This window comes from Amblyomma americanum, chromosome 1, assembly GCF_052857255.1.
Source record: "Amblyomma americanum isolate KBUSLIRL-KWMA chromosome 1, ASM5285725v1, whole genome shotgun sequence".
NCBI classification, from domain to species: Eukaryota; Metazoa; Arthropoda; class Arachnida; order Ixodida; family Ixodidae; genus Amblyomma; species Amblyomma americanum.
In genome coordinates this window covers 168591461-168663549 of record NC_135497.1, presented here as the reverse complement: position 1 = coordinate 168663549, position 72089 = coordinate 168591461, and the positions used below count along the sequence as shown (strand labels likewise).

The following is a 72089-nucleotide window of genomic DNA, read 5'->3' as shown; positions in this document are numbered from 1 at the left end:
TTCATAACTCTGTCTTTCCAAATGGTGCCACAGGGAAAAGATAAGTAATTTTATACAAATGAGTTTAACGTTCCGAAGCGACAGATGCATGTCTCGATTTGGGAATTTAGTGCCGTTTCGTTGCTTTAAACTCAGCAATGTAGCATTTCACTTCGCTTTCCTATGTCTCTCCATTCGCCGTGCCTTGCACTCTCCTACACCCTCGAGGCTATGAGCCTAACAGCATTGTCGCGCATTACGCGATAGCGTATACAGCTCGTTCGGTCGAAAAGCCGTCGGCGTAGTTGTCGGCACAGCGTGTCGGAAATAATCGGGGGCTGCGTGAAAAAATCGTAGCATGGTAATTTGGGTTCCAGTGATTGATGATGGATTGGTGTGTGATAGGCGATGAAGAGTTTATGAAATCATTGCAATTTATTGAATAATAAGGAAATAAGAAAATGGCTAAATTGGAAAAAAGTGGTTCAAAGGTAACAATATGGTCAGAATGAAAAGCCAATGCTTGATGATGCTAATTAAGAAAATTTAGTGTGTGCAATTCATCGATTAACTAACTGAAACAATTTTAAGAAATGAAAAGTGCGTTCAAATGTGTCAAACTGCTTAGGATGGAAAGCCTAATCCACTACGCTATCGCGTCATACGCTTAATGCGGAGCTTAAGTATCGTCTCCAATTTTCAACGCGACAGCGTTAAGGAGCTCATGTCGTAGAAAAGCCGGTGTCGTCGGCGTCTTAGGCCGTGAGCGAAAATTGGCGCATCTCGGTGGACACCTCGACCGCGCCGTAAGGGAATGAATTTTCCTTCCCTGACGGCCCGGTTCGGGTGTCCACCGAGATATGTGATACAGGCGTCCTTTCCTTTCCTTAAAAATTTTATTTTCATTTTCGTTGCCTAACGGCGCGGTTCGGGTGTCCACCAAGATATGTTTCCTTTCCTTAAATTTTCCGGGCAAGGGCTGGCACCGAAGGACGATGGCGTTTCCGTGGATTCCTTGGCAATGCTGCAACACGCTGTCGCATCCTGCTCTTACAGGTGAAGCTTAACCATCCTCCAATTTTTTTTTACTCACCAAAGCGTCCAGTACTTCTTCCAGACATGAAAATCTTATTTCAGCTTAAATTTAGTAGCGTCTTCATTATAGGAATTGGCGTAATCCTTGTGATTCAGAATGGCGCCTCCCTATCGAACGATCAGTGTCGCCACCCTACCAAAGGGTGCTCTATCGAGGCAGCATGAGATAAGGTGGTGGTGGTAGTGGTTTTATTAAAAATAATAGTAAAAAGGAAGGAAAAGATTTTTGCTAGCCCCGGCATCTGCCATCGATACTGAAGCACCTGAGCTGGGGCAGCGGAAATAAAGGACAGCAGGCAAGAGATAAAAAAATGCGGTTTTTGATGAAAGTAAATGGCGCAGTAACTCTTTCACTTCTCAATGCACACCTCAACCGCGCCGTGAGGGAAAGGATAGCCGGTGGAGCGTGGCCGTGTACAGCGGCGAGAAAGAAAAGCTCAGCCAGGAGGGCAGCGTCGGGCCACTTGGCCCAGCAAGTAAACACAAAAACTGGAGAAAAGATGTACTTTTTGTATCTACATTTTACACTACTTTTATTTCAGTTAACACTTTAGTGCAGCTCCTTGAGGCCAGCGATTCTGATTGCAGTGCGCGAGCCTTCGTTGTGGATTTCAAGGACACTCTGCCTAAATATGTTAGCTGAATCAGCAGACTTTTTAGCGCTCAGTACTAAGATATTCCGTACAAAACTGCGGGTATGACGGCGTCGTCGGCGGTTGGTACTCTGCGTTTGCGTCATTAGTTTAGGTTGGGCGACAATAGTCGCCGTTCTGTGCCTTTGTTTTTGCGAGGGATGCCAGTCCCTTTCAGGCCCGTGGTAAATAAACTTCTCTTCAATGTTCTGGTTCAAATTTGTTTGACTGACGCGTGGTTAAAACTACATGGTGACAGATTTGGTGCTACTTATGAGAGGGGCAGGTCGGTTAGTCGTCTCGACAAATTCCTTTTTCCACGCGAGTTGGATTGTTGTGTAGTACCGTGTGACGTGCTCGCGTTTCCCCCGGTCACCCCACGTATTAGCGACCATCGACCTCTGTCAGCAGTACTGGACATGGGCGGTGGTGCCCCCCGTGTAGACGCGTGGCGTATGGATCCATGTCTGCTGACAGATTGGTCGAGCGTGACTTCTATTGAACAGGCGTTGGGAGGCCCTGTTGGAGGCCGTGAAAGTGGCAACACCTGGGATGAACTCAAATCGGCATGGCGGGTGCTTTTAGTCAGCGAAGGGCGCCAGCGTAGGAGGCGTATCTCGGAGGAGATAAACACCACCCTTGCCCGTATTCGCGTCGTGCAGCGCGGCGCGCCGCTTACCTTTGCCATGCGCGATTACCTCGCCCTTTTAAAAGCGCGCTACCACATGCTACTACGCCAGTCCTCGCGGGCAGCAAGTCAGGCACTAGTGCAGGGTAGACCTGTGTCAGATCCAACAGTGCTGCGGCAGGTGCGCGCAGGTAGTCTTGATGAGACACGACAGGTTCGCGTGGAGGAGGTCGTTTTGCCGGACGGTTCCAGGAGCAGCAGCGCGGCTGTCATCTCTGTCGCTTTTGACCGTCACTTCTCACAGCTGTTTGTTTCTGAGGCCGGACGGTGGGACGCCGCCTCCTTTGCGAACGCTTTATGCAGTTTTTTCGGCTAGCTGCCGCAAGTGCCGAGAGATGTAGCCACACAGCTCAGCGCTCCGGTGAGCTCAGAAGAACTCTTTGCCACAGTTAAAGGCATGAACGCTGCCTCAGCTCCAGGCCCTGACGGCATTCCCATCAGCTTTTATGCGAGGTTTTACACCTTCCTGGAGGAACACCTTCTCCAGATGATGAACGCCTTCGTCAGGGACGGCGAGAGGCCGGAGTCCTTCAGAGAGAGCCGTATTGTGCTCATCCTTAAGCCTGGCGGGTGCCCATCTGACCCGCAGGCGTGGCGCCCGATCACACTGCTTAATGCAGATTACAAGATTGTGGCGTCACTGCTGGCTAAAAGGTTGAGTACGGTTTTAGCGGAGCTCATAAGCCCTGCACAGACCTGCAGTGTGCTCGGACGATCGGTGTTCTCGTCCCTCGCACTAACGCGTGACTTGTTCCCGTTCACCTCGAGAACGGGAATACCGGGTTGTTTCGTCTCACTTGATCAGGCTAAAGCCTTCGACCGAGTCGAGCATCGCTACCTTTTTGGAGTTCTCGGGGCTTTCGGCTTCCCGCCCGAGTTCGTGGCGCGGTTAGCGCGGCTGTATTCCGGCCTTACAGCTCGGTTGCTTTTTAACGGCTCGTTGAGCGACCGCTTCAATATCGAGCGCGGCATACGACAGGGTTGTCCCATGTCACCTATGCTATTCTTGTTGTGTTTAGACCCACTCCTGCGCCGCGTAGCGGAGTGTCCATCGGTACGCGGGTTCCCTTTGCCTGGCCAAGGTCAGGTGAAGGTGAAGGTGTTCGCGTACGCTGACGACGTGTCCCTGTTTTTGCGGGACGAGGACAGCTACGCAGCGTTCTTACGGCTTTTGACGTGTTACAGCGAGCTGTCCGGCTCCCTGCTTAACAGGGGCAGCAGCAAAGCTCTGCGCTTTGGCGCTTTTACGTCAGACCTGCTGGGCGACGTAGAGTGGGTCTCGGCGGTTAAGGTTCTTGGCGTCGTGTTCCTGTCCTCAGGAGAGGTAGCTCGCGAGTCGTGGTCGCAGTTAAAAACGACTGCAGAGCGACGTCTCGCAGTGGCAGCGCGTTTTCGCTTGTCGCTGTCTGAGCGCGATTTTATTATTAGATCATCTATGTGCGTGCCACTCTTCTACGCAGCTCGCGTCGCCTGTCCGCCGCGCCCATTCACGCGTCGTTTGGCCACACTTTGTGGCGCTTTTTTCTGGGCGGGAAGGACGGAGACCGTCGCTCGCGCACTCCTTCGCCTTCCCACGCGCATGGGCGGGTTCAGCTTGCTCGATTTACGCACAATGTGCAGTGTTCTAGCTGTCCGAGGCGTCCGCGACCTGGTCAACGTCACCGACTACCCGGGGAGGGGACTTCTCGCCTACCTTCTTGGGACGTCGCGGCGCCTCTTTTTTGGTCAAGTAACAGGTCCTTCAGCCGAACAGCAACCGAGGTTCTTTAGGTATGTCTGTCGGGCGGCCGAGTCTCTCACAGCCGCCCTGCCCGAGGTCGACGTCACTAAGACACAGGCCTCCCGTGTTTGCAAGCTCCTCGCTATCCAGGAGGCTGCCCCAGAACACCTCGAACGAAGCAGGCGGGTGCGGTGGCGAGATTTGACGTCTAGCGCTCTTCCACCAGACGTTCGCTACTTCGGCTGGCTGCGAGGCTGGAGGGTCTTGCCCACGGGAGTCCGTGTCGCAGCGTGGGGCATCGCCCCTTCTTCGCGGTGTCCTCAGTGTGGAAACACTGAAACCCTACAGCATGCCATGTTTGAGTGCGTGGTTGCTAAAACGTTTTGGCGGCTCATGTCGCGTATGTTTTTTGTCACCTTGAACTCCCGCACCAGGCCACGTGAGTCGTTTGTGCGGCTTCTGCTGTGTGTGGGCGCCTTTGTTTTGTGGCGGCAGAGAGGCGTGGCTTCCTTGCAGGGTCGACCCCAGCGGGCCATGTTCACATTGTTGCTGAGGGTGAGAGCGCGCCTGTTCGAACAGGCGTGCTTAGACTGGGTCACCCTCGACGAGGAAAAATTCCTGCGCCAATGGAGCACCCGGTTCATCAACAGAAGCAGGGGCCGCGTCACCGTGCAGCTCCTGCCATACTGAGTGTGCCGTGCGTTCTTTGTGTGCGGCGATTGTGAGCGGTGTGTTGTGCGTGAATGCCCCGCGTGCTTCCCCCCGCGCGTATGGACCATCTTTTGAACTCTTTTGGACATTCATGGATTATGTATTTGTGCATTTTATGCCAACGTGCATTTTTGCATAGGTAGGGTGACGCTAGTCGCCAAAGCATGTCTTTAGTTTGGGTTGGGCGACATTAGTCGCCGTTCTGTGTCTTTGTTTTTGCGAGGGATGCCAGTCCCTTTCAGGCCCGTGGTAAATAAACTTCTCTTCAATCCTCTGTGCAAAGTGCGGAAGTAGTGCGCAAAAATAAATAAATAAATAAATAAATAAATAAATAAATAAATAAATAAATAAACAAATAAATAAAGGGAGGTGTATCACTCCGCGCTGTTCTGTGGCCGTGTGCTCTAACCAGAAGTGGGGAAATGCCCTCATTTTTACTTTTACTCCCTCACCCTCAATTTTGAGTCCATGGCCCTCCATAACCCTTATCTTCAATTACAAAAATTTGCTGGCCCTCCCTCGCACCCACATCATTGGCACTCCCTCACCTTCTCCCCCACTACAGTCGTTTTAAATTTCGAGTTATTTTTTGGTGTCAGCAACTTCTGGCGTTATTACTGAGTAATAAACATATAAGTGAAGCCCTCAAGGCACTACTGGACGAAAGCCTACATGCTTATATTGTTGTGTGTGTACTATCGCGATGGGAAGAAATGCGAGCAGAGCGGAGCTTAATCGCTCCGCTGTTCGAATTTCTTTTGATCGCGCTTTTACCTGGGTGGCACGAAAACGATATGTTAGAGTCATCCTAGAACGACTGATAGACGACTCTAGCGTCTTCTTCCTGCCACCGAAGTAAAACCGCGATGAAAAGAAATGCGAACAATGGAGCGCCTAGGCCCCGCTCTGTGCGCATTTCTTTCCATCTCACCTGTACGGGTGTGTAGTGTTGTTTGCGCTAATACGTGAGACCAAACCGAGACAGTTACAAGTTGAGCCCAAAAATATCACTCTGTCTTTACTACTGGAACGCACTGCACGCATGCATGTGCCCTGCACTTATAACGTTTCATTGTTATCTATATGCACTGCTCAAATGAGACAGCGCGTTGTTGTGTCTGTGTACAAAAACTAATGTACGCCAATAATATTTAGAAAACAATGCAGTAGCGTTTACCAAGACAATTACAGTAAGTGTTAAATACAGAATAGACTCACAACAAGGAAAGTTTGTAGGTCGCTTAATTACCCTTACCCTATGACATTGCGATAGCACTGGGTCTTCTCAATTTCACTGCTTCTAACCTCCCGCTATTTTGTGCGGTTTGTAGCATGCTCGTCTGACGACGCTTCCACGCGCGCTGATTAAAGGGGATGAAGACGACACTTTCAAACTACAGCATGAGAGACTGACAGTCTAACGCGCGTGAACGCGGGTAATGACGAAGACGACGGCATCGCAAGCACAGCTTGAGATCTTGGGAGTTTGTTCAGGCAGGATGTGAATATTTCTCCAAACTGATTATTCAATTAAGGAAAGTGTATGAACCAACTTACTTTAAACAGGAGTGGCACTCCCTCTTGGTGATGTGCTCAGCCTTACCTCGCGTCTAGTGGTCTATTGCTCTGTTTTTGCGATGTGTTTCGTGGCATTTCCTTAATGGTTTGTAAATAATTTAGTTAAAGTAAATGGAATATATTTTCAATGCAATAAATATTATGCTTTAAAAAAAGCTGTGGGGATGGCATATTGGTCTGAAGCAGCGGCCAGCGGAACTGATTTTTTAGCGCTGCCGCGGTTTAGCATCCCACTCCCCCAGCTATGAAGTTTTCTATTTCTTTAGTGCCTTTTCCCAGTGTGATGCCGGCTTTCCTCTGCAGGGAGGCTTTTATGCTGTCGCTTAAGGTAAAACTTTATGCAGGCCACTTCAAAATCAAATGTGTCGTTAAATGCAGCTATTGGGCTGAATAATGGTAATAACAAACTCCACGAGTATTGATTGAACAAATCCTGTGGTTTCTATTTTAGTGCCTAGTAGCGCTTCCACTCTGCCGAAAAGCGGTTGTCTGTCTGTCCGAAGCCTGCTATAGTACGTGGACCACCTTGGTCACGTGACGTTGTGAGGTCATTAAAAGCTGCCCCGGATTGTCAACAAACTGCCTACCGTGGCAGTTCAATTAGTGATTTGTCGCGAGAAGTTACTCACGAACAATGTGTGTATCACAAGCCCCACCGATGGCAGCAACTGCTATCGCAGGGCAGTGGCGAGTAGCTTAACAGTTGCACCTCTGAGCCGGGAGCGGAATCAGGACTCGCAGGGATCTGTGAACGTAGGGATTGACCTATTATACCGCAGTACAAGTCTAAAATGATGCAATATCACGCAAACTTACATCATATGACAATCAACATAAGTAAGCCAGTTCAGGTCAAGCAGAAGCATAAAAAGTGAGGATAAACCGTGCAAACCCGGGGCTAATGGTGCTAGAGCACGATAATTCGTGGTTCCATAAAGGGATTATCGACTTCAACTTAGCTCGTATCAGTCGTTCATGAAATCTCTGAAGTACTTGACTCGTCCGGACAAGTTGACATGCTCTTTTTAGATTTTAGCAAAGCTTTCGATAAGGTACCCCACGGAGAATTAATCCACAAGCTCGAGTGCATTGGTCTTCCATCAAATATTATATCATGGATCCAAGCCTACCTCCGACACAGGCAGCAGTTCGTAGAAATTAATAAATGTTCTTCAAGTGTCCGTCAGGTAAGTTCGGACGTACCGCAAGGCAGCGTATTAGGACCGCTTTTATTTTTGATCTATATTAATGATATAGTGGACGAAATCCCCGATGATGTGCATGTTAATTTATTTGCGGATTACTGTGTCATATTTAAAAAAATGGCTTCACGAAATGATCACGCATGCCTGCAGAAGTCAGTTATTGCAATTTCAAATTGGTGTAAACTTTGGGGCATGGAATTAAATGTACACAAAACAGTCTTGCTGCGAGTGACACGAAAAAAGGAACCTAGTATATTTTCTTATGTTCTAAACGGCACAAAAATAACTGATGTTGAACAATACAAACACTTAGGCGTCACATTCACTAACAGATTCTCCTGGTCAGACCATATTTCCCTTACATGTTCAGTGGTATTGCGCAAATTATGATTCTTGAAAAGTAATCTTAAAAAGGCACCGGTAAACACCACAATTTTAGCATATAACTCATTCGTGCGATCGAAACTTGAATATGCAGCGGTTGTATGGGATCCTCATACCAAAAAGGACATCATGAATTTGGAACGTGTACAAAGGAAGGGCGTTAGATTTATCTTTGGAAAATATACAAGAGAGGATTCCCTGTCCTTACTAATGCTTAGAAATAAAATCACTTCACTGGAACACAGGCGTAAAGTTAGTCGTCTCCAGTTTTTACATAACATCATAAATGGAAAAATCGGGCTTCAAATGCCTCATTATGTAACGGCTTTTACTGTACGTAAAACGAGACATAGACACAACTTTTCCCTTACGCCATTATTTGCTAAAACAAAATCTCACATGAATAGTTTTTATCCACGTAGTATAAACGAATGGAGTTCTCTCCCTGTTGATGTACTTCAATCAGGGAACTTCACAAAAGCGTTGGAAAACTATTTGTCACATAAAATAACACAACCATAAGCAGTAATTTCACTATTTTTCTCGTTTTTAAGTGAAATTTCTAGTAGTTTGTTATGTTTAGTGCCCGATTGTTGTTTGGCACAGCGTGTTTATCCACATATAAATTCAAATGTGCGATTCTTTTTGTTGTAATTACTGTGCTAAGGCAAGCATTTAGATTTTTGTAACGTGGCTATGGGCTGCATAATTTTTATGCACTGCTTATCTATGCATTTTTTTGTCACCTTTGTTGCATTGTCCTTACCTTGTCAACTCTATTGCCCCTCCTGCATGGGCCAGTATGTTGGCCTGCAGTATTAATAATAAATAAAATAAATAATCCCAAGCTAAAACGCCCGTGATTTTTTTGCTTCCACGCTGCGAGTTATCCAAACCCTGAGTGTCAATTTTCTACAATGCCTACAATAAATTTGGTTATATAATCAGGCGCGCGATTACATGGCTACAGCCCTTGCCAGGGAGAGAAATAAACCAAGAGATGCTCCTGTTATTTGGAGAGCAGTGCAACTTTTTCTTTTTTAGCACACCGTACAATGAAAGACGGAGCGAGCGATGATTCAGACCAAGGTGATTAAGGTGCTGCTTTATTTCCATGGCAAGAGTACAGTGGTCGCCCTTGCTAAACACATCGTGGCACCTTTTTCCTATACTGCAATTCCAGCGAAAATAGACAGATGATACGACTGTACTGAACTACTCACAGTGTGAATGAAAAAAAATTCCACAGCAACGCCGCCAACACGCTTTGATTTGACAGTGGAATTTCTTAAAAACATTTTTTGCGCCGCAGCCAGTTCTTTGAAACCTCACTAAACTGAAATCGGGCTTCGTTCCGGGAAACAAGGCTCAAAACTTCGGAATTCAGCAACCTTACGAGGCATAACTTCTGCATGTTTTACTCCCAACTCTGATCATCTGACAGACTCGTGGCTGTTAATGAAAATGCTGACTGCGGTACCACGGTTCCTGTTGGAGCGGCGGCCACCTGCAAGGCCCGGAAAGTGCCCCCTTGTTAGCGCACTATACAGGGTGTTTCGTCTAAGACTTTACACAATTTTAAAGAGTAGGCTTTTTGAGTTCGAAGCGCGTTTTCTGGGCATAGCATTGTCAGCGGAGTAGTACATCGCGGCGACGGAGAAGGCGTTCGGCTCCCCGCCTTTCGTGTTCACCTCGTGTACCTCCAGTCTGCAGAAACTACGTCTTCCCCGGGAGCCTTCACCCCAAGAACTAGTGCTTTATAACGCGAAGTTATAACGTGCTGCACAGACAAAAAACGTTAGCCCGGAGTGCGGTTCGGGACACCATCATCGCCCTTAGACAGTACATCTTGCCCTACCTCTCCCTCACCTCATCATGTGTTCCCTCCCTCGCCCTCACCTCACCATGTCTTTCCTCCTTCACCCTCGTACTCACGAATTTCCTTGCGCCCATCCTCCCTCACCCTCACCTCACCGAGTGAAATCCTCATGAGGTGAGAGTGAGGACAGCCTCATGAGGGCTCGCCCTCGTGACCTCGTGAGGATGCCCATCTCTGGTTCAGTCAGCCCTGTGAGTAAATACACACTGACGAACAGCAAAACCGCCGTTCTGATGCTTAAAACAATTGAATAATAAGTGCCTCTGACTTATAGCAATTCAGTATTATTATTTTTCAACTTATAATTAATTCTCGCACAGACATACTTAATTTAAGCTGCTGCCTATGGTTAAACAAACCTTCACGCACCAGCACCGCAACACTGAGCCACCATGAGGCTATAAAAATACTTTAAATACTAGAACTTTCATGCTCTACCACAACATGACCGCATAACAAATATGATTTTTCAAGATAAATGAAACCGGGAAGCAAAAACCGGTCAAATTAAAATTTAAAAATGCGCGCAGAAAATATATCCCGTGCTATATCGCTGGTCATATTCAGTACGCGAAATATGTCTCAGCAGTAGGCATCATGCCAAATTGCACCGCCTTATGCCATTTTTGGTTCCTTCATTTTTCATTATAAGCAGGCTCGACTAATGCGCTACTTTAATTCAAAATGGGGAGCCAATAAACAGTTAACGTGCTAAGACTTCAAGTGAATACCGAATCAGACTGATAGGCTCGCCTTCCGCTTTCGAACAAATGCGACTGCCCCACCCACCTGATATTATGGCTCACGCAAACCAAACCGTACGCAGTAATTGGTTCTTAAAGACAGGTATGAAGCATGTGTCATTGTAGAAAGAAACTAAGTAAGCAACAATCCCTGGTACATTTTAAGAGTAATATAATTAGGAAATTAAATTAGGATCACTTCAAACCAAATGAAAATCCTCTCTTTCTCACAGGTAGATGCGATTGAAAGAAAGCAACTCGATGCCCAACTTAATAACAGCTTTGGGCAGCAGCACGCAAATAAGCTTCGTTAGAAGCACTGTGTCATACGTGACGGCAGAACGAATGCTCCAAAAGGCAGCGAAGCGTAGGACCATACGAACACCGTTTCAGCTACACACGTGAATCGGTGACCTCAGCAAAAACACATGTGTAGCCGTGGGTGCCTATTACAAGGCAGTTAGGTTTTTCGCGCAAAATATTTTACTGATAGAATCACGCAAATTAAACAACTACGGTAAAATCTGTAGTTCCTGCCGCAGCGTCTCAGTAGTCTTGAAGTTATTCGACTGCTCAGCCCAAGGTCGCGGGTTCAAATCCCGAGCGCGGCGGCTGCATTTCGATGAAGGCGAAATAGAAAAACCCCGGTGTACTGAGCGATATCAGCCACACTCAAAAGCCCCAAGCGGTAGAAATTAAACCGCAGCCCTTCACTACGACGTCCCTTATGGCTCACGTGCTGCTGCTTCGAGACATGAAGCATTAGATACTGTACGACAACTTGCAACCCACAGCAGTGCACAAAAATAAATTCGTGGATGTGCAGTGTTCCTGGTATCATTTGCGTGATTTCCTACGCGCAGTAAAGTATACATGAGCTTAATGTTTTCAATAACATTAAAAAAACGACTAGAAAGCCCTCTTCCGGAGTTTCCTATCCGCATCAAAGCACCATTGCTGCGACGCCCAGCCCCCCCCCCCCCCCACCCCCCCCCCCAACCCCCCCCCCCCCCCACCCCTACTGTCTCATACCGACGCCACTCAGCGCAAACTTGTACTGTCGTCAAACTTGTCGCCTCGCTTCAATCTCGCGCCTGCTCGGCGTCCAAGTCGGGCCCATGCGGGTCTTGCAGGCGGCAATCACTGAAATATTGGTGCCAGTGACCTTTTGAGAAGTCTGGGAAGGGCGCCCCCAGACGGAACCTCGGTGAATGTGGCCCTCGGGGACGTCTAAGCAGGAAACTATCGCGCGCGCACGACCGGTGCGATAAACGAAGCCAGACGATCCTCTTCCGTTATGCAAACACGCACCCTTGATGAGAAACCTCGTGGCCAGAGCACACGGCTCAGGTTTCAGGGACGCTGGTAGATTTCAATCAGGAACGCGGCAAATTGGGTTGCACTTGATGCGCCGTAGTTTGTTTTGCCTCGCCGTCTCGTTCCGTCTTTGCTTCTTTCCCTTTTCCCCCTCGCCCAAGCGCTCAGAATTTTCGAGGTGTATTTTTCTAACACTGTTTACGTCCGCCTTTGGCCAGCCAAGTTTGATGGTTCAGCCACCACAACATACTTACAATAGCGAAATTTTTAGCTGGTTGTATATCATCGCTTGCAAAGAAATCGCAGGACTGCTCAACGAAAGGCTTTCCGGAATTTTGAACACCTTCTTCAAGATATTTGAAGTTAACCATAACTGAAAGCATTTGCGAGGTGGCGAAGCTGTAAAAGGCAAAGAATTTGAAGTGTTATGCTTACCAACATGGCGCATTAATCAGCGAAATCTGTTACAGCTTTGGTTTAGCCATTTTAATTATTCCTACCCTCCCACTTTCCTTCTCGCTCCTTACTTCTTTCTCCTCTCTCCTAAACATGGAGAGGGCGATTTGACACCGTCAGGCAGGTGGCGGCTATTGAATTAAATTACATTACGAAGAAAATTCAAGGTCTTAGCGCTGACGCTGTAGATTCCACGTTAGAATTCCGGGCTACATGGTTAAACCAAGCCTATAAGAGTTTGCTTTTGTAAAAAAAAAAATTCAAGACCGCGTATCGCACGCGCTCACAACAAGTAAGGGACTCGGGAACAAAGATTATAATTCGGGGCCAGCCGCATGGTGCTACGACCGATTTCGAATAAACACACACGATGCGCTGCAAAACTTACATCATTTTAGACGTCTGCTATGTAAAACACGTAATATTTTATCCGTCAAAAATACTTACATATATGAACAAAACTGAAATAATAATAAAAAATGCATTCGCTGTGATGTCATGTAAGGACCTCACAAAGGGTGTTATGCATCGAAGTGGCGCCTTCTTGGTCGTAACGATAAACTGGTTCCTTAAGTATAAACTTACACAAATGACCATCAATCCATATTCCCAACGGTCATTGAGGGCAGCAGGCATGACCGGCATCTGTGCAGCTCATCATGCCACCTGCCTCCTACAGCGTCATTAAAAGGGCACTTCCATGGGCCAGGATAATCGTGTGCTCTACACGTCCTTCCTCAATAGGATACACGCTTCGTCGCCTGAGACATGCACGGAGAGGTGCGAGACGCGACCACCCTCCATGTGTCTCCCCACCCATTAACCACTTTCCTTTGTTTTTCTTTTTCTTTAAAATGCCCACCTTTTGTAGCTAGCGTGGCCGCTTAGTCAGCGGACAAAATTTTGGCCTTTCGAGTCTTTTTGACAACAAGCCCGAGGATAGAGAGAGGCGGAAAAAGAAGAGGAAAACGAGAAGCGAGGACCGTGGCTACATTTCCACGTCGGGGCACGCTTTCCGCGACGGTCGGCGCGAGAGCAGGGAGGAGAGGGCGGGGATGGCAGGCATCTCTGGGCCATTATCGTTATCGCGTCGCTTCCGGGCCGCTTGGCGCACCGCTTCGCCGGGACGACATCCATCGCGCGCACAAAGAGCACCAAGACAAAGGCAGGCGACGAGACAAAAGCGGTCCACGCCGCAGTCGTCCCCGGCCACAGAACCCGCTCTTATCGGGGACGGCGGCGGACGCCCCGGCGCGATGATGGGCCGACGATGGCGCAGCCGCTCCGGCTCTTCCCCCGAGCAACTACTGGCTGCAGCACGAGTGAGCACACCAGTGCGAAAAGCGCGCACACTTCGCGTTGGCTGTGCGAGAATTTTGAAACGGTGCAGCGGCTGCGGGGAAAACTACCCCGGACGCTGCTCTGTCGCCGCCTTTTGCGAATCCTTGTGCACCATGGTAATATACGATGCGGGTATCGCGCATTCCGAGCTCCAATTCGTGCCGGTCGTTTGCTTCGACCAGTGGACGCCTGCTGAACCGGCTTCGGCGAAATCAACAGAGCGCCAGTCGAATAAAGTTAAAGGTTCTCAATTTAAAACAGCATGGCTACGTAAACAGTATATTTATTTATTTATTTCCGATGCTGCGTATCTCAAGCGGGATTACACCAGGAACGGCGCATATTGAAAACTAGCATAATAAAATAAACAAAATATGGCAAATCGGCATGGCAGAACAAGCAGTAACACATAGCATTCTACTATAAGCGTGCTCAGGTACACATAATAAAACACGTTGCGGGCTAGTTGGTGATGCATTTTCTTTTCTTGACATTAAACTGCGCTACATATTTAGGTGAACACATAGAAAGACATGACAGGACTGACGCTGACGGGCACAGATAACAACCCATATAAATCCAAGCATCGGTAATTGCCGAACAGATGTGAGGGCAGTGTGCACATGTCGTCACGTCATCCCTTAGGGGGACTGGAAGAGACGCCACCAGCCGAATATGTCGCGAGTATTCCGCCTGCTGCGGCGTTCGGCTGAGCGCAGCAGCTTCTGTGGAAAGTGTCATCTTAAACCTTTAACTCACAAATTAAGAAGGGATCGAAGAAAAAAGAATGATTGCTTCCATTACACGCTATCAAATCCCAAAAGCTTTTCGAGCGCTAAAATTTTCTTCTTCCTAAGTATATAAAATTTACCATTAAATGTCTCACTAAATTTGCTTTGGAACACTTTGAACAGACCATGGAAGGGAAAGAAGGGGCTCGTTGTGACATACATACGAAGGAATCCAACAGTCACCAAAACAAAGGAGCACAGAGGAATGTTTCGGCATTTTTATTTTGTAATTTATGGCGTTGAACAATGGGAAATTAAGAGTGTAATTACTTTATCGCTGAAATATATTTGATTAGAAAGTAGAAAAATAACCACATGCAGCCAGTGGAATCGGAACCCGCGGCCTCCGAATTTCGCGTCCGGTGCTCTAACAAATGAGCTATGCCGGCGGCTATCCAATCTTCTCCCTTGGGCAGTCCAATATTCAACCTCTATGCTAGCCGTCCCCGTTAGCTGAATTGGTAAACTGCTTGGGGTGAAGCGGTGGTCCCGGGTTCGAATCCCGGACAAGGACGACTTTTTATTTAACTACGAAGTTTTTGAGGAAGCTGTATAGCTTTCCTTTGTAGCCGTATGGCTGCGCTTGGATGGATGCCAATGAGTAATTACTCCCTCAATACAAATTACTGCACCTGTGGGATTCCCCTAAATGTATGACCAATTTTCTGCCTCCAAAACATTTTGATCGGAAAGCACTCGCTACCGATAACATGTTGACAGCAAACTTTGTATGCACGCTCCATGCAGTAATGAGTATACACGGCGTGCGAGCGGTATGTCACGATTACTTGGCATTGAACGTTGTAGGGTTGTCTACAATAACACCCGTGATGGTCGTAAGTATGCTTTATACCATAAACTACGTACCTTAAAAACAAAACATAAAATGTGCAACCCATTTTGCGTACATTGTAACTGCTATCACACATTTAGCTTTCCTTTCTGTTCCAGCTGGCAGCTTTTGACGGCTTACTTTGTTGCCTTCCGTTTCGTCGCTTATTTTAAGGCGAAGGAATCGCCGCAGTAGAAAGCTTGGTTTTGACTTTGCATTAGCAAAAAAATTTTGCTAATGCCTGTGTTTTTTTTTTTACTAGTAATTCCTCTGATAAGCGCTTAAACTTGTCTGCCGTTAACTTTTACAGACATCATCTGATGCCCACTTCGTCCTAACTTGTATACTCGCGCCTAGAGGCATGCAAATTGCTCAGTAGTAGTGGCCTATGTTCTACTGTGAATGAATATGTGAATAGATGGTGACTTCTGGAGTGGACTGTGTGGATTGATTGTGTGCATAGATGGTGACTGCGGGAGAGAATGTGTGCTATTATAAGAGACTGTGCGCATAGCGGGGTAGATGCGATAGGTTTTAGGACATTATTAATATAGAAGGAACGCTATGGTGGAGCAATTGCCGGCAGATAAAGCAAGACTAACCCCACATGTAGCTTTCAACACGTAGACTCAACTCAACTGAGTCAGTATAAAAAAATCTTTAAAAAATGCTCTATTCATGAGTTTGAAGCATGGCGCCTCCTTAACTTAAACCCCATGAGCCGAAACCACATGTACACGCTTCCACGTAAGACACTGGCAAATAAAAGTTCAAGCGGGTGAGACTAACGGAAAATGAGGGTAGATGTAAGACGCCCAGAATATATTCGTTTGGATCGAAGGAAACCCGTTTCCAATTCGGCCAAATTGTTTCCAGCTAAAAAAAAAAAAGTGCTGGGTTGCCTCGTCCGCATTCTGCACGATATCCTCGAGGCCCTAATCTTATTACTGGATTACCGCCTCTAAGTTAAAAAAAAGAAAGAAAACATTCTGACGACATGAGAGTATCCACCGCGGGAGGGTCGAATAGACTGACCGCTCTCTACGAGAAGAAAAAAAATACCTTCCTTCGACTCCGACTCAACTCTTTTTTTATGGGCGAGAATGGCGTTTACTGCCACGAAGAAGTAGCGCCGGAGAAGACCGACTCTGAAAAATAAAGGTAAATTTAATTTAATGTCGGCGTCTTCAAAAGAGGGAGAGAGAGCGAGACAAGGCGAAGCAAAGTGAATCCAATTGAATTGTTGTTCATGTTCTTGTATTGAACACAGCTTGCTACTGCAACAGTGCGCTCGTGTATAATAAAAAAAGTAAATTGAAAAAGGAAAGAATTTCAAGAAAGAAGCCGCAGGCGAATGTGAACCAGTTATTGAAAATGGTGGTGTCGGCACCGAGTACAAAAGAGGCCGCCCTGTGTCGCGATAGTACAGCGGCGCACTTTGCTGCGCGTATGTATAGCTGGCGTTTTCTCGCGACGCTGTCGGTTCAGGCGCCGGAGAGAGGTCACCGCGACGGCCGGGCCAAATCCGCAAAGCCACAGCGTGCAGAGCCGCCCTTTGTGCGAGCACCTCGTTGTCGCGCGCAGCACTGCCGGCACGTCTGGCCAAAGGCGCCGCCTCAGAGACACCGCAGTAACTGCGTAGGTGTCCCCCTCGCCACAGAGGCGGTGTCATTTGCATACAGCTCGGCAGCGGGAATCGGGACCAGCGCTGCGCGACGCCAGGCTGCTGCTGGCCCGCGTACGTGGCTTCGTGCATGCGTCGTGCCGTCCCGAGAGCCCCCTCTCCTGGGGACGCGCGCGATCTGAAAGGGGCGGAGTCCTCGTCCGTGCTGTCCGCGGCTGCTGCTTCCCCCCCTCCCCCCGCGGGACACACCGCGATGTGGGCGCAGTCGCCAGGCACCGCCGCCAGGCAGTGCCACGTGGTGCACTTGCAAGGAGCAGCCGTAGCATGAGCCGCCGGGTCCATGGAATTCAATCTGTACAGAAAGTAAACCCTCGCTGCCCTCCTACATCCGACGCTTCTTTGCGCGGCGCCGCAGTGTCCGCTAGAATTCGTCATTAGGAGGCCTGTGGCGATAGGATGTCGGAAAATATAGAGCATTGTAGATCTGAGACGTAATCCGGTTTAGCGAGGCCACTGTCCTACGTTTCCTGGTCGAGATCGGCAGAAATAACCGAATCGGCATTCGTTTTCGCAGCAAATTAAGGAACGTAGAAGGATTATGCTGCTGTTACGTGCGCATGCTGTTGTTCTAGCTCTCCTATTTAAGGGTAACAAGGACGCGGCGCATTGCGTGAAAAAATGCATGCAGGCTGCGAGGGAATGGCAAACATCTCCTTGGTGCGACATTGTCGTGATGCCCCGTAGGAAGGCTTTTTTTTTTATTACTTGTTGACATATGACCGGCCGAAAATTACATCCGCTATTTTCCAGGAAAAGAACCTCGCCAAATCATGAGCGGAAATCTCTGAAGCGCTACTAAGCAGCCGTTCAAACGATCTCGCGAACAATGGCAAGAGAGAGGGCTTCCAAGGTGCACCAGTTACACTTCAAGTCGCGATTCGGACGCCTATAACGACATGTGATAAACAGCGGTGGCTTCAATCAAAATGTTGTTGACGGGCCACTGTTAAAGAAAACGCCGCGCAAAAGACTCCTTCATCCAGTGTGCACAATTAGCGCGGCCCGTGTGCCCTTCGCTACGTCTCACAAAACCGAGTGCAGATGCCAGCACGATATACTAGGCGCTGCCAGTGCCTCTGACGGTATTAGCTACGGTATAAACACGAACTTATGTCGCGGCTGCGGCATAGGTAAACGGAGCACGCTGTGTTGTTCTACAGCGCCGTAGAACTAGGGCTATATCTAAAAGAGCACATGATCTAGGCCGACGCTACACAAACGACCATGGTTTCTAACAGCCCAAAGACTATCCGCATGATAGGACCTGTGGCCTGGACAGCTGTACTCTCGGAACCACAACTTGTGGAAATGAACCAAATCAACGCAATCATTCGGAAGGCGTATAAAACGGCCCTTCATCTGCCGATGCATACAGCAAACGAGAAGTTACTCGCACTCGACATTCACAGCACATTCGAAGAGCTGGAAGAGGCACAGCTAGAGACGCAAAAGGAAAGGCTGGTGCAAACAAGAAGCGGCAGAAGAATCCTAGCAAAGTTGGGATATAACTTAGAAAAAAATACTAGAAAAGGAAGCAGACATCCCCGACAACATCAGAGCCGCTATCAAAGTCTGCTCGCTCCCCCAAAACATGGACCCAAACCTACATCTGGCTAAGAGAAAGGCGAGAGCAAAATACATAGAAGAGAAACTGGTGGTCAAAGAAAATACAGTATACTTGGACGAGTCCAGATATAGAGGAAGAGACGTGAGAATGGCAGCGGTAGCACTCAACTGGGAGGGCGCAGAATTTGCTAGCGCATCCATTAAAAACGGTACGGTTGATGAGGGCCAGGAGCTCGCGGTTGCTCTAGCGATCGCCGAAGGCAACCGGATCGGAAAATCTTTAACCATCCTAACGGACTCGAAAGAGGTGTGCAGGAACTATACGAAAGGAAGGATAGGTAAATGTGCAAGACAGGTCCTAGCACAAGTGGCTCCAAAAAAGGACCAGGCGAGGCATGTTATTTTCTGGCTACCCGGACATGCGGAAGTATGGGGCAACCTCAGGGCCGATGAGACCGCTCGAGCTTACACGAACCGAGCCTATCATCCACTCTGCCCGGAGGGGGCCTCAGAAAACGTAATGCCCACCTTCTCAGAAATCACCAATTACTACAGGGGGGTAGGAAAAGATATCCGGAACCGCACTCTAGCCTGACTCAGAAAGAGGCGGTCCTATGGAGGAGGCTCCAAACAGAAACCCTAGCTAATCTTTTCACATTAAATAAGATGTATCCAACGCAGTACAGGGACACGGCCCCAAATGCGGAGGCAGACCCACGGTGTATCACACAACGTGGGAGTGCAAGGACAATTATCGTTTCCATAATCAGAAAGAACCGTGTCGGGAGCAGTGGGAGGAAGCGCTTTCCAGCCACAACCCAGCCTTCCAACGAAGGCTGGTACAACATGCTGTGAAAGCTGCCAGATCCAATGGGGCCCTGGCATAGGGACTCCACCCGCTGAAGAGGGCGAAGACATCGCAAGATGAAGACGACCTCTGAACTCTGAAGTATATAGAAACTAGAGCAATGAAGTTTATCCTATCCTATCCTATCCTATCCTATCCTATCCTATCCTATCCTATCCTATCCTATCCTATCCTATCCTATCCTATCCTATCCTATCCTATCCTATCCTATCCTATCCTATCCATATGCCATGCCATCCTGACCGGTCTTCGTGCATACTCTACATCTCAACTTTTTCCGGCGAGCCGTTTAGAATGTTTAGCTCCGAGACTCGGAAAGTAGTAACTCATTGTTAGAGTATATTAAAGGATGCGCATTTAATAATTTCCCTCCAACTACCGGCAAAGATCGCGACATTGCGTGCGCGTCCGCGAGCGTTGGCACTGGAGAAGTGACCCGGAATAATCACTGCCGGGAATAAATACGAGCCGAGATTAAATTAAGAAAACAAGCGGCGATCGATGGTCCGCATGCCGCAGTTTAGTGCGGCCGCACTTTAATTATGTGAAGGTCTTAATTCGCGATTTGGTGGGCCCCGTGGCTGCCATGGGAACGCGCGCGCCGCTGTTTCCGCCCCGGTGAGGAAGCGCTACGTCCGGCACGCGGCCCCGGGCGAACAATTAGGCGGAAGAGCACGCGCAAGTCGGGCCTGGGTCAGCGCCGGATGAGGCCGTGCCATGAATCAGCGCGCGAGGTGGGGGCGGCTGCAGACGTGTCATTTCCGTGCGTGGCTCCGCCGACTCCGGCTCGGCTCGCGCGCGGGGCGGCGGCCGGGAGGGGAGCGCCCTTTATCCCCGACGATCAGTCGCAGGGCCCTCGATGATCGCTGCTGCGCCGAGAGCGCCGCCATTTGCAGGCGGCCGTCAGATGCACAAAGAGCGCGAGTCACGGGGCCTCCTCCTCACAAAGCGCTCGGATGCCGGCATGTCGGCGTTATTACTGTGATTATCATGCCAGGGCGCCCGCGCCAAGGGAACAGGCGCCTCACAACCCGAGTCGGACCGGGAGAGCGCCCTCCCGGCGCTGCCACCGAGAGCTCCTTCCGAAAAGAAAGCTGTCATTATCCCTGAGTCATCGCAGCGCGCGCCGCCTCAACACTGGGAGTCGCGGAGACCACAGCAGCGCTTCCCGCTCGCGGCGGGCGCCCGCACAGCGGCCGCGTAATTAATAAGCGCCGCCTAATGAGGACTTATGCGCGTTTTCTCGCTCCGAGGCGTGGCGGCACCAGGCAAAACTTGACGGCTCCATTAATCCAGCTCCGCGGAAGAACATCGCCACCGGATCGCCTCCCCTCGTCTCCTTGTGCTCCGCTGCCGGAGAAGCTGAAGCGGTCCAGATTAGCTTTCTCCGTCGCGTCACACCTGTGCACCCGCGACGCGTCGGAGCTTCCTAAAGCAGTTTAGTCTCCACTGCAACTCAAGTTGTGTACGGCGGACGCCTCCGCAGGCTGTCCGGACTTTTCTTTCATTCTGATTAACGTTGGGAACGGAAGTTCAACTCTGCAATCACGTACGAAATTCCCGCGTAGCTGGTAAAACCCGCTGGCTTGCTCCTTAAAGCCACTTGCCATAAATATCTGGAAGTGGAAAGGCGGCATATTTCTGCCGCGAAGAGCGAATCCTTAGTCATGAGATGCGCAACTCGCCTTCACCTGTTCTTCCTGTTTCATCGCTGACGCGAAAAATGTCGCGCATTTCCGCCTGGTCCTATTCTGGCCGAAAATCACGGGAGCGTATAAGCGCACCATTCACAGCGGCGATTGGAGAAGCGGGCGACGCACCGAGTCCTTGGGCAAAATGATGCGTCCGGAAGTCGGAAGGAAACTCCTTCGGCCGTGAAGCGTGCTTCTTTTTTTTTTGTACATGTATTCGCGGGTGGAAATGCTGAGCCTCACCCACCCCGCAGTGCCCTAACAAACGGCCCACAAAGTCCGATGAATCACGGACCGATACCAATCTTAATAAAGCGTTCCGAATGTATCCCAGACGACAGAGACCTCGCGACCGAGCGCCATCAATAACATCTCGACGGACAGAGGCCGCGCTATTCGGTTACCGACCGCGACACGCTATCCGCGGGGAGAGGCCTCCAGTGTTCCGCCGATTGCTCGGCGTTAGCTCCACTTTCATCACGGGACCTGCCAACACTTGCTCCGCTTAAGATCGTTCATTACAGCGGCCGAAGGTCGAGAGCACGGGATGTTATGCCATCGCAGCCAGCGCTTTGACGCTTTGTTTTGGGCGTGTCGGGTAGCGTCCACAGTGGGGCAGAAATGAACCGTCAACAGGGCGTTTTTGTTTCCTCGATTAATGAAGTAAGGATTCGGACACTCAAGGTTAAGTGGTGGAATAACACGGAGTGTTTTAACCGAGACGACGCAAGGTAAAATGAACTTGACGAACATCAGCAAGAAAATGCCAAAAGTAACGAGTCTGCTTTCCCTCCCTAAGCAGCAACATGTCGAAGCAATAAAATTTCTTTCCCTCTGTCTCGCGCATCATGAAGAAAAGAGGACAGAGAAGCCAGCGTGAATGATTTTGCAGTAAGAAGCAAGAAGAAGGTCATTCTTAATCAGTAATAATGTAATTTGAAGCATTGCTGTTGGTTGAGCAGTACAATTTTGGAAAGACCAGTGGTCGGCAACTGCGTAGCATTTATGTGCCGGTGGGTACTGGCACACGAAAGCGAGCAAATCATAAAAAAAGACAAAAAAAGGAAGTTTTCTAAAAAATATCCGCCGCGGAACCTAAGAAAGCATGGCAACGTTTCCTGACTTTTTATTGTTTTTTATGCTCATCATCAGGTCAGCTACGTCAACGTCCTCTCGTTTTCTCGCTCGCCAAATTAGAATACTTCAGGCATGAGAATTGGGCCGATGAGCCAGACACATCTAAGGTTAAGGCTGCTAAACTCAAGACCCTCGCCACCGTGCAATGAGAAACACGACGCAAATGAGCAGTGCGTATGACGTAGTCAGCCCCAGTGTTATGAATGACTGATAGCTGATTCACTCACGGCACGCCTTTGCCCGCACACTAAAACATCCGAAAGCCGAATGTCAACGCGTGCTCAGACATGAACACTGAAATTTAATCTCACTTCTCTGGGAACTGGCAGAGAGTAATTGTGAGCGAAACGTATTTAGGACAAGCTTTAAAAAAAGAACTGCCAGTTCCTAACTTAAATGGCGAAAATGTGGCTACTCTCACACGCGCTTGTATCAGCGAGCGTTCCTCCTTCCCAGCCCTCAGAACAGAGACAGTGCCTTGTCGTTTCGTTAGGGGCGGGACCCGAAGACGAGAGCAGCAGCGCCGGGCAGCTGGCCCACCAGTCGGCTCCGTCCCCATAGACGAGTTCATTGGGCCCTCAGAGGCAGTGCGTCCCGCGCACGGTAGAGACCGGGGAACAGTCGGAGGGGATCTCGCCGCGTCACGTGGCAAACACAAGCTGCTCCATTTCGCGCTCCGTTAGACAGCCGCGAATTCGCGAGGCGGCGCTCCTCGCGGCCGCTAATTAAGCTCGAATCAACCGAGCCGCGCGCGCGCGCGTGCTGGGTGGCGGAACAGGAGAGGGAGGCGGGTGGCGAAGACAAACCCCAACATTCGCACTGGCGCAATTAACTCAAGCGACGCGGCCAAGCCGTCACCGCGGCCGCCTGCTGCTGCCGCCGCCGTCTGCCGGCGTGCGTAGTTGTTTGAATTGCACGCGAGCGAAACAAAAGCCGAAAGAGGAAGGGGAGCGCGAAAACAAGCGCGGGGAAGAAAGAGCCGCGGCGGGAGCTCGTTGTTGTTGTCCTCCTCGTCGTCGTCGCCGCGGTTTCCAGAGACAAAGCGAGGCCGAATCACAAGGCGCCCCGGATGGGAAGAATGCTGCTGCTGCTGCTGTTGCTGCTGGAGTGTATTTTGACGCCGCGTGATGCGCTCCGACTGCGGCGGGGCTCGCGGGCGCGAAGTTGCACGGCGAAGAGATGAAAGAAGCGGGGGGGGGGGGGGGGGGGCTTCCCTGTTCTCGGTGATCAAGGGTGCGCGAGGAAAGAGAGGCCGTCTGTCGGCCCGGCAAAAACCGAGCAAATGCGCAGGAAAAGCGTAAGCTGACGCTCCTAGCTGGAGTGGAGCGGAACCCGCGGTGCATTACAGCGGAAAGTTGTTTTTGTGTACAGCCCTTTGTGCCGTGAAGCCGACGCCTGCGGACATAGGAAAGGAGAACTGCGGCGTTACATCTGAATATGAATATTTGGAGTTGAAACACACTGAGAGAATGACATAGTGTGAGGGCTTCCAAAATGCAGTGCCCTTACGCAGGCACTGCTAGTGCGACAATGAGTCAACAGCGAGACAGAATAGAGAAGTTGCTTACGACGCTGCAAATTGCCACGATCAGTAAAACTAAAATAACAGGAAGACTAACGATGGCGTCTAGACAAACTCTGTCAAAGCAACTTGCGTCAGTGATACAGCGGGAAGTAAGTATGGTAGAATGAAGCCTGCTGTAAAATCGCAGCTGAGCAACGTCCAAAATTAATGGTCGGGCAATGTACAGGGTCCCCCGGAGCTAAGCACGCAACGTTTTCCGGCCACTTAGTTGATCTTCTCAACCTGTTTGTGAGCATAAAGTACTGGGTTCATGTAGTTTTCATTCTGTGCACATGCGAGGGGTATTCAGTAAGCTTTGCCTCTTGGGATGTTATTGCTTTGAAAGTGATGAAATCAGCGGATGTCATGTTGTTGAAGATGTCAAGTCGAAGGGCCTTTTTATGCCCAGGAGAACGTCCCTTCTCGGTACAGTCTTCCTAGCAACGGTGATGCACTTTCGTATATAACGTACATATCTACCGGGCTGTTGGGGGAGACGGCCAATAGGAGTGATGCGGTGAACGGGGAATTACTGTGATTTCGTTAATCCTTTCTTTTACTTTCTTTCGATATTTTCATTCTCCGCTAACAATAGGGCTTGGGAACATTACTACCGAGCTCAAGTTTTTCTTTGAAGCGAAATTTAGAATTCGTATGCTTTATGCGGCACAAAGCTTTATTGTTCGACTAGGACATCACAGAATAGACAAGCCGGTTGCCTTTATTATCTTTATCGTACCATTGTGCTCATCGCGTGTTGGCTTTTGATATTCGTTGATTTCTCTTTTCTATTTTAGGCGCATTAGGTATATAAATGCTTGTTTACTCCAAATTGCATTTACTAATTTGACGGCGGGAAAAATACCTTGAACCAGAAAACCAAGACAGAGGGATTGTGTGTGTGCGTGTCCTAGTTTCCTCTTGGACTGCATTTCTTCCGGGTTGTCGTATAAGAACGAGCAACCAAAAAGAAGGCGTCCTCTTAGGTTCCAATTACTAAAATGACGGTTTCGTGTAGCTATCCAGTGCCACAGACGCCCTTGAGCTTCCCTACGGCAAGCGACTTTAACATTAAACTAGCGATAGGAAACCGAGAAAGGCACACCTTTATTCATAAAGGTAAACTCAAGACACTACAGCCTGCGGAGATAAAGGTCTGCTAAGAAGACTTCGCTAACTTTAAAAAATTATCCGGCATAGAAATGAGTCGCTATGCTCTCACAAGTAGCAAGATTAGGTATTTCCGCCGCACTTTTCCTCCCTCTACTTCGCTGACTCCTACTCCCCCCCCCCCTTTTTTTTTCATCGCATTTTACAATACAGTACGATATAATGTAATACAATACAATACAATACAATACAATACAAAACAGCCCAATACAACACGATACAATTTTCTTCAACATCTTTTCTTTTTTAATGGGAGAGTGTGCCTGTTGGCATAAAGTATTATCTACAAATATAGACGCACATTGGACTCTCGAAGGAAGTCCAGTAACGACCGGTGGTGCGGCCCAAAAATCCAGTCTTCTAGATCCAGTGGATGACCTGGGGGCGGTCCGCATCGGATCAATAATCAGTGATCTTTGCCATGCCCGAAAAAAAAAATATGGCCCGTAAAAGGCTTGGCTAGGTACTTATTTTCGCTTTTCTGTTTCGCTACGGACTTCATGCGCGCAACTGTTCACTTCACCGTACTGCGCGCCCTCGCACGGCCTTATAACCCTGACCGGAGCTTTTCAAGACCGAGACCAAACGCGCCACTTCCTACCCTCTCCCCACTTCACTAACCCCATTTTCGTGACCTCCATTCTTGGTTCCTTCCCATCCTGTGAGTAAGGAACCTACGTATTCTCTGCCGAGGATGAACACAGTCACCCCGACGAAGACAAGTCCTCTTGTCGAAACGTCGTTCAGCAGACTGATGTTTCCCTGCTTGCCCTTGTTCAAGTTTTGAACTGGGAATTATCTTCCTTACCCTCTTCTACCATAGCTCGAAGATAATAATACGGGGGATTCTTAGCCCCGTGACTATTCTATTCACAAAATTATACAGCAAATGAGTGTTAATTGTGCACGAGTTTTATTTTACTTTCCGCTCTTACTTCGTTGGTTCAAAGCGAGAACACATGGTATAAAGAGTAGCGACAAGTTCCAGGCTGTCAAGAAAACACGTGATCTTATCTGACGCAACCGAACGTCACGAAACGAAGGAACAAGCCCTGTCAGGGTATTTAAATTCGGAGCGGGTGTCGACACGATTTTTCATCGTCCTTCTAATGCTCATAAAAGTGTAACTACTTTCGCGTTGTAAATCGATAAAACACTCTTCTGAGCCGCTAACAGATTCTCTCGGCTTATGGCGCGCCCGAAGACAGATTTGAGCCTCGGCGTATGCAGGCTGCGCCCTGCCGAGTGGGAAGTTACAGCATCTAAACACCTGAGTTAATGATCCACTCGCTCTCGCCATACCATATCCTAGCCGTCCCGGTTAACTCAGTCGGTAAAGCGACTGCTGCTATGAAGCGGCGGCCCCGGGGCCGAGCCCCGAACCAGGACGACTTTTTCTTTAACTACAAAATTTCTGTGGGAGCTGTATGGCTGTCCTTTCCAGCCGATATGGCTGTGCTTGGGTGGACGACCAATGAGAAATTACTCCCTTATAACCTAAACGCGCAGTCTAAAGCAAGCCGTCCCATTAAGTGCAGCGATTTCTATTCGCACTGTGTACCCGCAGCAAAAATAGAGGAGTTTCAAAGAGTCAGAACCCATATGTGAACGTCTTTATTGTGTGCATAGTCAACGCCGTAACCAGTCGCGAGCCCTCGCCGTGGTGTCTTAGTGACTCTGGCGTTTGGCTACTGTGCACAAGTACGCTGGACTAAATCCCGGCCGCAGAGGCCGCATTTCGCATTTCTGTGGAGGCGAAATTGGAAAACGTCCGTGTACTGTGCGATGTCGGCGCACGTTAAAGAACCCCAGGTGGTCCAAGTTATTCCGGAGTCCTCCATTATAGTGCGTTCCTAACAACCCACCTGCCATTTTTGGAAGTTAGGTGACACATACTATCACAGCAATCGCAAGCAGCCTCTGTCACGGAAAGCGGGAGGATTATTGTAGACGCTATAACAGCGCAAGTTAGGGCGATGAAAAGACGAAACACAACATGCAGGGAAGTAACAAACAAAAAGTGCACTACTATAGATTTGTTGTCATTCTGAGTTGAATATGAAAACGACGCCAGCATTTACGCACGTGATAACCACCTTCCGCGAAAGCAAGATAGAAAACACTAAAGAAGGGCGCGGATGCCAAAACCTACATTCTGATAACAAACGCAAAATGCTATCGCCAACTAGAAGAACACAAATCTCCACGCCTAGAGCGAACAAAGAGGGCCATGGCTCATTACGAACCTGGTTGTACAAATGCGAACCGTGAGCCACTGAACATACAAGACCGGCTTATAGGGGCAGCTTTTTGGGTTCGTGCTAGCGTGCTGATGATCGCAAAAGCCCCACGAGACATGCCCAATCTGCAGATCACAACACGCCCTGAAGCACCAGGGCCCGGCTGTCGTCGGGTGCCCAACACAGGGTGCAGGGTGCGCTGAGTGGGCGCATCGCGGACTGCAAACACGCCCTCACCTATCGTTCATAATACAGAGCAGTGGGCCCCGCTAGCCGTCTCCCTGCCTGGGCCGATCGTTGTTTTGTACGCATTCTCTTCCTTGCGTGTTTCGTGCGAAGCTACCGGCTCGCATCCAGCGCTGGGAGATAGCGCACCGCGGCGAGGTACTGGGAAATGGATCACGGAGACAGGGTGAGACTCGCGTGTAGAAAACGGCTTCGTCGAAGACTACGGAGGTGGAAGGGGCCATGCTTACGCTGGGTGTGTCTCGGGGAACCTTCCGGCAAACTTACACTGGCAAAAGAAAACTTCTTGCCTTAATGTTGCATCGATGTGCTGATAAACAGTGTGAGGACAGCAGCTGCTTGGAGACATCTAAAATCATAGCGCGTGATTTATTAAAAGAAACACCGTCACCCCCACTTAAAAAAAATGCATGAGAAGCAAATAAAAAGAGTAAACGCCTAATAAAATCTTGCTGGTATACTTTTTGACAAAATGAACCTCATGCTCGAGACTCGGAGAGCATGAGATTTACCTGAGGGAGTCCACGCACAGCAGCCGCACTGGTTATTTGCGGTCAAGCCGGCGCACAGAGATGCGTGTTGTCGCCCAAGTACGCGCGTATCATCTATTTCGCTTCCGCAGTTGGGCGCAGCTTTTCTCCATACGCGTTGTTCAGCTCGCGCCGCCTCTGGGAGGGGTTGCGCCAACAGCGGGGCCGCACAACCAGGTGTTCGGCGCAGAACAAGAGGGGAAAAGAGAAAAAAAAAAATACGCGGCGGGGCCTCCCATCCCGACGGCGGCGCCGCGTTGTCGCGATCGCCAGCCGTGAGTCAGCGCGACGTGTCGGCGCCCAGGTGAAGGCGTCTCCCCCGTGGGGCCAAAGGCTGGGCCGCTCCCGCCAGCCCGAGCTCGAGGGGGCCGCGCGTTTCACGTGGCCGATCAATGCCGGAGCCACGGGACGCCTTTTTTTTCTAGTTTCGCGGACAACGCTGTCGGCTGACCGCTGGATGGGCACGTCGTGCCGCAGTTGAGCGCGGCCGCGCTCTGTTCCCCCTTCTCCTGAGGAACATTTAGGGCGTGATGTTCGTTGCGCGGCGATGACGATCCGCGCGTCGCGTGTTACCGGCGACATTGCGGCGCTCTGACTCTGCTCCGAGCTAGATAATGTGGACGCAAACCTTTTAAGTTAGCACAACATAGTGTGCAGACTGATTTTGATGTTTGACGCGAATGCTATGGTCTTCCCAGTGCTACGCTCCGTTCATGTGCTTTGAGAATCGCCAAATTTCAACACAGTGTTGTCGTGTCGATGGTATGAATGGTTTGCTTCAAATTTAAATTTCAGTGGCTCAGCAGCAACCTTTCATTCCGTTTAGTTATTATTGCCTTTGCATAACACCAGAGGTTACTATCACTTGTATGTTCACAACAAGGGAACAGAGCGCAACTGCTTTTTGGGAACGCTGGTTGCGGGCACCCGAAGCTTTGCGGTGACAGAAGTACACCGCAAAATTTCGCAGAGGTTCAAGTCCACCGTTCTTAGTTGTTTTTTTTTTGCACTGGCTCGCGCGTGTTTGAATGCTACGCGCTGTAGTGAAGACAAATCCAGCGAGTTTATGCTAGAATCCTGTGAACTGTGAAAGAGCAACATGTAGATGGGTTATGAAGCCCGAGCACGACACTTTACTTGAAACCTGCGGAAACGAAGGTCATAAACTTTTCTGCAGATTTCAGGAACAGCACGTGGCAGGGTCTTAATGACGTGCCATAGATATAGAGTGCGCCGATGAAGACAGAATACCACTACTTACCTGATACCGGTGACGGCTTCGTCAGCACTGCCCACCGAGTACGCCACTGGGAAAAGAAAGGAGAAAAAAAGAGATAAGCCTTGAGCTTTTCAGTGCTTTTCAGTGGCATAGTAACGACTCGTGTGTGATGCCTTTTCGTGCAAAACTTGCGTATGTTATCTATTCGATACACCCACTCTAAGCACATAAAATAGCAACACATCGCGTGGTTTCTTGTTTAATTTTGGCTTGGTTTATGCTTGAGCATCCCAAAGCCACTCAGGATATGAGGAACGCTGTAGAAGAGGGTTCCGGATAATTTCGACCACCCGGGGTTCTTTAACAAGCGCTGACACAGTACATAACACGGGCTTCTAGCATTTAGCCTCCATCGAAATGCGACCGCAGCGGCCGGGTTGGAATACGCAAGTTTAGGGTCAACAGCTGAGCTCCATAACCACTGAGCCACCGCGGCGGCTGCTCGCTTAATTTGTCATGGTATTAAAAACGCGGTTATATGTTTACTTCACCGCAAAAAGAATGAAATCGGCATATGCAAGTTACTCCTGACCATCTAACGTTTTGACAAGAGGACTTGTCTTCATCTGTCTTCGTCGTCCAGGCGAAGATAAGCCCTCTCGTCGAAACGTTTGCTAGCGGACTTGGGCTTCTCTCCCATTCGTTCGTCATTTTGTGCTATCAGGAATCTAGCCTTCCCGGCCCTCTTCTACCGTTACTTTCGATTGCAATGCATGCGGAGTTTTTAAAATTGATGCTTAGCAGTTCAACCTTATTTTTGACATTTTCTTGCCGCAAAATTCGTTGCTTTTCGCGGCATACCTATCTGACTAACCGAAATTATAAAGAAACGGCTCAGTTGAGCATGCTGTACTTTGCATATGTACTAATACTCTTGTGCTTGCCAGTGCGTTATTCGGTAATATATGAAATAGATATAACTTCTGAGTCTCGCACTTTGCCGCATGCAGGCGGGCGATAGCCGCTGACACAATACGAACAAAACATAGCATGTAAGCATGCAATAAAAATTTACTGCTGTGTGATATTTTTTAGGCACTAGTGAAGAGCGTTCGCGAGTAGAAGCTGTAGAGACTGGCTGCATAGAAACTCTCCTGCTGCGAAAACAAAGCTAAATGCTTAATTACCATTGAAAAGTCTGGGTATCAAATTCGTAGTTTTGTAGCGATAGCTACATTACGGCAGCATTTCGGGCCGTCAGCGTGGCTGCACCGCCACCCCGTGGCTGCGCCGCCACGCTGTCAAGTGGTTGGTCACGTGATGCGGAGTAGCTGCCGGCGGCGCGGCGCCGTGGCTGATAACATGGTTCGTCACGTGCTTGGCCACGTGACCAGCCATGTGGTGCGGAGCAGCTGCTGCTGCTGGCGGCGCGGCGCGCCGGCGAAACCTAACTGCAACGCCCAGCGAAACGGAGCAGCAAAAGACTGACTTTGCAATTCAACTGAGCGAGTTCCACCCGGCCAGCTGTAGCTATCGCGTCACTCCAGGCTTAACCAGAGCTAAACCACCGCCAATTTTTTTTTAGTGTTGGAGGTTACATCGATATTTGAGACGCTAAGTTTACGAAAGAAAACAAGTTTCAGTTGCTAAGAGCCCACTCGACACATTCATTATGCATATCCCCACTTTTATAACCAGACAGAAATAAGGACATTAGCAGACGTTTCAGAATGGATTGATGCATCATCAGGTTGTGAAAACATTTCATCAGCTATCAAATTTCTGTGCAACGCCCCACTATGGTGTACCTAAATATGTTCGGCAGATAAAAATTCACAGTGTTTAAAATTGAAAGGCTCTTGTCCTCTCCTGCGCTCAGTTTTGTTACCTCTGTTTTTTTTTATTTCTCTTCTGGAAATGATAGACGTTGCGCTGTTGGAAAATGAATGTCTGCACAGAGCTGAAAAGCTCAATGTCCCAATCCGTACAGAAAGTTCAGAGGGTGCTAGACCGTGCTTATAAAATCTGTCGTATCCAGGAATAGATATCCTCGTTATGTTCAACGTGCTATTTCATGAAAGCGCAGGTCCTTTTCGCTGATTTCTCCTTGTTGCATGATGAGTTTAACGTTCGCTACCTGGCGCGCACAAGCACCCGAGTTCTTTCGCGCCCCACCTTTCGTCTCTGCAGCACTTCAGCGCCGGAAAAAGGATGCGCGCCGGGATAGTGTGCGTCGTCATTACGAACGTACTTGTAACGTAGGTAAATTCCGCTCTTGTCGCCGGATGTTTTCCAAGAACCGTGAGGTTCACGTGTTAGGCCCGTGATGCGTAGAAATGAGAGTTCTGGGTGCCACCTCGTCTGCCGTCAGACCTCAGCACGACGCTAACAGATGCGCAAAAGCTCATCACCACGCAACGACACGGAGCAGCGGATAATGGGAGTGCGATGAGGGCAGTTCGGGGCCACAGCGCACTGCTGAGTGACGGACACCCCCGCCCTCGTCACGCTTAAAGCTTGATATTTCAAAGACGACACGTTCGAAGTGGCAGAGCCTTGCTTCCGTACGCGGAGCTGTGCCAACTGTGCATTTGATGCTATGTCGCCATCACTGCGAGTGAACTTCGGCGCCACCGCGATCGTCGTCGACGTCTACGAATGTCCCCGGGCTGGCCCTGGCGATTGTGCGCTCATGGTTGTTATCCTCTCATAAAATGTGTCTCACTTGCCCATATGTCACTACGTTTGTCTTTTGGAACTGCGAGTGCTGCTAACCATACCGCAAGTGCTGCCTGGACAGACTTCCCCATTCCATATTATTCTACCCCTCCTCAGGATTCTTTCGTCACAGCACCTAAGTTCTTCCGAGACTAGAAGCTCTGTTTACAAACGCTCTCTTACAACCGGGATCGGTTTAAAGCACTGCGACAGCATTTCCCGCATATTCACTGCAGAAAAAGAGTGACTCTAAAGGTTCTGGATTTGTGTGCTACATACAGAACCTTCATAAGATATCACGCGCGAAGTATACTCACGACCCGTCCAATTTCAGCGCTGAAGCGAAATAACGTACAAAAAAAAATAAAGCCATGCGTTGGAAAGTGAAAAATACAAAAAATTATTGGTCCTGTTCTAAATCCACAAGTCTAAAGTTTAAAAACAAGATGGGACGGGTGCGCTCGCGAGGAGTGCGAAAAAGCAAATACCAAGAGGGACAACTTGGAGAGAAGAAGCAAGAACTGACTCGTTGCGTTTGAACGATCTCTAGCTTCTTTAACGCTGCGCTGTTTGCATACCGCGACTGTGGGCGCAGTATGTCGATGCGCACAGTGCATGCGTCTTATCCGTGCTTCTAACTTTCGTTATTTTTGAATTTTAGGCAACTATTCGCTCAGTATGTTGCTTTTCAGTGAAAATATTTCCCGCGTGGACACGCGGGCTAGAAAATCGAACGAGCCTTTTCCAGAAAAAAAAATAAATTATTTATATTCTCAAGATTCTTTCCTTCGGTAATTAATTGGGCTCCATGGCACCTCTCGAGGCTTGGTGGATTTTGTCTAAGCGCTCTTGATCCCACAAGGGTTTTTACTACAGGCGAGTCTACTTTGTGGTTGCCGATGAGAAAAGATCCCACTATGCTTAGTGCACCGAAACAGGGAGAGTGAGCGAAAGCTATTCCGCGATATATTAAAGCGCGCCGCTGCAGTTTACGACCGTTCTCTGGCTTTGCAATGGCGCTTTTACACTCCAATAAAAGGCGCTTATACGGTATTGCCTATAATCTAGGCCTTTACACACGTCTGAAGAGGTAGCTTAAGGTCAAATGGCTGGGGCAGCTTTTGCTTCCAGCAAAAAATAAAAAAAAATAAAGGGTTTCTTTTTTTTTCTGCTCGTGTTCCTGCTTTTCTGTAAGAAAAAAGGGTGGATCATAATAACTTCCTAAAAAGAAAACAGTAAGAACACTTTGCTAGGATTGAACATAACAACTTCGCGTTCAAGCCCTTTTATTTTTTTCGTTCTGTCTTATTCTTGGCATAGCCTACGTGATATTCCCAGCTGCCCGTAATCTGAGATTTATGAATTAGGACAAATCAGTTTGTTAAATAAGACATGAACAATAAAATAACAAAATGAAGTACCTACGATTGTAGAAGCTTAGTTTTTTTTCTATGTGTCTTTTGTGGAGCTATTTTTGCGTTTTAGTCTTGGATTTGTAAACAGAAACTGGATGCAGACCAGTAGCCATATTACGTCATACCATACAAAGTCAAAATTAGCATTTTCAAAAGAGTGTCATAAGTCGATGGGACTTTGCAGTTGGCTATTATAAAAGGCCGTGTTCTGTACCACACACAGTTTTTCAGAACGCACCTTCCAAGCAAATTTTTCTGATAAATTAAAAGTTTAATAAAAGTTTGAGCTGTTCCAAAAGTCGTTCTTGATTGTAAAGCAATTGGCATCAGCTAACACAAGATCAGTAAAAAATAAGCTACTATTGTTGGTGTTCTCCCTTTTCCAAATTTAGTTCAAGTGTCACAAACTCCTGCAAGCTCGGCTACAGTCATTTTCCATATTGCAAAGAAACAGCCGTCAGCTATGACTGTCAGTCTTATATTTATTGATCGTTTCCGAAATAAATATTGACCCACCTAGACTAAATACTCTAAAGCTAGCGTTCAACATCTTGTTACCTTGCCACCCATTTGAAGCCACCCTCCCCTCTTCCTGGGCCGTGAATTCAGAACACTTTCTTACCTTTCGCATATCTCGGTGCTTGAGCTCACCCTCGAGAAGCACAATGCTGCTCTGTTGATCCATTGAAAGGTTCGGCTCCCGCCACAGTCACCACAACCGAGAATCACCTTGAGTTCAGTGTCCCTCCCCGACAACCAATGTGCGTTTCTTCGATGCCCACTCAAAAAGCCAGGGTGTCACATTCATATATATGCACTCCTCATGAAAAAAAAAAAATATATATATATATATATATCAGTTTTGGGCTGTCGTTTACTATTTTTTCTGCCAAGCGTGTTTGCTTTTTTTTTTGCCAACAAACCGCTGCTGTCGCGACTGATAACCGCGCAAAAAGGAAAGAAGGGGTAGGCAATGTGCTCAGCTTGATCTGGTGCTGAAGCGACACTCCGAAGAGGTAGCGAAGATGAAGCAAAACCAGTGGAAAAAGTATTTCCAGTGCTTCTTAGAATGCAGACTCAGGACGTGACTATGAGCAAGAGAAAATCCTTCATGAAAAGGGGGATCTAAATAATGCTAACGCTGGTGATCATCATCGAAGCTAAGAAAGTTTTGGTCGAACTCTCTTTTCCTTTCCCCACTTGATAATGCCCGCATTAGTACCACAGCTTCAAGATCTCAGTCCAAAACGTCACATTTGCGTCACATGGAACAGCCACCGAGGATCTCACCCCGAGATCGGACATTGCACATGAGTTCAATTCAAGGGATCAAAGCACCGACACGTCATGCACACCACCTGAGCGCGCTTCACGGCACAGACTTGTCGAAGTACTCAGTGCACGCACGACAAAGTAAAACTTTCACTTCTGGGAAAAGGCGTTATCCAGTGGGGCACGCTTTAGGAGGTCTTGCTCGCAGTGCGTCAGCGGAAGCAGAAAACCTGTGGATGAGTGCTGCCCACTGGGTTCGACGCGGCAGCACGTGTTCGGAGGGCCCCTCGCAGAGCGCGCTTCATCGACGCAGGCAGCGAGACTCGCTTTGGCGCTCAAACTTCGCTCGTCCCGCTCGGGCCGCCGGAAGGCGGTGCTTGGCGGTTCGGGGAACGCCAGCGCCTCCGCTTCGGAGTACGCGCCGTTGCCGCCGCTGGCACTGAGTGCGCGTTCGCTTGCTAGGACTTCTGGCCGAGCGCGGAACCCGCTGTCGATGGATAAGACACGCGTCCGGATATACGAAAAGCGGTTGCGGGATGAGAAACGCGTTATGTGAGTAAGCCAAGCATGCCAGCAGTCTTTGAAAACACAAGGAAATTGCACTGTTTTAGTGGTTGTAGGGTAGCGTCAGTTACGAAGAACAGTTTTCATCAGATTGGTTACGTACATTTAGATTTCGTTAATATATATATATATATATATATATATATATATATATATATATATATATATATATATATATATATATATATATATATACAAGGTTTATTTGCTTCTGCCCTTAATTTCCTTTCAGTTTTTCTCTGAGCTGGGCAAGCATGAAAAATACAAATTTCTTCCGAAGCGGCGGCTTTGAGTGGGATCAGAACCACTCAACCACTGTGTGCGTGCGTGCGTGTGTGCGTGTGCGCGCGCGCGCGTGTGTGTGTGTGCGTGTGTGTGTGCGCGCGCGCGTATGTGTGTGTGTGCCTCTGTGCGCGCGCGTATGTGTGGGTGTGGGCGTGTGCGTGTGTGTGTGTGGGGGGGGGCGCAAGCGTGCGTGTATCGTACAACGAGATTTTTCCCTGGGTCTCAATCACATGACCGAGTGCACTGATCGGGGAAAACTAACCGCCCTTCCCGTTTTCGCGCAAAAGTTACATGTATCATGCTTACTAGGTGTACCGTAATCTTGTAATTTTCAGAGATTTCTTTTCTCTGCGAGAACTAGGCAGAAACTAATGAAGTACAAGAAGTGTACTCGAACACTATGCAGTGCCGGGAAACTATTAGTCCGCTAAAAGTAGCAATTTGGGCTGGTTGGATGCTTGTAATACAAGACATACCACTAGTGCTGCAAATACTTACAAGGATGAAAGAACGAGATGCGAATGCCCCGAACGGTGACATCAAGAGACGTTATCGTCGCTGCTATTAACAGAAAAAGATCACACATTGCTACGCACTTATTTATGATAAGTGAAAAAGGAAGACAACCATGTATACCATTGTGGCAGAATTTTCTTCAGTTTGTATGGCGTGCGCATAGGATGACGGTCGCTTTACATGGCTTATTTCGTTTTTGGGAAGCGTCAGAGAAGCCTCATTGATACTCTTACTTTTTCCAGATAAAATGTAAGATGCTCTCAATTTCTCGCGTCTGGAGTATGTTCCTGTTCAGCACGGGACACGCGTACTGTGAAAAGTCGATATTATGATGCAACCGCTTTAAAGGTCAGACAAATGACCTGCGCCAATCAAGGCTCGAACCAAGTAACCGCTTGCGAGATCATTGCGCCTGGGTTCATCTTATGAATGACGCATATAGTTTGCCGGACCATCTTCAACATTGCTTATGCTAGCCAGCTTTGAACAGGGCAAGCATACTGTTAAAAGCTATTAATTATGTAAAAAAGCTAAAAGCTAGCGCGCATTGGTGTGGCGTTTTTATAAGAACATCGGGTGCAGGCGGTTCAGTTTTCTGCAGTTTCTGGAGGGTTTGGACCTTCGAGACCACCTCTGTACAACTTTCATGCCGCATATAACACGAATAATATAGAGGAAGAGCACCTCAATTTTTTTTTAAAGTAGGAATAAAGATGCATCTGATTTTGTCTGACGTTCAACCGTAAAACTTTTTATTATTTTTTTGAGCTGGCTTTCGAGAAACGGTCACGCAAATCTCAATGGGAGCTAGTTCTATTCCCTTCCCTGCATAGTTCAGTGTTTGCCTCTTGAGGGGATTTCTGCTTTGTGTACAGTTAATGGAGAGCTATAGAAGGCTGGGAATATGGTTCCAGACCAGTGCACAATACTCCTCGGACTCCCCTGCGTATCACCCGAGGCATCTACTTGTAAGGTCTACACAGTAGCAACTAATCAAACTACGCATAACGCCAAAACCGTGTTCCCAGTAGTCGGTCCTATAATAATGGCCACTGCTCTCGTGCTAATAGTGCCTGACCATTTAGCAGTATTTTTTTATTTCATCACAGATAAGTGCATCTAGTATCTGTATGTGACTTCCGGAATACATAGGTGTGATGAGAAAAAAAAGTACGCACTGAAAAACTTTTACTGATTTTTCTTTTTAAATAAAAGGGTAACCAGAACACGATGAATTGTTCAACGAAGCATCTAGGTGAAAAATTCTTTTCGAGAGAGGAAATATGTTCTGTTACGAAAAGTGGTTCATTACGCACATTCACACTCTGAAATTTAAAAAGAATTATTCTGTTATGTCAGCCGCACTATAAAATATGCTTAATATCGTGATATGTTCGCCGCTAGAATGATAAGAACTTAAACCTGTATTCGGGAATTAAATGTGCCGGAGGCACTCAAGTATTTAAGGTTCATTTCTGAACGTTATATGATATTTTCTGTTCTTTCTTGTAGGCTCATTTTCTGGTTACCTCGGTCTCTTTATTTCGTGCATCTGCCGTGAGAAAAAAACAAAAAAGGAACTTATGAATTTGTACAAACTTTCAAGAAATATGCGCGAAATAATGAAGCGTGGTAGTCACTTGTTTGTATAGCTCCTGCGCATAAAGAAGCTATTAAAGACATTCAATCTAAAATGCTTTTTGGAGCTTGCCCTATTTTTCTCTCCCTGAAGGCATCTTTGCTCCCTGAGGCATTGTTCCACAAGAATTACCTCCAAGCCTTGCACGCCAGCTAACACCGTCAGCACCACTGTTGCGTGAAATGGCTCGGTGTTGCGTTGTGAGCCCACCGTACGAACCCTCTGGCCTAGAGCGCATCATTCAATTCAAGACGTTTTCTTTTTTTTCATGTTGCGTTCTGCAGACAAATGCCGTTTAAGCGCGTGCGGCAGAAAGAGGCAACAAAGCCCGCACCGTCATCCCAGAGCACCACTTTGGTCCCCAAAAAGCAAGCGCGCTCATTGCCTGGCGTATCCTGCCGGAACCAACCGAGCTTAGGACTCGGTTCCTGAACTACGCGAACCACTCACTCGATTCGCTCCCAGCGGAATCGAGCCATTTAAAAAGCCCTGTTCTGTCCTCCGGAGATACACGAGCACGTGCGGCGAGGCCCCGGGCACTCTCCCAATACTTGCCTGGTGCACGTTCGACAACAGGCGCTCTTTTCCTGACTTCAGCAGCGGGCCACCTATCTCAACGTAGCCAGGAATTCCCAGCTGGTAGCGAAGCTGTCGAAAAAAAAACGACGCCACGCGCAACCCTTGCGAGTTTGGCTTTGCCTCAGTAAAGGTGTTAATGCGGCGGAGTACTCTTTGCGGAAGAGCAAGCGGTACATGTCGAGCAGCCGAGCTCTTCGAGCTGACTCCGTAAACCTACGCTTGAAGCAAGAAGAGTGTACAGAAAAAAGTGTACCCCGCACACATTTCTCTGACGAGCGTTTTCAACTTTCTTGATGAGTTTATTACATTTTTATTTCCAGTATTTTGAATTTTGTTGATGAGTTTACGTTCGCCCTTGTAGTTAGTTTCCCTTGGTACCAGAACGTTGTTTGCTTATAAACATCGAGCCCTTTTGGATGTCCACCATCTTTTGCCGCTTAGCGGCTTCCATTACTTTGCTCTAAGGTGGCTCATATATTGCAGTGAATCGCATAAAGACCTCTGAATAATCTTTGTATTAAAAAAGACGTTTTATTGCGGTGGTCCCTGGCTTGCTCTGGGCGTCATAATGAATGCGCTCATTGATCTATAGTTGAATTACACAACCTGCCGGGGAAGTTGGTGTTGGATCGTATTTTCAGCAGTGAGAGCACATTCAAGGAAGGAAGAAGCGGATAGGGAAGAACGCTGATTCTAACAACTTTATTTGAGAAGGCTGAGGCCAGTACATACGATATACAGCCTCAAGGCAACGCCCACAAGGGCAAAAAACAATACACGTGTCGGCACGAATGCGGGACAATCAGGCTTAGGACATGATTAAGCAACATAACTCCTTTTCAAACAAACAGCAATGAAAGAGCTGGATATAAACATAAAACACCCTACGGCGGAAGAAGCAGCGCTCTTTCCTATTCGCCTCTTCCTTTCTTAAATGTGCTCGCGTTGCTGGCAGTATGATTGATTTATAGGTCCTAAATGTTACTTTAAGCAAATTAATTGCAGAGAAGCGCATTTATCATTCGGCTTCACTTTCAGCTTAAAGATCTGTGGGTAAAACATTATAATAATTGCAGTTGAACTACTGTAGAAAATAGTTCTCGTAGCTACCTTGTGGGAGTAATAAAGAACGTTATTTCGAAATAACAGGTCAAAACACTTCCCAGTTAGGTACAGAAAACTTAGCCATCGTCACTATGTGTGACCGCCTACTGCAGGGACCACGCCAAGGCAATAAGCCGCAACGTTTTCACTGCCAGTCACTTCGATACAAGGGTGAAGTCCATGGCCTCTTTTCAACATTTCCCACGTGCTTCAAGAATTGTCTCACAGTCTGTGAGTGCGTATCTCTAGTCGTCGATGCACGGGCTGTGCGTGTTCTATACTGATGCTGGTGCAGCACGTGCAAAAGGTCCGATGCTTGGTCAAGAACGCGTGGCTTCTGCTGTCCGCCGAATGACAGCTGGGCCTGCGTGTGGATACAAACCTCAAGAAACTGAAGACAAAGAATGACGCTGTCAGCGATCTCGCTTTAGGCAATAATGCTGCCAGTGATGTACACTGCAAAAGACTTCATCACGTACAGTTAAGGTCAGAAGTCCCCAGGCCCCAGGGTTTGCTGTTGTAGTGGAGAACATATGGCGTTCCTTGGGCTTTAGTGGACTGAATAAAGGAAGAAAGATCTTTTTACGCACGAAAACATTGGAGCTTCTGTAAGGCGGGGTTTATGGTTGCTGGTGTTTGTCGGAAATCGTAGCGATGGCTAACTTGTTTGGCCGGGCCGAGCTCGTAGTCTGCCGTGCGAGCGACGCTTGTGTTCTCGACTTGCCTCGATGTTGTCACTTCTTCGTTACACTTCGCATGTGCACTGAGTGTTCTGAAAGGATCTCAACAAAAACTTCTAAATGGTTACGATTTTACCTAATGCGAAATTTGAGCGCAGCTCTGTAGGTGTCTTAGGCTGTGTAGGCTCATTGTTATGCTTTGCTGTGTCGTCAGCGCGTCTGGCGACAATATTAGTTTGATACTAGTATTAGTTTATGCAGACGACGATCTGCAATACACAGCGTGCGAGAATGTGCCAGTTTAACACGAGGCGTGGTGGGCTGCGGCAATAGCCTAGGCAATAAAGACAAAAAGCGGCAATAGCTTAGTGCTCTCGTGCAGCGACCAGCGCAGCTGATCTGTTTGCGGCGCCGCTGGTTCGAACACCAGTCGTGGAAAAATGTATTGTTACTTTTTTATTTATGGTTTGGCTTGGTTGCACCGATGGCAGCGACGCGGCCCAACCCAGGACCGGGCGCTTAAGAGCTCAGCTCTAAAAACCCTGTTGCTTAAGGACTTTTCACAAAGGTTTCACACCAGTGATTAACACACTGCTGTCTGTGGCTGCCCTGACTGAAAGGGGGATGTGGCGCAAATTATTCTATTTTATCCCCCCCCCCCCCCCCGCCTCCATCTCCGGGAAAGAAACACATTTTTAGGTTGCGGTTGCCATCGATTTCGCAACGATTCAAGAATCTATCCGCATAGTTTCATTCTGTTCTGTACAGTGTTGAGCCACCAATTCAAGTTTGTTAAGGTCCTGATGACATTCCTCCACAAAAAAAAGAAAACTTCCTGCGAGCGCGCTTTTCAAAACAGCGTTGAAGGGCACCACGGGCACTGATCAAGGAGTGTTGTAACTGCTGTTTTCGTACTTTCAAATACACGTAGACACTGCATATGAGGAAACAAGTGGTTTGATTTCATTCAGTACAGATTATTCTAACGGACTGATTATACTGTTAATAAGACCATTTTAACAGTTAACCAATAATTAGTCACATATATGCTTCAACAACAAAGTCACCCAGCTAATATAACCACAGAAGAGTGTTCTGCAGCTACACAAAATTCTTTATTAAAATTTGCGTCAAGTAAAATAAAACACCTAATAGAGCAAAGCAAGAAAGTCAACTTCGGCCATGCAAAATCATAAAATATTGAAGCAAATTTTCATAGAAAAAATTGCGTTAGAAGCGAAATGCAAAACTTTTCTGAAAATGTAATTTCTTAAAATAAAATTGAAGCTTCTCAAAGCTTTCAGTGTGCTTTTCTCAGCTGCGCTTCTGAACTTTTAAACCCGCCATCTAAAGAAACCATAATTTCAACCGAAAACAGCAAACACATTATACTAGAGCACTTTCTGGACGGATACTGTATCATGAATTCTATGTGGGTTGGTTTTCTGTAATATTGTTCGTTTTCCTACAAGAAATATTGTTTTCAAAGAGTAGTCATGTAGCGCAAAAACGCTGTAGGCAATTCAAGAGGACGAATTTTTAATTCATAAACCTATAAATTATTTCCACAAAAGAAAACTAGGTGTTTTACTGGACTAATGATTGCATAAAAAATATTCTGGTATTTTAATAGCAATAGTTTTCATTGCTTGATACACTCACGTACTCATTCCAGCATTTACAGCTTACTTATAAACGCCGCACGAAGCGTTCAATGGGAGGACAAGGCCTATTACAACACAAATTCAAGCTTTTCTTTTTTATATATTTTTTTAAGTAGTCTCACCCGCCTTAATACAGAAAGGTCTGATCATTGTAGGCGAGCGGTGTGGGCTTCGATCCCCAGTGCCGCCGGATAACCATCGGTTGCCAATAGGTATACAAGCGTTGCCCCGGCCTGCTGTTCGGCTTGTCTAGGATAAAATTCTTAGAAAATGGGATTTTGACCGCGCCCTGTCTAGAATAAAAGCACATTGTGCCATGGCGCTCTTTGGCCAAAGCTCTCATTGCACCATTAAATCCATCACCATCATCATCATCATCATGATGTGATCACTATTTTGCAGCATATTGCTTCCCACATGGAGCATGTAGATGTTACTGTGAAGCAGCTGGACTAGTTAAGAAGTTTCGCAGTTGAGTAAATGTCGCCTTTGAAACTTTGGACATGAATTCGAATTTCGAAGCGCTTGAACGGCAAATGTACTAATCATTCGGTTTCGGCTAATGCTTAAGGTGACGTTTAATGCAGGTGGGCGTCTCTAAGCGCTAGGAAGTTAAGCGACGCTGCCATGTTGCCATTCCTTAGACGGAGCCGAGGTATCTTCACGTTTGAAAATTTCGTTTCAGACAAGTAACGGATCGTCAAAGCAATGCCCTGGCAGTTAATGAATTGCGCATTATCTCTCTTTGTAGAAGGCTGGATGATAAAAAAAAATGCAGGGAAATTATTTCTTATGGCGAGGGCCAAAGAAAGAAAATAATTTGCCAGATATTTCTCGAATAAAGCCAGAAGTCTCCAGAAAATTAAGAATTACACACACGCTATCAATAAATTAAACTTTATTCCAACTCCGAAAGGGCTCGTTAGCAATCGTGATAAAGTCGGAAGCAATTAGCAGTGAGGATGGCACTTCCTTTTGCATCCTGCAACAGGAAATGGAGACATAAGAATAGAAGAGTAAAGGGAAGATACCTCAAGCAAGAAAAAGCTGTGCGTCAATGTTAAATATATATTTCTTCCTAGACAGGTTACAGTTGTTGTGTTGGCTGCAACAATCAGCCCTGTTTTGTTTTATGATTTATTTTTTCTGAAGAACTGAAGAAATTCAACAGCTGCAGGGAAAGAAGCAATGACCAGTAGCGTTTCATGTGTCTAAGTTTGTCCTCCATTGTGTGAACTACGTCCGCACCAGCTTTTGACCTTTATGACCAGCCATGACAGTGCCATAACCGAGTGAAATCCGTCACTTCACGAAAAACAGCCAAGTACTCTTTTTCAAGCTGATGGGGGCAATGCGCTTCACTGCATTGCGCTCGCTTCTTTTTAATTTCATGAGAAAACTTACACAATCGCGCATCCTGAAACCCGCCACATCCCCGCTCACACCTAAAAGAACCTCTGCACTGCCATCAGAATAATTTCCTGTCGCTTAACCACTGTCGGTCATTTCGGCAGATTAGTGCACAATAAAAGCACGCGCAAGGCTCTACCCATCGGAGTTTGTCTCTATGCACGTTTCCTTCAATGACGCGAAATAGGCTCTGGCGCATCAGAGCAGCGTGACACACGGCAGACGAGGGCACGCGAGACGCGCCTGCAGCGCTCATTCTTATAACCTTATGACGAGGACGCAGCCGGCATTCTGAGCAGGAACAGGGTTCCCGGGGACGGCGTTTGTTCGAGCAAGTCTGAAAATGCGCTTGGCTGGCGCATGCGAGGCCCTTCGATCGGTGCTTGACGCCCTCCTCGAGAGCAGAGACGCAGGTGCTCCACTTGAGCGTGGAAGGCTGCCTGCTCGCCGGCAACGCTGTCGGCACGCCGCCTATCCGCACCCTGTGCTTTGTTCCCCGAGAGGAGGACGGGCAGTCGGGGCCTCCTTGAACGCTAGTATGAGACGCCTGTTCGTGTCATTCAGACGTGAAAGGACGTAGCCGGAAATAGAAGCCAGCCCTAATGCCGGCAAAAGGCTGCTGAAGCATGCAACGCGACGGAAACACCGCAAGAACCCCCAAGAATATGTGGCCCACTTTTTAAACAACTCATCGAGCGCTTAAAAAAGATAAAAAAGAACTGTGTATGTAATGGCCGCAGCATCTAATACTTTTCCAATGATGATCAAGTGAGGTGGAATGTCTGCAGACATTTAAAGAGCTGTTACGTGTCTATATGCCTCGCTAGAGACTTAATATCGAGCTAACAACGGACGTCTTCCTCCCGGCGAAGCGCCTCGCTGACTGCGCAGGGAACCCATCTTCGATTAGGAAACGAGGTACTTGGGCGTGCCTAATCCAATTCATGCAAACGAGATCTAAACAACGGCACCGACAGCCGCCGTCTCCCTGTCTGGAGAGGAGCTCGTCCCCCGCGTCGCCTCATCCCGTCCCCGAGAGCGCGCCGGAGTGACCGCGAATGCATCCTCTCTTGGGCTGAGCCCCACTCGTAGTGATGACGTCACGCGGTTCGAAATCTCTGCGAATTTTATTCCATTCAGACCTTGCGAGCAGCTCTGAGTCACGGCCTCGCTCTTGCTTGACGTTCCGGTAGCACGGCTCTGCGGCCCTTTCGTCGCCGCCTGCGAGCATCGGCCCTCAGGCACAGCCCCTACGAGCAATTTATTTCGCTCAAGGGAAAGGAGTTGGAGCCTGAGCCCAGTACTTAGCATATTCTTCAACATCCGGATGCTCAGGCTACTTCCGGATTTGCTTATAGCTTCAATTACATAGCGAACCCACCAATGTTCGAAACATATTCCTAAGTCGCGTCTGGCGTCAATAAAGGGGAAATTGCTTTTCGATATTACCGCCGGCAAAGACAAAAACAATATGTAAAACAGGAAGAAAGAAAAGGATAAGGAAAACCTTTATTGGAGGTTCGAGAAGAAAGAACCTGCTCGCTATACTTTGGGTTTGTCTGCGAAAAAAAAAAATGCTGCAAGCATCACAGAAATAACATAGCATACGTGAAGGGTTCAGAATGGAACTGAAGTAAGCCGCACTGCACGAAGTTTTCTCCACTATTTTAGCACAGAGGTACTGGTGCGAGACGTAGCACCTCAACATTTTCCGCAGGATATGCGAATAGTACATGCGTATGGTGCAAAAGAATGACGTTCTGTCTCAGGAAGTTGAAGAATCAGACACTTCATTAAAAAATGAATCATAAATCAGCAGAATAAAACGCAAATCACTTTATTTATTTTTTGCATCTGCCAGTTGGCTTTCTTGTTTTCCAAATGCGAGCAAAAAGTGAAAGATGCATTACACTGTGTCGTGCACAATGTATATCCGAGAATACTTTTCTGTTTGAAAAGGTCCTCGAGACCACGAAATACAAAGTAATTCAGCAACAGCGTAACACAGGCAATATAAAAGCTGTGACACTCTAAAATTGCAGCATAATACTGTCATCATAATGTCTGGAAGTAGGCGCGTAGGCCTGCACCACCTTCAGCCTGTACTCTTAATGAGTCTAATTACGATAGCTTCCACCCTCTATTTAATACTGTAGAAGTCCTCTACGTTGTCAGCTATATCCTGAATAATGAGGAATCCCACGCCTAGTTCTCGTCTATCCGCTAATCCGCGATAGCACAATATGTGCCCGTCCTTTAGTACTGCATACGCCTTACCTGTCCTCCTAACTTCACTGAGCCCTATGACATTCAATTTAATGCCCGCTAGTTCCACGAACAGCACTGCTAGGCTAGCCTCACTGGATAAGGTTCTAGCATGAAACGTTGCCAAGTTCCGTTTCCAATGGCGGCCTGTCCGGAGCCAGAGACTCTTAGCACCCTCCGCTGCGTCACAGGTCTGACCGGCGCCTTGGTCAGTTGCTCCGCAGCCGCTGGGGGCTGAGGGCCGGGTGTTAATTGGTTAGCCGGTCGAAAGTACAAAAGCAAGCAATCTTTAGTGACTCTGTGTAGCTATCTGTAAACCATCGTTTCAGTCCTATATTGTTAGTGAAAAAAAGTAAAGCTTAAGCGTATCTGTTCGAGAACATAATAGGGTGTCAGTCAGTCAAGACGACGAGGTCTTGTGTGCCGTGCTATTAAAGGTGTTACATAAGCCGATTGGTTTATTTGTAGCTTGTGGTTAAAATGCAGGAAATGAATTCTTGGCGTGATTTAAGAGAACGTGTGGATTTTTCTATCAAAACTTAAGTGCGTGAGTCCAGCCTTGAGAGTCTGTTAAACATAAACCTAACTGCATTTCTTTCTTTCTCTTTTCAATGCACTTGATATTTTCCTTAGTGTAAAGATCCCACAATATACAGGCAATCTCTAGCTTTGGTCTAACAAATGAAAAGCAACAGAGTAATTTCACACCAGGAGGGGCATTCTTAAGTTTCTGAATTTGACTTTCAGAAAGCAGAGTTTGCAAAAAGCAGAAAAAATTTTGCTTTATTATGCGTGCTCTACGCTACTGTAACAGTCAAGGTAACACCCAAGTATTTGTAATTGTTAGCGTCTTGCAGAGGTGAAGAGCGCGGCGTATAAAGAAAGATAAGTAGAAATTTTTAACGACTTATACGAACAAATACTGGTTTCTCAGCGTCCCAAAGGACCCCAAATCTACAGCACCACCTCAATGTGCTCTTTAAATCCCTTTAAAAGAAAATATTTATATGTGCCACTGTAGAACACGTAGAAGTGCCTGCATTTCTAGAGAAAGAAGATGGTTCTCTCTCGCTCGCGCACTCGGACCACTTGGGGACTACCGCAATTTTTACGTGTCTCCTTTTCCCGTCAAAACTTTCCTGTATCCAGCAATTAACCGCCTGTGTCTTGGCCACTCCCCCGTAGTGGGTATGTGCCAGCAACGTCTGAGGCCTTCCTTCCTTTTTCCTTCCTTCCTTCCTTCCTTCCTTCCTTCCTTCCTTCCTTCCTTCCTTCCTTCCTTCCTTCCTTCCTTCCTTCCTTCCTTCCTTCCTTCCTTCCTTCCTTCCTTCCTTCCTTCCTTCCTTCCTTCCTTCCTTCCTTCCTTCCTTCCTTCCTTCCTTCCTTCCTTCCTTCCTTCCTTCCTTCCTTCCTTCCTTCCTTCCTTCCTTCCTTCCTTCCTTCCTTCCTTCCTTCCTTCCTTCCTTCCTTCCTTCCTTCCTTCCTTCCTTCCTTCCTTCCTTCCTTCCTTCCTTCCTTCCTTCCTTCCTTCCTTCCTTCCTTCCTTCCTTCCTTCCTTCCTTCCTTCCTTCCTTCCTTCCTTCCTTCCTTCCTTCCTTCCTTCCTTCCTTCCTTACGTGTCTGCTCCGGAGGTGCTCCTTCGAATTGCTCGTAACAATATCATCATTAGGACCAGTTATAACTTTAAACAAGAACAATGATAAGAAAACAGTCTAATTTGCATGCCGGGAGTTATAGCAATGACGATGTCATTTATGTACACTAAAAACAGCAAGACATCCAAAACACTACCTTGCCGTACCCATGACCTGACTCGAAGAGCAGCCGAGAAATATTCTCCATCTGTGACCTACTTAGTCCGTTTGTCAGGTAAGCAATAATTCAGTTGAAAAAAAAAGACAAGTATCAGTCATTTTAGGTTCAAAATTAATTTGCCACGCGGAAACTTAGCAAACGCTTTCATGAAATATAAAAAGAAAAAAATATTACATCCATTCGGTCATTATTGTCGAGAGATAAAGCAAAAGGGTGAAGCCGAAACTTACATGTCAGTGGCACAGGACATCCAACACCAGCACCTCAAGCAACGTCACAACAGGGCCGCTCGTCCAAAGACAACACAAAAACAATGTATTTGGCCAGTACATCAGTCCGCAGAGAGCGCTTGAAACTGTGGCCACTATGGCGTATGCGTGCGAGCGTTTGCGTAAACACTGTGTCTGACTCCAGAACACAGCCATTGGCTACGATGAAGCCACAACTCAAAAACAATAACGACGGTATCCGTTTATTTTTGAAATTAGGGTATTTAAATAATATCTCTAAAAATACCAAGCATAGGGAGCAAGAAGAATAGGAGAAGCGTTCATCCACAACTACTGCTTACACGCGCAAATAAACATTTCAGAGAATGTGCAATGCGCGAGACTTGATAACGTGAATAGCCTGGCTTATCTCGACCGGACTGCATTACAAGGAACAAATTTTTATTTGCTCCAGGGACGCAGTGCTTGATATTTTTTGATGTTCAGGAATTTGCGAACTAAGAATTAGCTTTCATATATCTATTGCAGGCTGTGCGAAGATAGCGGGGGAATTAAATTTATTCCCTCATATGTTGCGTTCCAGTAACGTCTGACTGCATGCATACTTTGACTTAATTTTGTTTCTCAAAGCTGTCGAAACACGCTTGTGCATACGTTGAATGGCCATCAGCACGTGTGCGGAACCAGACGCGCACCTTAATTAGCAAGCTTCGGTGCTACCACGACCCCAGGGAGATAGCAGCGCCATCTCGCACCAAGCAGAGGTCAACCGTCCGAATTACATTCTTCTTCTGGGGCTACGCGCCAAACAGACGGTGCACCGATGACACCAGAATAGTTATAGTTTGTGCTTAACTATAAAAAAAACTGTGAGTGTTCCCTGCTTTTGGCTGTGATCTCTGTTAAGATAAAAGCAGCATGGGTCTCTTGAATGTGCGCCGACATTGCAGAGTCCATGGGTATTTTCCCGTTTCGCCTCTATTGAAATGCTGCCGCCGTGGGTGGGACCGCGCGACCTTACACTCAGCACCCAAACGGCAATGTCGCTGAGCCACGGCAGCGAGTCTACTCAAGCAGCTCACGCTGACCTATCTAGGTGAGGGTGTTATTTGTTGTCTTGCTTGTGCTGGTGTGCATACAGATTTCACACGTTTCAACAAAAAATCGCTGCACGTTCTGCGCTTCACTAGTTTGTCGCAGTCGTCGAGTCTCTGCGCTGTTTTCTCTAAAATTAGCCTACTTCTGCATTGACTGCAACTGCAACGTAAAAAAGATTTCTTGGAAATTTTTGCACTGGGGATCGTATTGTTATTCCGCACTGAAAACAGTGAAAACTGAATCTGATAGCGACTGCACGCAAGCAATAGTAAGAAACGTGTAAGGAATGCGACCGCACGCGAAAGAAATTGTATTCAGCTTTACCACCTGGATGGCTACTTCGGCAAATGACGCTGAGACGATACATATCGCTGCATTATTTTACGCTTGCTGTCTCTGCACTTGCTAACCAAAGAGCGAACAGGCCGAGTTCGCGTAAGGTTGCCTGGTGAATGATTAGAATATTTTTACCACCGGACACCTGTTTTTATTTTCCTAGTGTTCTTAAACGTCGACAGGAAAAGGAGAGAAAATGTTCAGCTTATCTTTCACATACAGCGATGAGATAAAGTGCTACGCCAAATTTTTTTTTACAGCGTGGCAATTTGGAATGTTGCTGTGACATTACTTCAAAATATAGCGCAGTGCAAGACAAGGATCGCAAAAAAAGGCACGCCATGGCCACAAATCACGCAGGCGCAGCAAGCAAGATTTCAGCGACATCGAAAGTATTGCAGCATTATAGAGAAAGAGCGATTGACAGCTTGGTAATGACGCTACACTCTCCATAACGTGGTCTGCACTTGGACATACACTTCCTTCAATGCGCATTGCTGCACTGCGACACGCGGTGCAAATTCAGTGCAACTTGTTGTAAGTTAGCACTCGTTTGTCTCCTGCTCGTGTGTTTAATCGCTTATAACTAAGTAATTATTGAGGTCATCATAAAACGAATTAGATATGTGAAATCCTCTAGATGACTAGGGCACGTTAGACACAAATATTAGATAATGAAGTTAAAGGGGCTGTGAAGGGGGCTCTAATAAAGTTGCCGCATGCCTGGGATATTGAAGCACGCCGCTTCACGAATAGTGTCCAGCAAGGATTTTTTAAATGCGCTTTGTAGAAGCTGAGTTATATGTAGTTAAAATCTGAATTTCAGCGTCTTCGCGTATTTCCCTCTCCTCTCGTCACCTTTTGCACGCTGGAAGGTAGGCGCTCCTTCGCCGACCCCCCTCTGCGAGCGGCGCTTCCCGACCCGCCGGAGATAAGCGGCTTATTGGCCGCGGCCACGGTAGCTGCCTGACGTCTGAAAGAATCTAACCAATGGCCACCTCTCACCTTGTCTACGCCGACGTGGGGGACGGAGGAGGGTGCGAGCATGAAAAAGTCGGCGGGAAGGGCTCGCCAACTTTGACGCGTGATTGTGGGTCGTCTACTGCGTGTAGAAGAGTATTATTTGGCTTTGGTTGTCATGGCAACGCCGCGCAGTGATTAAGTGAGTTAATGTGCTCTCCTCGGAAGGCGTTTCAGAGCCCCTTTAATGTTTATTTATGGTTAAGCTTAGATTTAATTGCTTTATTATAATTAACCGATTAGGTCAAAATCTAACTAATTGCATATTCGTAACGGGATCGGTGAGTAGAACATGTTACACACCAATATCACCTAATTAGGTTAATATTTAGTTATGGTTAGGCTTAACATGGCGGCCGTGACGTCAGCACTCGGCAGCTGACAATGCGGTAGGCGCCCGCTCGCCGTGAGGTATAGAAAAGTAGCCTAATCGCGTGATAATACATCGCATGGATGGTAGATTGCGCTACCAAACAGCTAAGGCTTGTTACTTTAACGTCTTCCAGACGGTGGCGGCATAAATTTTTGTAAGCAAATCATTCAAGTTTATTTGCGAATTATGTGTATGTTCTTTCGTAAGCACTAGGTGCGTGCAAGCGCATAATTTTCCTCTGCGATATAGAACAGTGTATTCTTACCATCGTGCTTCTTCTACCAGTTATCAGATTCTCCTTTGCTCACAGTTTAAAAAGTAGAGACACCAGCTTGTATTTTACTCACTGTTTAAAAGCGGTCAGTTGTGAAATACCGCACAGACTTAGAACTCATGTAGCGCAAAGCGGTTGCGTGCATGGATGTCATCTTTCGCTGTTTTCTTTTCTGCAGCATGTGCTTTCCGCCGTGTTAGGGAGGGATGAATGCGCCCGAAAGCGGCCCTAAAATATTACATGCGCACTCTTTCTTCAGTACCTGCTCGTCCAAATGGAAAGCGAATGCGCGTGAGTGTGCGAGTGTTTAATACAATTAGTTTTCTCACACTGTCCTATTACTTTCTCGCTCTCCGTCAGCGCACTAACACTCTTTTGATTCAAAGGGAGCATGTTCTGTTCTTCTGAATACTCAAAACAAATGTAATGAAGTAGTGCTTTCATTAACTTGCTTGCGGGTGTATTGTGCTCAAAGAAAAAATCAGACTTAATGCCACTCGACGTATATTTGTTTGTGCTTCTGTGTCCTTTTTTCCCAAGGTAAAAATTGCACAGCTTTAGCGTTATTTTGTGTGCTTCCCAAAATTAAACAACCTGCATTCTCTTAATTATTGGTTAGGATTCACACGCAAAATGCAAAAATAAATGACTCAGCTCAGCATGGAGCCAGGCTGTGCTAACTCAGGAAGAATTGTTACTCAAGCGCTCTCCCGCTGCAGTAGGAATGTGTTATTACACAATAACAGCGCTTGAGGTGACATCTAGTGCTTTGCCAGCACCCTTTATCAGCGCTTTATCTTGCATGTTTTGAACAGCGATTGTAGGTAGTCGATGCTTGCGCTTACCAGCTAGGCACGATGGCTGCACAAAACAAGGACTGCAAAGGCTAACTGCGTTTAGAATTACACGCTTGCACAAGGCTTAGAGACTAAATTAAGTGGAGGCTTGTGGCATCGAAAATTAATCGCCCCAGGAGAACACGCGAAGTCTAGCGTGACAAGGTAAACCAATGCTCTAACGGTTTCCATAAAAACTGCATCCGGGAACAAAAAAAATTAAACTGGTACAAATGCAAACGGGGCACCCTGATGTTCGAACGGAGAAATTAAGCACTGCAGCTTCTAAGCCCCAGTATGCATCGTAACTTGATGTGGTGCCCATCAAAACTGTTTCCTTTTTACTAGCATTGATTTACCACTAGCCCCTATCGGAGTTAGGCTATAAGGGCGGAAAACGATTGCACCCGGACGAAAACAATTGCACCCGGACAGAGTCAAAACAAGAACTGACTCCGCCCTCATGTTCGTGTTCTTTCACAATTTCCCTCTGCTCCTAATATATTACGCTCTACCTCATAAATATGTCCTGCTACAGTTCATCAACTCTTGTGCCACCATACGCAGTCACAGCTTCCGCGCTACCTGCCATGTCGGTATTTTACACCCTCGCTTGCCTGCTCGCTTCACCTATCGAACTCGACTCATAGAGAGTCGTCTTCTTTAGCACATAATAGTTCAAATATTAGAATGATTGGCACAGGATAAATACAGACTTGTGGCGTTGAAGGAATGACAAGGTCCAATGGTGGCAGCACAGTTTTCAGTCAACTGAAAAACACAAGCCGGACCAGCCCCTGCGCTGACAAACCATGCTTATGGGCTCCGCAGACCCAGTTTAAGCATGATGTCGGTTTCTGAGCGGAGAAAAACCGACCTCACGACCGGCTTCATAGGGACCACGGTTTCCTCGCACAGGAGCACTTTACATTTCCTGAGCGTCGTGCAGATGGCCGCCTTGATCTCCAGAGCGGAGAACCGCTTTCCCAGGCACTCCCTCGGACCCAAGCCAAACGGAATGAAAGCTCCGGTGTGGTGGGCGCGGACACCATCTCGAAATCTTTCCGGATCAAAGTGAAACGGGTCGGGCCAGACTAGCGGATCGTGGTGGACCTGCCATGTTGCTGCCATCACGTTCACGCCCGCTGGGAAACGCTGCCCGAGAACGACGGTTTCCTTGTTGCATTGCCGGGACGTGATCAGTGCAATGGGAGGGTACATGCGCAGGCACTCGCACACGAACATGTCTAGACGCTTTAGCTGGTGGATGACCTCGTACGTGAGCTCACCGCCACTGAATTCCAGAGCTTGCTTAAGTTCCTCGTAGATGGCGTCCTGCTCGTCGGGGTGCACAGCCAGTTCGTACATGGCGATGGACATTGCGGTGGCGGTGGTTTCGTACCCCGCGACCAGAAACACGAAGCAATTCCCCAGAAGCTGGTCGTCGGTGATGAGCGGACATTGCAGTTTTCTGCCATCGATGCTGCCTCGCCCTGAACCCTGTTGGGCATCAAGCAGGAGCTGCAGCATATCAAGCGTCCACGCCTTGTCTCCGCTTCTGCGTAAGTAGATGATCTGGCGCAGGCGCTCTAGCAGCTCACAGTAAATTCTGGAGATCGGCGTAAACGGAAACACCCATCGCAGAGCGCTCCGGAAAGCGGGAACCTTGAGTGCGCCTTCGACCAATGTGTCCTCGGTGTCCTCGGCGACGCTCCTGACGACTTTCAGCAGAGGGTCGTTTGGGTCTCCTTGGCAACCAACCTGCGCGCAGGCGGCAATGTAGTGCGTTACATTCTGCGGTGGCTTACCGAACCGTTGAAACAGTGAAGCCTTGATATCGCGAAGATTACTATTCTTCCATTTTAATTAATTCTCCTCATCCATCACGCCGAATGACGATTCCGGGGATGACGAAAAAGTAGCGTCGTTTCATTGTCACAGTAAGAAAGAAAGGCAAGTTTTTAGTTATGTTGGCGATGAGTAGCCAGTAAGTCGCTGCCCGCCTGCGTCCCTATTAACAATAAAATTGAGGTTTACTTCAGAAATCCGCAAGTTTTAATTTGTTTTATGCTCACGCCGCCACTGGTTTAAAGATTTCTTGGGCACTGCCATGAGCATTCATCCTCCGCCAGAGGCCTGATACTACCTACGACAAATCACTGCGTTCAAAGCATCGACTAAAGTACTACCTAGCGGCGTCTTAAAGAATGCTTTGTATTCTGAAGAAAAAAAAATGATGCCCGTGATCTATAAATTCATTTCAAAAACATCTGCTTTGTCAAGCATGTCACCAAACTCTGCACTTAAATGTACTAAACGCTACAAGGGACCGCATTTCTCATCATGTCGATAATTTGAACTCCAACAGACATGCACTATTTTAGCTATCGGCGCTCATTTTCCCAGTAAGCACTACATTGTCGTCTTGCATCACGTCTCAAGTTTTTAAGTAGGTTACACATGTGACTAAAGTTTTCTGGGTGCTCAGTATTTTTTGTTTGTCGTAGAACACGAACATATCAACCAACATATTATAAGTATACCTACCTCCCAAGCAAGGGCGCACTTGGATATGACGTCCAGGGACAAGCCCTTAAATAACTTCGTCATGTTAACAAACTTTCCATCCGCTACGTGATCACTGATGACTTCCAGCGTCGTCTCGCAGCAGCCAACAATCGTTCGTGTCATGAGCTTCATTTTAGTGGAGCTGAAACTCGGGTTCACGACACTGCGCACTTTTTTCCATTTATCTCCTGCAAAAAAGTCAGAAGAGCTTATTTACGACCACTGCTGTTTGTTCATCTACAAAATCGACTGCGTATCTGTGTGCATCAAGATGAGACAGCCACAAAAATCTCGTGAAATACGCTCTTTCTCGCATGCACTTTCTGCATGTTGTGCGAGAGAACACAACGTTGACAGAAAGTAACTTCGTGTATTTTCATCTCTAGATAGCTTAAACGTATATACGGTTTCCTGTGGGTGAAACAAGGTTTATCTTGCACCACAGAATTACAGAAACAGTATGACGTGCAGACGACAGCGTCATTTTACGCAGACTGCATCGTCTCGAAATTGAGCAATCCGAACGTTCGCGAACGTGTTCAGCTGCTCCACCGTTACGAAGTGTGGCAATCCGTCGTACGCAAGCAGTCAAAGTCATGGAGAGTTGCTTTCGTTCTTTCTTTCTTTTTTTCGGTACTGTGTGGGCCAACAATTCTTCGCTACATGTTAAAAATTTTGACACAACAGAAGATGCCAAGTTGGCGTGTTTCCCCCGGTCAGTAGATTTGACGGGACAGAAGTTGAGAAATTGAGCGCACATTCGGACTATGCTAATACCCCCGCGCAGGCTAGGTATGCAGAATAATGATTTCCTTCTATTATCCAAAATGGGACTATGGTTTACTTTAATGGGCCAAAAGCGCAATTCAGTTTGCAAGAAATGTCGAAATATGAAATTCTTTCTCAGCTAACCAATCGTCCTTTTAAAGCGTTCCCAAATTCATTGCTAGTCCGAGTTTTTGAGCTCTAGCAGCACCCCTGGCATTTAAAATCTTTAAATGTTGAGTATGAAAGTTTTACTCCGCCTCCAGAGAGTTGGAGCGCTGCGGATACTGCACTAGCAGTACTGCAAAATCAATTAGCGAGCATGGCAGCCTTGGGAACCATTGAAAATCTTGGTTTATGCACAGAAGTTTGGGTTTGGGTTTGGGTTTATGGGGGTGTAACGTTCGAAAGCGACTCAGGCTATGAAGGACGCTGTAATGAAGGGCTCAGAAAATTTCGACCAGCCGGACTTTTTTAACATGCGGTTGACACCACACAGTCCACGGACCTCTAGCATTTCGCCTACACCGAAATTCGACCTCCGTGGCCAGGGTCGTACCCACGTCTGCCGGGTCAGCAGCCGAGCGCCATAACCACTGAGCCACCGCGGCGGGACATACGCAAAGAAGTGAAAAGAGACACTCGTCTAAACCTCTTACCGTTTCACCACAAGTCTGTGGCTGCAAGCTCCGCCCTTTCCTTCTCGGTACATACTTTGTGTTCATAATTAATGCGGGCTCTTGCAAGTATTCACTTAACATAGATGCAGGGTTACGGGGCACCAAGCTTGTTTTGCCTTTCAGAGCAGTATCAAACATGCGTTCATAAAATTTAGACCATGGAGACTTGGTTTTTGTAAATGCGTAGCTAACTATATTAAACAGAATTCACGCGCAAAAACGATAGCTGAAGGTGCTTTTGCGAGCTTCTTGCAACAGCGTACTTACCCGTGACGTACAGCAGGCTGCTCAAAAGAGGCTCCACTGGTATCAGCATTGGCGGTCTTTCGTGAAATGCGTGCACGTGTTTCACGAAGCACTCCTTGATCATTTCCACGTCGCTGATGATCACATACGGAATTTCGGCCATGTAGAAACCGAAAACCTTGCCGTACTGCTTAACCCATCTATCCATCACCTGTTCAAATGGCCAGAAAAACCGAGCAATTAGTACGAAGAAGTAAAAATGAACGTTCCCTTTTAAGTCATAAAAAAGGCAACAGTAAGAGATGCTTGCGATGGCCTGTCGCTATAGGCAGCAAGCTCTGACAAGAGACTGTGCGAAGTTGTATTTTAACTAACGGGGAAGGTACTTATCTTGCCAGCGCCTGTTATTAATTGCAGAACGTGCACGATCGGCTAAAATTATTAAGAACATCAGTAAAAGTGAAGCAAATTGAGGCTAGTAGAAACATTCCACTGGTTTCCAGTGCTACAGTTTAAAAAAATTGAAAATTGGTAGGTATGCATTGCCGTTGAGACGTTTCAAAAATGATTTCATTAGAGGCAAGCGCAAAAGCCAAAAGTTATTAATAGCCACAAGTCCATAATGAAACTTTCTGTTCTAACTTAACTGCGGAAACTACGACAGTGGAAATGATAACTTAGAAAAAAAAAGAGAATGAAACAGAGGAGCATGGTTGATAATAACCGCCCAATATCGGTGCGCGCTGAATCAGTGTCTCTTAGAAAGAAAAGGCCTCTTTACGTCTCCTGAAACCCAGTAATAAAACCCAGTAGACGTGTGAAAGCATGTGTTAATTCTTCGCCTCTTCTCATCCCATTGGCTACAGCTGGCGCAATGCTTCCCCGAACTTTCCCGAGCTTCCTCCCATTGGCTACAGCTGCGTGATGCTCCTCCGAACCAACCCGAGCTTACCCGACAAGGCAAGACAGGATGCTTGCTTCTTACGGCCGCTTCTTGAGCCCTGTGTTCTAGATTCGTGCTCTGATATGGTAAACCGGGCAAGGTGCGTGACGTCAATGGAGACGTGCGAGGCGCAGAGGCCTTTTTTTTTCTAGGTGGCGCTCGCTGAATGTGCTGCCTTGTATCGAGGAAGTCTACCCGGCTAAATGACTCCCCCCCCCCCCCCCCGCCCCCGCAAACACACACACACTTTTTTTACTTCACCACTTTTTCATCTGTGAATTTGCAGACGTGAAGTAGCCCTGACACCGGTGGTGATGAAAAAAACTGAAGGAATGAGATCACATGGAGACCAACAGCACGGAGAACGAACAGTGGTTTGTCTTTTTCAGATGGCACGTTCAAACATTTTGTCAGCTTATTTTAATTTTAACAGTAGCGAATGAGTTATAACAGCGCAAACCTGTGGGTAGCTGCGGGATCATGTGACGACACGAAAAGGCATCGCTTTCGACATGTCACTTGCCAGTGTACACAAAACCGAAAAGTGTAGTTTGGATTGGCACGCGTGGCACGTGGAATGCGGCAAACGAAATAATTAAAAGAAACGCAAGACTTTCACAGCACATTCCAAACAATTCTAACAAGGCACTGAGTGTATGGCTTTAGTCTACAGATCCTAGCTAGCAAAAAGCTTCTGGAAAATGCAAATAACTTCAATACAGAGTGCAGAAAAATACTCAAGAGCACGCTAACCTCGTTAGTCCTATAGCAATTGAATCTAAGTCATGAAATCGAGACAAAATTACAGAACACTTACTTCCGCAAATCGTAACGTTTAAGAGAGTAAACGTCAGAAATTACCTGCGTTCAGCCCAGACAATCACGTAATGGTATCGGCATTTAAACTTATTATACAAAAGATCTTGCGTGAAAAGGCACTCAAAAATACAAGACTGCTTATTTATTTATTTATTTCCTCAAAGGTCTCGGTTGAGACATTACATGACATTACATGTCATTGTCTACCCTCGGAAAAATTCCCTTAGTTTTTGTGGGGCAGGTGGTCTTCTACTATGTACCTCAAAGGTTAGTTTCGATATCGTAGTCTTTGCTGCGGTACTGTTACGACACACACTGATGGATACCTTGATCCGATCTTTGTCCAGCTGCTTGTAGTTCCCCAAGAGAAGCTCTGGCTTCGGACCCGGAATCCCGTGCCTCCGGAAGAAGCTGTGGTCGTATTTTCTCTTCAGTACCCAGAAGACTCCAACAAATGCAACCGAGGCTGCAAGCGCTGCCAGTGCTGCCCATGGCGATACGTCCATTGGTGACTGCGAAGTGCCTCATAATTTCATGCAACATTCGTTTGAACGAATTTAAAGAAGAAATACACTGAATTTAAGAATAACTACTCTTACCGCATCGAAGAAATGAGTGCATGCTTGTCACCAGAAGTGCAAGAAACGAATATGACTAAGGAGCAACATTTTCTGCGGTGTCCCAAGGGCCTGTGCCCCTCGTTTACTGTGCCGTTCACCACAGAAAAAAAAAGTGTAGTGTGTGTGTGTGTGTGGGGGGGGGGGGGGGTCTCTAGCGTTTTTCCTCACAGGAATAAAAGCGTAGTAGTTCGTGAAAAGGCGTGTAAAACACTGCAAAATACCTGTGTTAAAAAAAGACCCTTTCCGGCTACAGGGCCATAGCACCCAATTTTGGAGCATAAATTGTTTTATTTCATCTTACCCATCCTATGTCGCGCTACAGTTTCTGAAAATTTGAGCTTCATTGGAGAGAAGAATGCTTTCAAAATTAATTGTTTAGTTTCTTTGTGAACAGCTTGGTTGTCTGGCAACTACCACGTTTGCTGACGTTACCGAGTCCTGCGTATGTCACACCGTCTGCTGCATGTTTTGCGCAGATTTCGCGGCTGGCACGCGTGGATAATGAGGACAAGACTTGTCGTCGTGGGTGTCGTATTAAAACGCGAGACCGTGTGTTACTACGGCACATGTGTTATTTAGCTGTGTGTGTTACTACAAAACATGAGGACAAGACTTGTGGATGCTGGTGTCGTAGTAAAATACGAAGCATTGGCCAAGCACTCCGGAAGAAAGTTTAATGTGGCTGAACCGAGGCCCGAGTGGTTACATAGTCACCGCCCGTGACGTATTTATGAAGCAAATCAATTAAGGTAAATAGGTGGGTCTTGTCGTAGTGCTCCAGGGCGGGGAAGGGCTTCCATCGATAGCGGAACATGCAGTGGTTAGAGGCGTCGTCCGTGGGGAACACCCCGTTGTTTGGGAGGGCGATTGCCAGCGTGCAGGAGATGGTCTGGTCCTGGAGGCACTTGACGGCCACCGAGTCCACGTCGCCCCCGAAAATTTTCTTTACCTTGCCGAACGCGGTTGATTCGCAGTTTGGACCGTTCCACACAAGAATGCGGCGGCCCACTGTGTCTTGCAGAGAAGAGTTGGAAAATCTGCTAAAAGCTGCGAATTGTGTCCCACAGTTCTTGGGGATGTGCTTCACCACCAGGGCGTACAAACTGCTTACAAAGTGTGAATATCCTCGTGGTCGTGCTCAAACTGGAATGCGAGCAGTTCCTATATTGCAGCGTACTACTCGTTCACGCCCATCCAGTAGGCTGCCACGTTCCCGTTCGGTGCATCAAAGAGGGGCCCGGCGTTGCAATACATTTCGATGCAGTCAAGCGTGGTCCAAATCCATAGCTCGTCGTTTAGGACGTAAATCGAGTGCTGCAGATGCTTGTTTTCCAGTCAGGTCAAGCTCATATCGGGGTCGGACAGCCATTTTGGCGTGCGCACAGTTTTGCTCAGTGGCGATACGGGGTTCTGCCTGAGCCAGTCGTAGATTGCTCTTCCGCTTTCCTGTTGGTACGTGTTCTTATGCCCTGACCCTTTTGTGTGCGTATTCGCTCCGCGTTTTTATTATCTGGGGCATCTTTGCGGCCGTCACTGCACGCAGTTGTACTCGGAAGCTGTGAGAGAAGTGTATTCAAAATTCCTGTGTGTGACGTGTTCTTTACTCGTGAATTGTGTGTGTGTCTCACAGCTTCAGCGCCCCAGTCGCCACCCCTGTCTTGCCCTCCCACCTAAAACTATACCTATATTCTGGGTTCGCTAAACATATATTAGGTGAGATAGAAGAAGTCCCTGCGTGTTGCGTTTGTAGACCGAACTGACGAGCGGTTTGGTCATTTCACGAGGCGAAGGAATGCAACGCATCCGCATGAGCCATTTGACGAGCTGCAGTCGTGAATTACGAGTAGGTGAGGAATGCTTGTGTCGCTGACGTAGAGGGAGACTTCATCAACTGCGTAACAAGTGGGGCTGATTGCGAACCGTCTAATAAGTTCACGACAAAGGTTCTCAGCTTTACAATCGTAGCTCTGGTGGAAACACGTTGTGCGCAATTTTTCTTCGTTTCGGAACGCGGTGTAGCTTGTAGGCCCACACTGGATAATGGACTGCATATCCTCTTGTACTCCTGATGATTCTGCTCCTGACTAGGGTAAGTTTGCGTCTTTTACACTATCCGACCCTTGCTCAATTGGCTCAGAGCCTTCCATAGTTTCATTGAATTCACGAGAACCGTCTTGTTTGCCTCAGCGAGTGCAGTTTGGAGGCCGTCCCTGGAAATATGCTCAGGGTCACAGAAAAATAGCTAAAAAATATAGGCCAGTGGTGCCTCCTTTGCTTCGGTAGACGTGTCACTGTCCGATCCGTGTCGCACCTCTTCCTCTTTCCCTCCATCCTATAGTCGAATACAACTTAAGTCTGCAATGAAATCCCACCCACATTCACGACCGGCGCACAGAATTCCACCACGACAAAAAGTAGTCCGTTGTTAAAACTTCTCACCTAAAAGAGAAGCTAATCACAAGAAAAAAGTTATGAGTTTTAAACTTTTCATACCTGGCTTGTTTAATAAAGTCAGATATTGAAAAGTTGATTACGTTTACTTTTATGACTGGCAAGCGAAGTGATACAGTACGCCGCGGACCGTTGCCCAGTGTTAACAACTGGTGTTTTTTTAATTTGTATTCTAACACACACACACACACACACACACGCGCGCACACACACACACACACACCACACACACACACAACACACACACCACACACACACACACACACACACACACACACACACACACACACACACACACACACACACACACACACACACACACACACACACACACACACACACACACACACACACACACACACACACACACACACACACACACACACACACACACACACACACACACACACACACACACACACGCACACACGCACGCACGCACGCACGCACAACAGTAAATTGCCGCTGTAAAGTCATTTTTTTCCTCATATAGCACGATAGTATTGTGAGAGAGCAAAATTCGCAGGGGAACATTATTATCTTTAAAAAAATAGGGGGGCCATACGGCCAACGGTTCTCGAGATGTACTCACCTAGGTTCGGTCAGACAGTGCAGCAGAGAGACCACGTATGGGGTGGAGACGGCGAAGGTCCGTGTCCTGACTCGTCTACAGGGACCCTGTTTTATATCCCCTAAGGCGCTGCAAGTAAAAGTGTGAATAGTTATACAAGAAAAGTAATTGTCGGTTCAGGACGGATATTTAGTTTACAACCGGATGAAACTTGAAAGTACGAACAGCCGCGGACGTAGTGTACCGCCGCCGCCGTTGTTGCTGCTGCTATTCCTACCACTGCCAAGCTTCTGTAGTTGTCGTACTAGGTCCCCCTTTGGAAACATATATATATATATATATATATATATATATATATATATATATATATATATATATATATATATATATATATATATATATATATATATATATATATATATATATATATATTTAAATATTTTTAAATTCATCTCTTGAAAAGAGTATATCGACTGCAAATACCAATGTTTTGCTTTTGTGCAGCCACGCGAAGATTTGTATGCACCGACGGGGAAGCCCTTCAGACAGTGGTGCTGCTTCCTTTTCCCGTCAATACTTGCAGACGAAAGGGCACAAGAGGAGTAGTAGGAAATAAAGCGTTCAGTGCGGCCCAGAGGGTACTGTGATCGATCTTGCCGTGACGTGCTTAGAGCTGCTTGCAACCGGTGGTTTAATTTGCTCTGCGGCGGTGGTTGCCAACTCTTTCTCGTGTTCAATAACCTCGGCGGCAGTTTGGTACAGCTGCGTGAAGCGCCCGTGGCACGTCAGGCTGCTTGTGGCCGCTTTGATCTTTGCTTTTGTGTGCCGCAGGTAGGGGCCTTCGTTTAGGGAGGCATGACGCGGTGTGCAGCTACGATGTAAATGTCCCTGTGAACGACTAGATGAGTGTCCACTTGGAGAAATGCCGCCACATCCTGAAATTTGTCCGCGCAGCCTGGGTCGTCTTTATTCGATTTCGGTACCGCTAGTATGCCAAAGCCCAAGCTGGGCTGCGTTTTACCAATTGCCATGGGGCTTAGTCTCTGGCGGAAGTAATCAACCTCTAATGAGCCCAAGTACTTGGCGCGTGGATCGGCAGTGCGAAGGCGCATTATCTGGTCGACGGTCGGATCCATGGTCGGATCTTGCCTCCATGTGCGAGAGACTGCTCGTAACAAAGCATGTGCACTGCGCTGTTAGGGGAGGGCAGTGCGCGTGTAAAACGCGTTGCCACAGTCGTAGTTGTGTCCCAGACGCAGCCAGGTGTTTTCAAACGTGTGCTCATAGTTTAGAATTGGTGTATCCACGCGGCCCTAGAAAAGAAACTGGTTCACAAATTTTGTCAGGCGAGGACTCGTGTTTTTTACGCCAACAAAGTCGTTGGAAAAGTTGTGCCGCCGTGCACCTATGTTTGTACACACGTCCGTCGAGTCGTCACTCTGCTCTTCCTCCGTGCCCGGTGTTATTTATAAGCCCCAGCAACGCTTCGCCAGCGCCACTTGGTCCGTCTCGCTGAACGGCTGAACGGACTTAGCCTTCATAAGATTGCCACTGGCAGCCTACGTCACGCGGAACATTCCCGTGTCTACGTGCGCATTTAGCCCTATGCACGCTACGCCGTGAAAAAGCATGTCAGAGCGTTGACGGGTTGCACCACCGGAGTCCATCTTCCACGGAGTGCACAGGCTGTGGCGCGTTACCTTTACGAAGCTTTTCAGCGCCTTGGTGTGGTGCGGGCTATCGAAACTTGCGTTGGCATGTAAAGGTAAGGGCAATGACGGGAAGGCGCGACACGCTCGTGAAAACGCCCGCGGATCTTTTCTCCGTGTCACAATTGAGCTGCGTCTTTCTCATGGCGTATCCCCACGTGGTGAGTTTTTTACTGTCATGGTACACCGCGACCACCCCATGGTCTCTGGGAACTCGCAAAATTTGTATAACGAGCTCGGGGTCATTACTACCGTTACTGACAATTACCACTCTTCCTGCTGGGGCATGGGGACCGATTGGAAGGTGTCGTCTCCTCTCAGTTCGGACGTGGAGTCCGGGCGGCTACCGAATAGCTGTCGCATGGATTGCGAGTGCAGTATTCGGGTTTGCTTGCTAAGGATGTGTAAGTTTTGCTCCGCTGCATCTCCTTCGGCAGGACGCTTCCGCCCGTCTGACATTCTGTAGACAGACATGCCCAAAATCTGTTCTTCCAACAGGTTCTTGGTGCCCGGGCCTAGCGCGCCTAACGCATAGTGCCAGTTACCGCTACACGCGAAGTCCTTCAAAAAGAAAGCACATTCTCTTTTTCGATCATAAAAGCATTAGACAAAAATCCCGCCTTCCGGCAGTACATGACGTTGCTTAAAAATGAAGGGCGAATTCGGGCAAGAGCAAGCTGAAAGTACCGTAAGCGTTCACCGCGCGTATGCGCTCTCGCTCTGAAGGAAGACGCAGATAATTGAGAGCACAATGTTCATTACCAAGTCAGCTGCATTGAAGAACACTGAACTAACCCCAAAACCTCATTACAACCCACAGCCCTGCCTCAGCGCTCGGAAGCGGACTGCGGAGCCGCGTGCGCAAAGCAACGACAACACACGCGTGACTGCGCAGCTTAGGGAGATCGCGGACCGCATGGCCAACCAAAGGGTTGAATCGCGCGACACAGCACGAGACAGGATGGCAAGTCCGTCAAACTTTAGAAAATTGTTCGTCCTTTGGGACGAAAAATTTGTTTTTTTCGGAGACTAACAGTGTTGCCACAGCCATTATAATTTCTCGAGACTAACCTCAGAGACTAACAGTAGACTCTGTCTGCTACAATTCATACCTTAGGATGCAAATTTTCGTCCGAAGTGAGCAACGTAAGGGTGCAACCATTCATCCAAAGAGAGCAACAGCTAAAGAAAGAAATATATATTTCGTTCCTTCTATTCTACTCTGGTGATTATTCACAAAACTGCAGCACTCTTAGCTGGGTGCGAACATTTCAACCTTTTCAGTTGTGTTAGGTTTCTAAACCGCAATACAATTTCATCGCCTCAGGCTGTTTACTGAACATAATGGATTTTTACAAAACGCTTCACAAAATATTCATATACAGATTAGGTTCCGGGGCGCCAGTGGCTAAAAATCTATTGCACTACGGCACACTGCATATCAGCCAAGCATGAATATGATATCTAACGGGATCGCGCCGTCTTTGGCAGGCAGAAACGTAATACCATGCGAAATAAGTGCGAAATCCTTAATTGTGAATTGCAAGAGGATACAAAATAATACCGCGTTAATATTGGGAATGAAGACATGTTCATTATCTTCTGCCTTCTTTCAAGAAAACAGGTCATTCCTCACGGCACGTAAAAACCGTTTTTGTTCAGCCAGGTTTTTACTGGCGGGGTCCTTGTATGGGACTGAAAGAAAAACGCTTTTGTTCCAGGTGCAAAAAATACACGTTTTGTTACGATATGGCTTGAAAAGCGAAAAGTTACAAGGAGATGAGGAAAACGGCGTCCAGAAATCTTTCTTAAGTCGTATTCTTAAGAAGAATTTAGTGGACGCAAAAAAAAAGGACCACCACTGCAACTGAATCAGCCTTCATAATAAGTGGGTTATACATGTAGCATGGAAGGGGTAAGTGTAGCCCAGTCGCGATTTATATAACTTACCCTTACCCCCTGTTCTGAAGTGTGGATCAGGGGGTGCTCGATGAAGAGAAGGAGGCGAAAAAGAACAAAAATATTCAGCGTTTACCGCTCACTGCAAAACCAAAGTAAGCATGCGCAAGTCAACGCCTAAGGCAAAAATACCGCTTCCCCATACGAATAAAGTCAGACGGAAATAAGCGCACTGTGCGTCCGTCTTTCTTTGTCATGCACTTCTGAGCACTTTTACGATTCTATTTTATACATGTTACGCTCTGCAATAATTAATCTGACTTCTACTGAACTTCTCGCGGGCTCTCTCTTCAACGTCAGCCTGACTACACCCCCTGCAGGGCAAACTTCTCTCCCATGTCTCTCCAATTAACCCTGTCCTTTGCCAGCTGCGCCCATCCTATACCTGCAAACTTCCTAATCTCATCCGCTCACCTAACCTTCTGGCGCTCCCTGATACGCTTGCCTTCTCTTGAAATTCACTCTGTTACCCTTAAGGACCAGCGGTTATCTTGCCTCCGCATTACATGCCCTGCCCAAGCCCATTTCTTCCTCTGGATTTCGACTAGGATGTCACTAATCCGCGTTTGTTCCCTCACCCACTCTGCCCGCTTCCGGTCTCTTAACGTTACACCTATCATTTTTCTTTCCATCGCTCGCTGCGTTGTCCTTAACTTAAGCTGGACCCTTTTCGTTGGCCTCCGCGTTTCTGCCCCGTAGGTGAGTACCGGTAAGATACAGCTGTTGTACACTTATCTCTTGAGGGATACTGGTAACCTGCGATTCATGATCTGAGAGAACCTGCCATATGTTCTCTGGCTCTCTCTTATGAGCATCTTATGCAGTTTCATCTGATGTGGCGTCGCGTTGAGCGGCGTCATTTTGGTGTCCTTTATAGTCACGCCTGAAAACTTGTTTATTTCAACCCAGTCTATTACGGGTTTTTCTACTCACCAGCACTGAACACGTTCCAATATCCCACAAGCAACACTTCCCTTCAAATTCCTCAAACCAAAGCTTATAACGTGTCGAAAGCCGGTATCCCCCTCCGTTTCGACGCGGCCGACGAACATGCGTGGAAACAGAGTCGGCTGAGCGAGGGTTAAGCTCCCACATGGGGAAGTGGAAGCAGCAATGGGAGCGCCCCTTCGAAGGCTACGCAGAATTCCGCGAAGCCGATACGAGTCTCTTGGGGTTCCGGCCAGCGGTTTCAGCCGTGGTTTTAGCCGCACGCTCTCGTCTCATCGTCGCCTCCCGCGGCAGGCGCACGGAGGGCCCGTGACACCCCGCCGCCGCAGGCTTCTGGTACCCGGCAGCGTAGCGAGCGCAGCAAACGCGCGCTCTCGTCAACTGACCCGGCAAATGCCCGGAGATGGATTTGCCCAATGGATGCGGAGCGCACGGGGAGACCCGGCTGCCATTCTCGGCGCGTGCAAACGTTCGTCGCCGATACTGCCGAAGTCTCGCCCCAGCCTGCAAGTCGGAAGCCCTTCTTAAGTAGCCTTCTGCTTCCGAGGAATGCCTCTTTGATGCTTTGAAGCTAGCTGGCCTGCTCGGTGTGTTGTTTGCAAGTGTAATAAAGAGCATATGAGCGCTCACGGTTTATCGTCCCTCCCTTTGTTCCCTCGAGCACGAACCCGTCCGCGGTTAGCGAGCGAATACGCTGCATCCGCGAAGCGCTAGTACAGGGCGAAAAACTGCCCCCCCCCTTCCCACACACAGACGCACACAAATGTCAGCTGTCTGAGATGCAGGTGACATGGTAGAAGACCACTGTCGGAAACATTCAACCTTTACAATTAAACAATTTAAAGCATTTTGTCGTCTATTGATATATTGCACGTGCCTGGTTATATTTGCGCAGTGTCATCGTTTTTCCCTCCTCAGAGGTTAGTCTAATTTGCTACCTTTATTCTTACGAAACTATGCTTCGCAATAAATCTGCAAGTTTGGTTTCGCGCTCTCGCGCTTGCTGAATTATAGACATTGTGCACAATAATATCCCAAATTCCTTCAATACTACGAGAAAATCGACCAGTTTTTTTTTCTTTTCTACACTCTAGGAGCCGTTAACAAGGAAGTGCTTACACTTCAGGGTTTTTAACCCACATTTTTGAGCCGGGGCATTGCAAGGTTCAAAAAAACTTTTATTATCGTGCGGTTCGCCTGCGTTGCGATAAGAGAGCACTCCACTGCTGAAAATTGCACGGATTCGAAGTTTGGCAACATTTTCAAATATATGAGCTTCTTATCGACACCGAAATTTAGGCCAGTGGCCGAAACCATTATTCCAATCCAAAACAAAGAATAGAGGAGGAATACTTACTCAGCCCTGATATTTACAACCGCCTCCTTACTGGTCAGATAGGCGAGAAATCGTACAGGGTGGATCTAGTCCAAGGTACAATAACAGTCGTACGCACACCATAGATCTGTTAAGTCCAACAACTCCACTTTACGAAAAGAACGGCATTTGCGAAAATGGGGCCGCAGAAAAGCGCTTGTGTAAATAAAACGTTTTCTTTTGATGCTTCGTAGATGCTTCAATATCGAAGACGTTGTCGCTGGATGTAGAGCTATGCTGGAAGACAGCTGTCGAATGGTTAGGTATTTTGATGCTCAAAGAGGGCCTTATTTTCATCACTTCCACACAGTTAGCCAGCGCGGATGGGAAGTACAATAATTTTCCAGAGGTGGCTTGCCAGTCTTATGGAAGATGATGACAAGGTTGTTTCTAACTTTGGGTAATCCCGTCTTCGCGCCGCGACTTCCTTTATTAACCGAGAGACACCATCTCAGCTTGCTTATCCGGAGAATACAATTTCAGGTTCTGGTATTAGAAACACCTGCAGGTGACCATCCCTGCCTCAAGTTTTTTCACAAAAAAGGGGTCGTTGACACTGTGTGGGACTGGTTCAGTCGCTGAGTACCAAGTCTGCGTCATCAGTTCTGTTGATTCAGAAATTCAAATATTGAAATTGGCGCCTGACATATCGTAAATTCCGGTATACAACACGCGGGTAATATATGCTTAAGAGTTTAAAACTTGGGCTTTGCAGACTACACAGAAAGTTCTTTTTCAATACATTCCCCAATGTAGATTGAAATGCCTAAAGCGATTTTATGTACTGGGTGTGTACTACATACCGGGCGCTGAGATTCTGGTAAAAAAAATGTTCTCAGTCAAAATTGAGCTCTGCGGACTATAAACCGGATGTGGACTTTATACCGAAAATTATTGTACTCGACTTCGTGCGGCAGTAACGGCATTATTGTGCAAACGCGGGTTCACATAGAAATCAAGGTAAAGTCATCAGACAAAAAGGTTAGAAACTGCTATGACAATCCTCACAATCTATGCCGTACGACGTACAACAACTACATCATGATGATATTTTAAGCATTCTCCTATTCTATGAATTACATTGATTTGGAAGAAAACGAACAAAAATGATACAATATAAAAGGAACTGCATTTTCTCATGCATTGCCTCATTTACAAACTTCATGCATGTTTGTCGAAAAAATATCAACATGGCCTGACCTCAATCTTAGCCGCCGGCTTGGGCGAAATGGCCTTAATCTACTGAGCAAACGCAAGCTTGCTTACTTTCAGGGCTGAAGACTTCCCAGTGGAGCAACGTCGACTTTCTGAGATAGCAGTTTTTATCCGCCTCCGCAGGCACGACCTCGAAAGGAAGGAAAGACGTCAGCCCGGAGAAAACAATATATGCGGGGAAAAGCTTTGGTGACGCTTCGTAAGTTGCGTAGACGCTGTGCGAAGGTGTTTACAAGCGTTAGCGATTATTCAGCAGGTGTTGGACGAATAGCTATGTTTCCTTCTTAGAACACGCGCGGGTCCTACCATGCGAGTACTGAGCACTGATGAAAAACGAAAGCCGGAAACTACGACTCGAAGCATACGCGAAAGAGAAAGGAGTGGGCAGTCCTCTTCCCTTTTTTGTTTCGTGTCAATAATCTCATCACCGATGCGACAGAGCGTACTAATGTTACGTCCCCAAGTCCAGGATTTTTGGACATCAATTTTATACCTCTGTCACACGGGCATTTCAAAGGCCCTCGAACCGATAGTCTATCGACTCAAAGGCGTTCGAGCGCTACTACACGGGCAGTTTCAATGGCCATCGAGTCAATAGTCTATCGAGTCAGCGGAGCAGCGCGGAACTGCATCAAGATTTCGAGGGCCTTCGAGCGCTGCCCAAGGTTGCTAGCGTTGCTTCGAGCGGTGCCAAGCGCACTTTCATACACGATACATTCACGGCACAAAAGCATGAACAAACATTATTCGCCTAAACTTTAACGCAAGCAGGGTGTACAATAATTATAAAATTGTATCAGACTGGTTTTAAGCGCATTACGGGCATTAATTTTGCGTTGCGGTCTTTGCGTTGCTTGCGCACTTAGCGTTGACAACATGGCGGCGCCCTGCCCGCCCGCTTCACAGCGATAACAGCTTCGTCGCTAATCCCTAAAAGCAATATCGTGTTCTAAACTGTTGTATTCGCCTTCGATTTGCCCATTCTTACCCTCGCATGTAGTTTCAAGAGACAAACAGCTTTTGTTTTTCAGATATCAAGGCGATTTCACAGGTGTTAAGCCTGACGAAGCAGCGCTCCGACGCAGTTGGATTGGCTTGGTTTTGGCTCGTCTTGTATTAGAGTGGCTACAGCGGCCTCTGCATCTGTCCGTCGCGTACGTGCAATTTTTATAAAAGGGCTTTAAACGACGTGCGCGTATGCGTGTATTTAAGCATTTAGTATACATGTATCAAATATTCTTGTTAATTTTGCAAAATCCAAAGTACCTATTGTGGCGCCACACAAGCTTGGCGCGAGACACGAGAACCATTTCAATGGCCATTGAGATTTGCCGTGTAGCAGTGACACAACTCCTTCGAGTTCGATGGCGATTGAGAATCTCGAAGGCCCTCGACTCGATGGGCATTGAAACTAGCCGTGTGACAGGGGTATTGTGAGGCAAGTGCGGAATAATTAAGGTCGTGTTATGGAAACATTGAAGGTAATCGTCCATCTTTCCGATGCATAACAAAATCTTTCTTTTAAAGTTTTTTCATCGCTCGCATAGAGTAGTTAAGACTGCCATAGCAAACCAATTGGAAACATTTTTTACGATAGCAAAAAAATGCGAGCCTGCCGAGGAGAGGTCTGCGCATATATTGATTATTATAGTTGGATCTTAACATACATGAAAAAATTGCGTTCATAAACAACTTCCCGTTGAAAAATGCGCTTCTACAGAACTTCTGGGTACGTTCGCGCTGCATGCGTCATGAATTCCTCTCTGCATATGCCCCCATTAAATGTAGGAGCGGAGGAAATTTGTAACTACAAAACGCTGGACACTGGGCAGTGAGAGCCCCGCTAAGAATATATTTTGAAAGTGCCTTTGCAAATGTGAAATTACTGCTTGATTACTTTGATGGAAGAGCTTTCAGGAAAAAAAAAACATACACGTGTCCTATAGCCTTTTCGCAATGTGCACTTAAAAAAAAACGCGATAAGTTCTGCGAGGATGAAACTATGCAGTATTCTAGCAGGCAGCTCATATAAGCGCCAACATTCCTATATTTAGTAACTGAAGGCAGCTAATTAAGGTTAATTGCTGAACGTCTTCGCCCTGCTGAAAGCGCAAAACTCGACGTCTAACCGGTGCAGACTCCAAGGCGATGAGCTTCTTCTTGAGTTTTTTTCTGAAGCGGTGAAGAAAAGAACCGAACTTTTAATTTCCTGCTCCATGAGCGCATAGTATGAACATTTAAAGATTACCAGATGCCTGTGTCGTTGACCGCTCTCACGCGGCATCTCAGACCGCGGTGCCTCAGAAGACGAACTTGCACGTCTACTGCGTCTTTTCGGACGTTTCGCCAATACGCAGTTCATATCCCTGCTCTTTCGAACAAACAGATAACAAACAATAACACGTAATATTCGCATTCTAGTTGCCGACTGCGCCTAACATGAGTCAGTGCCTGACGATCCCGCAACATAAATTAATCAGTTTGGTCTCAACAAGGCAAAAATCTTTTTTTCTTCTCCTTTCCGTACTCGCGGTGGTATAGCGACTATGTTGTTCACTTGCGAAGCTTTAGGTCGCCAGATAGAATCCCGGCTGTGGCGGCCGCATTTTGATGGAGGCAGAATGCAACAACGCCTGTGTGCTGTGGGATGTCAGTACAATCTAAAGAGCCCTAGGCAGTCGAAATTAATTTGGAGCCCTCTACCCACCGAGAGATCGACCTACAGGGGCGGCACCATCGGTCCACTGTGTAAATCGGCAGCCGGCGGCGCTCGCGCGAACGTATACGTGGCGGTGGCGGTTCGCTTTCAAGTTTGCGGATAGTATTCTGCCGAGGAAAAAGTGCCCCTTACAATGGATGAGTGATATATTGTTTAAAATGTTACGTTTTCGCACAAAAAAAAAACGTGGAATTGCCAAGCGCTACGGAAAGAAGCGCAGATTGCGGGAAAACAGGGGACTGGCACGCAACCATAGAACCCCTGTTTTGCAATTTGCTCAACTGGTTTCGTATTGGTTTGCCTTGTACAAGACTTGATATTTTTTATGGCGTCACACTTACCTAATGGCAGTTTTGTTCTTTGTTCGTCTTTTTTACGAGTGCGCGTGCCACTGCCTGCCTCCGGAGAAGTAAACTACTTGTACAATACGGGCGTCAGACAGGCAAATTTAGCGTCCCTTCCAGCGAATGAATTTCGCATCGTGAAGTGTGACTGTGGTGACATGGCACTACACTGGGAAGAAAAGTGCCATCCGGAATGTACTTTTGAGGCTAAAATCTTCACTATGCTAGTCAACACCGCGCTTCGCGCGAGCCGGCGTATGTCGGAGCACGAGTGTCGTCACGCACGGCGCAGGTGGCCGCCGCCGACTCCGTCGTCTGACCTTTCGCCGCTGCAGCGCGTGACGCCACGCGCGACGCAGGTGGCCAATGCCGCGTGCTATGCGTCATCGTTTGACGTTCGCCGCAAGCGCGTGTTTATCGCGGAGGCCGACTATATAACCGCTTGCCAGAGAATAGGCGTGCGCATTCAACATTCAACCACAACCGCTTGCTACTACTCTGATCATCGAGCTGTGTTTTTGGCTGTACGGAAATCGCAAGACAATGTGCCCAACAATGATGAATAAAGAAGTTTAATAATCCTGCATAACTTATGGTATATATTATTGATAAGCAATTTTGCATAACTACACAAGGAAGACGTATAGCATAACCATAAGCTAACCAAAGCATATCCATAAGATCCATAAGTTAAACCGTAAGCATTACCATAGGCTAAATCATAAAGCATAACCATAAGATGAACCGTAAGCATATCTATAAGTTAAATCATAAGCATATCCATAAGTTAAACAGTAA

General features: G+C 47.4%; 1 protein-coding gene and 1 pseudogene across 1 annotated transcript; both read right to left on the bottom strand.

Moving 5' to 3' along the window:
* Positions 1-52175: 52175 nt before the first annotated feature.
* Positions 52176-57886, bottom strand: LOC144114767 (cytochrome P450 3A5-like). The gene is made up of 4 exons (XM_077648722.1): positions 57707-57886; positions 55640-55829; positions 53907-54115; positions 52176-53120 (listed from the first exon to the last, which is right to left on the bottom strand). Exons 1-4 carry the CDS (start codon positions 57884-57886, stop codon positions 52176-52178), a joined length of 1524 nt encoding a protein of 507 aa, XP_077504848.1.
* Positions 57887-58673: 787 nt separating this feature from the next.
* On the bottom strand, positions 58674-62158 carry LOC144114761 (uncharacterized; annotated as a pseudogene).
* Between the last annotated feature and the right edge of the window lie 9931 nt (positions 62159-72089).

What these genes read in the sequence shown, in the direction of transcription:
- LOC144114767 (XM_077648722.1), bottom strand. Translation starts at nt 57,886, where the DNA reads ATGGACGTATCGCCATGGGCAGCACTGGCAGCGCTTGCAGCCTCGGTT. An exon ending in CAGCCTGCTGTACGTCACGG is followed by an intron (nt 54,116 to 55,639) that starts GTAAGTACGCTG and finishes ACTTTTTTGCAG; the next exon opens with GAGATAAATGGAAAAAAGTG. An exon ending in AGTGCGCCCTTGCTTGGGAG is followed by an intron (nt 53,121 to 53,906) that starts GTAGGTATACTT and finishes GCCTGCGCGCAG; the next exon opens with GTTGGTTGCCAAGGAGACCC.